Source organism: Aedes albopictus, chromosome 1 (genome assembly GCF_035046485.1).
Source record: "Aedes albopictus strain Foshan chromosome 1, AalbF5, whole genome shotgun sequence".
Classification (NCBI taxonomy): Eukaryota; Metazoa; Arthropoda; class Insecta; order Diptera; family Culicidae; genus Aedes; species Aedes albopictus.
Genome location: NC_085136.1, coordinates 121,310,425 through 121,382,513, shown reverse-complemented (window position 1 = coordinate 121,382,513; position 72,089 = coordinate 121,310,425). Strand labels below are relative to the sequence as shown.

At 41.2% G+C, this 72,089-nt stretch overlaps 1 protein-coding gene across 1 annotated transcript; it reads left to right on the top strand.

Annotated features, from left to right (window-relative positions):
- The first annotated feature begins 41,587 nt into the window (after positions 1-41,587).
- On the top strand, positions 41,588-58,963 carry LOC109402179 (muscarinic acetylcholine receptor M4-like). The gene is made up of 2 exons (XM_029876921.2): positions 41,588-41,850; positions 47,627-58,963. The coding sequence occupies exons 1-2, from the start codon at positions 41,758-41,760 to the stop codon at positions 48,656-48,658; spliced, it is 1,125 nt and encodes a 374-aa protein (XP_029732781.1). The 5' UTR covers positions 41,588-41,757; the 3' UTR covers positions 48,659-58,963.
- Positions 58,964-72,089: the final 13,126 nt, after the last annotated feature.

Genomic DNA, 72,089 nt, shown 5'->3' with positions numbered 1-72,089 from the left:
ATAATGGCATCAGGTATTGTAATACCTCAATAATAACCGACGATTTTCCCATACAAATGGTGCATTTTCCATAATTGCATAATACCTCAAGCAGTCCTCAATACCAAACCAATAACTCGTTGAGGTATTTTTTGTCGACAACTCAATACCTACATAATACCAAAAAAGGTTATTTCTGTGACCGGGATAACCGAACAATACCTTGTCTTGGTATGATACCTGACTTTGGTATGCTGCAGTTATGCGCCAGTTATTCGTTCCTGCTCGGGAAGTCGTTCCAGGTGACATTGGGTCAGAAGGGCCACATTGCTGGACCATCGATCCCGGAGCAAATTCTAGGAAACTCCTGAAGTTTCCGTTCCGTTAATAGATGTTTTGGAATATTTCCCGGCGGTACTTCTGGAGGTATTCTCGGAGAAATGCTCCGAGGGATTCCCGATGGATTTCCTTGGGAAACTCCCGGCGGAGGTCCATTCTCGGAAGATATAAATGAAGGAATCCCGGCAGAGTTCTCTAAAGAATTCCCGGGAAAGTCTTTGAAGTAATTCCTTAAACAATTCCGGATTTCCGGAAAGAATCAATTAAAAAATACCGGAAGGACTTGACCTTGATGAAGGAGTCCTTCCAGTATTTTTTGCAGGAATTTTGGGAGGAATGTCGGGAGAAGAAATTAAGCGTGAAATTTATTTTGGAGATATGCAATTCTTCATACAAAAAGGGCCGCAAGTACGAAAATATAAGATATACGAGATTGTGGTATTTGATAAAAATGTGTGATATTATAGGTACCGTCGCAGGGAGTGCGAATGGGTCAAAAATACATACTGCCACATTCATTGTTCAATTTCTTTTGCCTCTTTGCTCGAAAAAGTCCTTTGATCATTTGAATATGATCTTTGGTAATGCATGCCCAAATAGTGAAAAAATATTTGGAGTTTGTCAATTTTCCTTAAAACTACAAGTGTTTGGAAATTGGCCCATTTTCACCCCTTCGAGGGGGTAAGAATGGGTCAAGGGAACCGAATTTGTTCCTCATTGGCAACAAACCAACTTACACGTTCTGGTTAAGGTTTATACTATGTACTTACCAATAATCTACTATGAGATGGCTATAAGTTTGAGATTCTAAAAAGTATCAATCCACCTAAAAGTGTGATGTTTCATCTTGAAGGCATTTTAAAAAGACCTTATTTTCAAGCTTTTTTTGATGATTTATCAAACATTAACTAATTGCTCTAGAACCCTTATTTTTGACAAGAACTGCTGGCAACCACGAGGATGGCACCATAAAATTTTTGATTCGATATTCGCAATATTTGATGAGATATTCTGGATAATGTTTTGACTCAACCTCGCTTCTGACCCATTGTCACCCCCAACGACGCACAGTGGGAAAAAACCGACCCAAAAAGGCACCTAATTATTGCGGCTGATTACGATCTTTGAAGTCCATCTTTTCCGAATGGAAAAATATCAAGGAATCGATTGATGATAGTTTCATTCACCGGAATTGTGTGTAAGTGTCCATTTTGCCCCATTTTCCCCTAAAAACACTGCTTTTCTGAATTAAGTAATGGTTTCAGCTGATTGCGGCTAACCAACCATTTTTCTTGATGTAGGATTGACAGGTGCATTCTATGGGACACACCTTGATTTGTGTCATTGACTGGAAGTGTCTATTTTGCCCTATTTTCCCCTATGAATACTGTTTTTCTGGAATAAAAATAGTTTTAACTGATTGCAGCTGACCAACCAATTTTTACCTGATGTAGAATTAACCGGCGCATACTTTGGGGCACACCTTCATCTGTGTCATTGACTGGAAATACCCATTTTGCCTTATTTTCCCCTAAGAATACTATTTTTCTGAATTAAACAATTGTATCAGCTGATTGTGGCTAATCAATCAATTTTTACTTGATGTAGAATTAACCGGCGCATACATTAAGGTGCATCTCGTTCTGTGTCTTTGGGTGGTGATGCCCATTATGCTCCGTTTTCCCCTAAACTGCGGATTTTCTGGATTTAAAAATAGTTTCAATTGATTGCAGCTAACCAATATTTTTTTCCTGATGTAGAATCGATCTATACATACTATGGGATACACCTCGCGCTATGCTTTAGTCTGAAATTGCCCGTTTTGCCCCATTTTCCCCTAATTACTTCCAACTAATTGTGGTTAACCAAGCAGTTTTTTTCCTAATGTGTAATTAACCGATGCATTATATGAGACACAACTTGTTCTGAGTCATTGACTAGCAGTGCCCGTTTTCCCCCCAAAAATACTGTTTCTCTCGTTTGAGAAACAATTTCAACTAATTTAAGCCAACAAAACATTTATTTCTCATGTAGAATTGATCAGTGCATATTGTCAGACAAACTTTGTGTAATTGACTGGAAGTGGTCATTTTGTCCTATTTTCCCCTAAAACACTGTTTCAGTTAGTTGGAACAAACTGTTTAGCCTAGAAAAATAGTATTTTAGGGGAAAATGGGGCGAAACGGGCAATTTCAGACTAACGCATAGCGCGAGGTGTATCCCATAGTATGCACAGGTCGATTCTACATCAGGAAAAAATATTGATTAGTTGCAATCAATTGAAACTATTTTCAAATCCAGAAAAGCCGTAGTTGAGAGGAAATGGAGCAAAATAGGCACCACTACCCAAAGACACAGAACGAGGTGTGTCCAAAAATACGTGCTGGTTAATTCTACATCAAGTAAAAAATGGTTGGTTAGCCGCAATCAGTTGAAACATATCTTTAATTCAGAAAAATAGTATTCTTATGGGAAAATGGGGCAAAATGGGTACTTCCAGTCAATGACACAGATCGAGGTGCATTCCAAAGTATGCGCCGGTTAATTCTACATCAGATTGAAAATGGTTGGTTAGCCGCAATCAGTTAAAACTATTTTTTAATCCAGAAAAACAGTATTCATAGGGGAAAATGGGGCAAAATGAGCACTTCCAGTTCCAGTCAATGACACGGGTCAAGGTGTGCCTTATGAAATGTACCTGTCAAATCTACATCAAGAAAAAAAAAATGGTAGGTAAGCCGCAATCAGTTGATTCTAATTTTTAATTCAGAAAAACAGTATTTTTAGGGGAAAATGAGGCAAAATTGGCACTTCCAGTCAATGACATAGATCGAGGTGCATCCCAAAGAATGCGCCGGTTAATTCTACATCAGGTAAAAATTGGTTGATTGGCCGCAATCAGTTGAAACCATATTTTAGTTCAGAAAAACAGTATTTTAGGGGAAAATGAGGGAAAATGGGTGCTCTCAGTCAATGACACAAATCGAGGTGTGTCCCACAGAATGCAGCTGTCAATTCTACATCAATAAAAAAATTGGTTGGTTAGCCGCAATCAGCTGCAACCATTATTTAATTCAGAAAATCAGTGTTTTTTAGCGGAAAATGGGGCAAAATGAACACTTACACTCAATTCCGGTGAATGAAACTATCACCAATCGATTCCTTGATATTTTTCCATTCGGAAAAGATGGACTTCAAAGATCGCAATCAGCCGCAATAATTAGGTGCCTTTTTGGGTCGGTTTTTCCCCACTGTGACGGTATAAAAAGTGGTTAGAACAATGTATTTAAAAAAAAATCAACCAATCTAATCTTACATTATTAACCCCTACCGTCTCGCACTCATTTTTATGCAAAGTGTTACCTGTCGGTTACAATAGTATTATGCAGTTCGGAGCTAAATTAAGGAAAACGTCCGGAGAAAAAGGCACCTGAAAATCCCAGATGGGGCCATCTTAATTGGTTTAATTAGATTTGTTCATAAGCTTACGCTTTGTTGATACAAAGCAACGATCGATGAAATCAATTGAGCAATAAGAACCTACCTATGCACAAAGTAACCATCACCAACCAACGAAAAGGGAGCATCCTAAATCAATTTTCCATTTCTAAAGCGCTTCTGACCCTAAACCACGCCACACTAATCTGTTTTCTGATTGAACCGAATTGTAAGCTTCTTTACTGCATCCGTCGTCGTCATCATCGTCGACGTCGTCGCTGCAAACGTTCGGCATTGCAAAGACTACGACCAGAAAGAAAGAAAAATGTGAAAAGTCCTTTCCAGAAATCGATTGCAACCCCGTCAAAGGGGGTAATCCCGGCAAGCTGCAGTGCATTTTCCATCTCTGATGATGCCGGATTCTGGGAAGACGAGAAATGATTGCATGCGGAGCAAACCCAGGCAGGCTGGGCTGCAATTGCAGCGCAGGATTAAGCTCGAATGCGATTTCACTGTTCTTTTTAAAGAGTGCGTCTTGAAAGAAAAACGACTCCGAGGATATTGGATTTGTTTTCTGGGGGAAATTTCATAGATTCTGATTCTGAACGAAATGAATGTACAACGGTTGTCAGTAGCTTCCAGTGAGTTCGGAATGACCGAAAACTGTGCGGCAAAAGTTTCTGACTTGATATGAAATTATTATGATAATAGTGTTTGATTATGGTTGTCCGCTGGCGGGATGCGTATGCAAACACATACACGACGACCCAAATATGCTCGATTTGAGCTGAAAGGAGTTCCGTCCCGTCTCCAGGAAGGACGAGAAATGGCCTCGTCCAGCTTATGGTTGCTCGTCTTGTCTCTGGTACTTACATACTGGGAAGGATGAAGCTAGATGTGCCACCGCCAGCCCAGTAGCAGTAGACGAGTAGTGCGAAGCCAGAGTAAACTTTGTGGCTAATGGAGGATATGGGTGTTTTCGGGAAAGCAAACAAAGTGTATTCGCATTACACAAAAAGTTGTTGATCGAATCTGGGCCGGAGGTTGCATGCATATGTACGGCGGATGGGGACCAAAGTATGAGAGATAACTCGGAAAACTTTATAAACTACAGCTAGGAATCGGCGGTAAACCGACCGAGCAAAAACTCCAAACAATTGGATGCATTTGTGGAGCTGGGAAGTTGATCAAAAAGCACTAGAATTGTTTCGGATTTCAGTTTATACATGGAAGCAGCTTTGGAGCGAATTATGGTGCAATCCGATTTGTTCTGAATATAATTCTGTTTACTTGGGAGCCGCAATCATCAATACAATCAAACAAATACACTAAGTGGGGGTAGATTGGATGCTTCTATTATCATTTTTTGAAAGTTAGTGAAAACTTCACTTTCTATCAGAATAATCGTTATGAAAATGGACACACTATTGTAATAGTGATCTTAGAGGTTATTGGTATTCAGCACACAATTTAAACTTGAATCATAAATTGTCTGAAGCTTTTGACCGTGCAAAGTAACTTTACGATTGCGAATCAGCGTCATAAAAGTTCATTGCGTTTGAAGTTAATGCACTTTCTACATCCTTTCCAATTTTACATCAGCATTGTAACTTTTTGCTTCTCTCGTACAACAAAGTTTTACCAAAAGGCCATGCTTTCACCATAAATGTCAATTTGATTTTATTTTTTTATATGTGTGAATTTCGACGATTATTGATGAGTTGGTCGGGATAATAGCTTAAAATCTCTTTTCATGTGAGATATTTTTATGACCTTTTAGTTTACTGCACCTTAGAGTACCTTAAAGAAGAGATATTTAGAACCAATATTGTGTGTAAGAAAATTTAATAATGACAGTAGCTATGGCAGCGGTGGCCAGGGGGCGTTTATAGGAGATAACAACGGGAGGTTTCAGTTTCATGGGATCCCAAGGGGTTTCAGGGTTACCAGAAGAGGGGGGGTTAAAGGGGCTTAAGGGTCCTCTCAAGGGGCTTCAGGAAGTATCAGGGGGTACCAAGAGCTCTCAGGGACGTTTAAGGACCGTCGCTCAATTGCGTCTCCGGTAGTCTCATGAGCGTTCTAAACATCTCCTGGGGATCTCAGGCCTTTCAGATGATCTCAAAAGCATTCCTGGGGATCACGAAGGCATTTCAGGAAACTCAGAACTGTTTCAGGAGAGTTCCAGGAAGTCTCAGGATCATTTTAGGGGGATTGCAGTGGGGTCTTTGGGGCGCTTTAGGGGATCTCAAGGGCATTCCTAGAGGTCTCAAGGACGTTTTAGAAGGTCTTAGTGTTGCGGGATTACAGTCATGGGGCCTGACGAAACATCCTTCCCTCCCCCCACTTGCGAGTCAACCGCGTAGCCGCCGGCTAAGAATAGGACTACTATTCGCAGTTCAAGGTGTCAAGCGACCCGTGCCGAGGAATGAGTGATCGAGGGGGTGAAAAAGATGCTCGATCGTTAACGGAGTCTGTAGGGTACCTGGGCAGTGCAGTGCCAGTGGGCACCCCCTCACAGTATTTCGTCCCTTACCGCGTTAATACAGCGCTCTGGCGAGGTGGACCTCTTTTCCCGTGCGACTCGTGGAATTTAAGCATAAAGCAAAATATTCAGAAAATTCTAAAAGCAGGAGGTAGTCGTGATCCCGAGCAAAGTACAATAACTGAGCAGTAACAAACTGATAACTAGTGTTCGCTCCAGAACTCACTTTACAATTTTGTGTACGCAGCTCCAGCGTGGGAGCTCCGGTCCACACCCCGGCAAGCCACCCGCATTCGAGGTGGCTGAGCAGCAGCTTGGCAAGATCATCGACTTTGCGTTCACGAAATCGAACATTAGCAAGGACATGAAAACGGCCGTATGGCGATGGACGATGCCAAGCAGGAACACGCGATACTCGCGATAACGACTGCAGCAGCGGCGGAGCCTGTAAAGGAAAAGGATATGAAGTCTACCCAGACGGAGGCCTTCGCTTTCGCAGGTAGTCCAAGAGGTGTGGCGAATGCAACTGCTCGTGACAAGCACTCGCAGAAGCGGGCGAGGCAGCCGTCTGGTGAGGAGCTGTCTGGCGGTGTCCGTAAGGCCAGGCGTATGCTTACCCCGAAGACAAGTGCGAAGCAATGCAGGCAAGTCGGACCCTAGCCAGGTGTCCAGGAAAGCTGGTAAGGGTGGGCCTGAAAAGGCTGACCCGTCCCGGAACGATGGGAACAAGGGGTTGCGACCGCTAGTGGGCCCTCAACAGTCACAGAGTAGGGCGATCCAAGGGGAGGACCCCCTTGGACGAAGGTAGAGCGGAAGAGGAAGAAAAAGGCGAATCCGCAGGTAGTAGCGCAGGACGCCAAGCCAAGGCGTAGGAGGGCAGGTGCCAAGCGCGAGAAAGGCGACGCTATCGTCATCAAGACGGAACAGTCCAAGTACTCGGACGTCTTGAAGATGATGCGAAGCGACGCCAAGCTTGAGGGTCTTGGAGCCGACGTACGCAGTATTAGACGTACTCGTACGGGCGAGATGATCCTGGAGCTGAAGCGCCAGAAGGAGCACAAGGGCGCAGCCTATAAGAGGCTGGCAGAAGAGGTCCTTGGTGAGGGTGTGCAGGTGAGGGCTCTGACACATTAGGCGACTCTGAAGGTCAAGGACATCGATGAGATCACCGAAGTGGAAGAGCTCGTCACGGCACTGCGGCAACAGTGCGATGTGCAGGTGGCCGCCGCAGCCGTTAAGCTACGGAAAGGGCCAGCAGGGACACAGATAGCTTTGGTTCAGCTACCTGTGGCGGACGTCAAAAAGTCCGTTAAAGTAGGGAGCATAAAGGTGGGTTGGTGTGTATGTCACCTGACATTCCACGAGCCACCAGTGGTTTGCTTCAGGTGTCTGGAACCAGGACACAAGTCGTGGGACTGCAAAGGCCCCGACAGGCGCAAACTGTGCAGGCGATGCGGCTCTGAAGGTCATAAGGCCCAAAGCTGCACGAGTCCGCCCATCTGCATGATCTGTACTGGGAAATCCTCGAACAACAGACATCCGATGGGTGGTCCAAGGTGCCCGGCCTTCAAGAAAGCCGCAGTGAACAACAAATCACAGTGCAGGTGACGCAGCTGAACCTGAACCACTGTGATGCGGCTCAGCAACTGCTTTGTCAGGCGGTTTCTGAGTGGGAGACGGATATCGCCATCATATCGGACCCATACCGAGTACCCGCCGGCAACGGCAACTGGGTCGCGGATGGGACCAGAAAAATGGCGGCGATATGGACGACGGATAAATACCCCAGGTAAATACAGGTAAATACTACCTACGAGGGCTTCGTGGTCACCAAAGTAAACGGGATCTTCTTCTGTATAGCTGCTATGCGCCTCTGCGGTAGACGATAGAGCAATTCACGCAGATGCTGTACTGTATCACAACCGTGCTGACAGGGCGAAGTCCGGTGATAATAGCGGGTGTCTTCAATGCCTGGGCCGGGGAATGGGGATGCTGTTTTACTGAACAGCGGGGTTAGATTCTGCTACAGGCACTGGCTATGGTAGATGTCGATCTAATCTAATGTCGGTTTCAAAAGCACCTTTATTCAGAATGGAGCGGAGTTGATAATTGACGTTACTTTTTGTAGTCCTGGCCTAACTAATAGTTCGAACTGGAGCGTAGACGATAGCTAAACTCACAGCGATCACCTGGCGGTTCGCTACAGTATCGACTACAACAACAGCAGGCAACGAGTAGAAGAAGTGGCGGCTAGGCCAAGGCCAAGCCCTCGCAGGTGGAAGACATCATACTTCGACAAAGGGGTATTTAGGGAGCCGCTCCGCAGTGAGCGAAATTTACTTGGTTTAGACGGCGAAGAGCTGGTAGCGGTGCTCTCGCGTGCGTGTGATGCGACCATGCCTAGGCGAGTCTACCCTAGAAATGGAAGAGCACCGGCTTACTAGTGGACTCAAGTGGTGCCTGCCTTCGGGCTACGCGGTGGATGCAGCGAGCACGGAATGAGGAAGACATAAAAAAAAAACAGCCGGTAGTGTTCGACGCTGCCAAAGTCGCGCTGAAGACCGAGGTAAGGACAAGCAAAAAGGCCTGCTTCGAGGGTCTCTGTTAGAGTACCAATGCAAACCACGTGGGGTGATGCCTACAGGATCGTGATAGCCAAGACGACAGGTATAATGGCTCCTACAAAGTAATCTCCAGAGATGTTGGAGAGAAATCATCGAGGGGCTTTTTTCGCGCCATGATCCTAGTCCTTGGCCTTCCGTAGGACAGCCGGGGACTGGGGCTGGCGATGAGGAGAGGGTCACCGATGTGGAACTTGCGGGGATAGCTAAGTCCCTTAGCGTAGGTAAGGCCCCAGGTCCGGACGTAGCTCCGAACCTGGCCTTAAAAGTAGCTATTGCAGAGGCTCCCGAGATATTCAGGTCTGCTATGCAGAAATGCCTGGACGAAGGAGTTTTCCCAGAAGCTTGGAAGAGGCAGATCCTGGTACTATTGCCAAAGGCGGGGAAACCACCCGGAGACCCGTCGGCTAATAGACCAATATGCTTGATTGACACGGCGGGGAAGGTGCTCGAAAAGATCATCCTCAATAGAATGTTGAGGTTCACCGAGGGCGAAAATGGTCTTTCGAGCAACCAGTACGGCTTCCGGAAGGGGAAGTCCACCGTAGGCGCTATCTTGTCGGTTACAAAAACCGCCGAGAAAGCACTCGAGCCCAAGAGGAGGGGAATTCGTTTCTGCGCGGTAGTGACTCTGGATGCAAGGAATGCGTTTAATAGCGCCAGCTGGGCTGCTATTACCGATGCGCTCTTGCGTCCGGGGATACCGGAGTACCTGTACAAGATTCTCGAAAGTTACTTTCAGAATCGTGTACTAGTCTACGACACGGAGGTGGGTCGGAAGTGCTTTCACATAACCTCAGAAGTCCCGCAAGGTTCCATTCCGGGGCCGGTGTTATGGAATGTCATGTACGACGAGGTGTTGAGGTTAGAGTACCCAGTGGGAGTGGAGGTTGTCGGATTTGCCGACGACATTACGCTCGAAGTCTACGGTGAAACGATCGAGGAGGTGAAGTTGACTACCGATCAAGGTTCTGGAGGCGTGGATTCGATCCAGGAAACTGGAGCTGGCTCACCACAAGACAGAGGTGACGGTTGTTAACAACCGGAGGTCGGAGCAGCAGACGGAGATCAGTGTAGGAGAGTGCACTATCTTGTCAATGCGCTCCGTTAAACACTTGGGCGTGATGATCGACGATAAGCTTGCCACGTCGATTATGCCTGTAAAAGAGCCTCCACAGCTATTGCGGCACTGTCCCGGATGATGTCCAATAGCTCTGCGGTGTACGCCAGTAAGCGCAAGCTTCTGGCTAGTGTTGCTACGTCCATACTTAGATATGGCGGCCCGGCGTGGGGTACCGCGCTAAGTACTGAATGCTACCGACGGAAGCTGGAAAGTACTTACAGGCTTATGTGCCTGCGGGTTGCGAGCGCGTACCGTACCGTGTCACACGACGCTCTCTGCGTCATTACTGGTATGGTGGCTATCAGCATTCTTATCAGTGAGGACATGGAGTGCTTCGAAATGCGCGGCACAAGAGGCATACGCAGGACTGCCAGGATGGCCTCTATGGTCAAATGGCAGCGCGCGTGAGACAGTTCCCCAAAGGAAGGTGGACCCATAGGTTGATACCGAGGGTAGATAGTTGGACTAATAGGCGCCATGGTTCACATTCCACCTCACACAGGTCCTTTCAGGCCATGGTTGTTTCCGACAGTAGACCGTTTCGGGCATGCGGATTCTCCCGAATGCCCAGTGTGCAATGGTTTAGAGGAAACGGTGGAACACGTTTTGTTCGTGTGCCCGCGTTTTCGCACAATGCGTGACCGCATGCTTGCCACATGCGGAGAGGACACAAACCCGGACAACTTGGTCCAGAGGATGTGTAGGGATAAGTTTGGCTGGAACGCCGTTTCAACGGCTATCACCCATATCGTCTGGGAGCTACAGAGGAGGTGGCGCGTGGACTCGGAGAATGGCTAGTCCAGATGCACTACAATAGGTGGTCCAGGGGTTCGGAGTCGGCTTCGTAGGTCATACCGGTGCCCTGCGGTCGAGATCGACCCTTACAGCGATTAAGTGGCCGCGGAGAGGAAGTCCCGGTAGCGTTGTTGTCGTGGCGTCGGTCTACTGGGTTGGATCCGAGCCCGCGGTTGGAAAGGGGTCCCCGGCAACGGTCGGGGCAGGTGGAGACCCTGCTGTCAGCAACCTTCTGGTGCAGCTGATAGGGCCTGAAGGGTAGTGATACACTTGCCTTCAGCAAGTCAGATCGGGTTGCACGTGGGCATCACTTCTTGATGTCTGCAAAGCAGTTGGGCGCGGGCGGGGTTGACCCTGCTCGCCTTCCGAGGACAAAGGGAGTGGCGATGACCACTCAGGAAACTGGCTAAGCGCCAGCATGTTACCGTGATGGACTCTCCAGAGCGAGTCATCGATGTTCGTTGCTGCTAGGCTACGCAGCTAACCTTGAGGGTGCAATGTGCACTAGCCCCTTTCTGAAGCAATACCTTCTTGGTGGTTCCGGAGAGACGTAGGGTTTGGCGACCATAGGAATGTGTTTAGTGGGTACGAGGAGAGAGTAGTCCTGGCTTTTACTTTTTGTTGTAGAAGACGGCCTCAGCTTCACACTACCCTAACCTTCCTGTTAGGGTGTCTGTCGAGCAGATTATCCCCCTGTGGTTTAAAAGGAAAAAAAAAAAGAGTCGCGCAAGGTTTCATCCTGGGTCCGATGTTATGGAATATCATGTACGACGAGGTAGGTTAAAGTTCTGGGTGGGAGTTGCAAGAGTCTGGTGCTCTTTTCTGGTTCTGGTTTCTGGTTCGCTCTTTTCAAGCTCTTAAATTGTGCGCTTTGGAATACACCGGATTGCGTTCAATTGATTTTGCAACTAGAAGCCTTCTCGCGCGTACTGGCAACATAAATCATTCACGAGAAACTTTGCCATATTCCTGAGTATGTGCAGCACCACTTCAAGTTTCAATGGATTCCAGAATGGCATCCATATGACACAAACTGTCGAAGCTACGCTACATTTGACGTCAGTTCGCTGTCGAATGTTGAATGTCGGATAGTCATAAAGAACCGCAAATATCCTTTCAGTGCATTGCAGAATATTGCTTCATGCTGGATGTCGCTCTATAAAATAACGCTTCCCGCATCATACGCGCGTAAAGTGGAACGAGACCAAGAGTGATTCCGGGAGCCGAGCGCTACAGGCAGGCAGTTGTACGAATGGTAAAGAGGATGACGTGATTCGATGGTAATGAGTTTGCTCATTAGTATGAGTTTTGAATTGTGACAAATTTAAAGAAAAACATTGATGGCAGAAAAAAGTGGAATTCTGCGTAATTAGGCAGCATTACGATTGCATTAAAATAAATTAATAATTGGAAAACTGTGGAACTGCTCAAAGAACACTATGCTGACAAGCAAAATTTGTCTCAGTTAATAGATCATGCCAAGAAATAACCCTATATAAAAATTTGTCTAAAAATACATCGTTATCATGCCGAACAAACTGCCAAACAAGCAACTCACGTTTCCACAGTTAAATACACAGTGATACCGTTAATGAATTGACACTGTATTGGCTTTCGATCTTCATTAAAACAAATTACCCAACTTTCCCTATCGATACAACCATTCGACCCCATCCCGGTGCGGTACAAAATGCCATTTAGTGTAAACCTGTGTAACCCAAATTAGCTACCATCCCTCGGCAAGAGCAAGTTTATTAGCGCCATCATTACTACTGCTGCTAATATCAAATAACCAACACAGGCCGGGTGGCCTCCGGCGCTGGGAGGGATCCAAAATCGAATCACACGCCAAAGGTCTGCCCTGCCCTGCCTGCCTACAACGACCGACGACGGCGACGAGAGGTCAAATCGATTTTACAGCTGCCACAGCGCGCCACTACTGCTGACATCAACCGAATCAAAACCACCCTGCTCCTGCTGCCACGGGGTAATAGGAAATCGAACCATTCGTAAAACAGATTTGTTCCCCATTACCCTCCTTCTCTTCCCCAGAAAGGGCGGCAATTCGGCATCGAACGGTTCAAAGCGAGAAGTTATAACTGCATCTGTGCATATGGGAATATGTGGGATCAATTTTTGCAGACAATCAAACGGGTACCGTCAATTGGGGCGAAGTTTAGCGTTGTGGGACATGATTCCATTTTTTTTTAAGAAACTGAGCATAGGAGCTGATTTATTTCCGTTCTCTGCTCTGCCGAGTTCAGCAATCTGAGAAAAACGCGATTCAATATGGATATTTTTGATACGGGCTCCATGAGTAGATGTCAAAAATCAATTTCCAATGCCATTTTGAAATCCAAGATGGCGACTTCCGGTTTTTCAAAATTTATGGAATCCCCTGTAGTATGGATATTAGTATGGGACACGCTTGTATGGAAAAAATAAATCCTCGCTCCAGTCGAATTTTTTGATCCCATTTAGGTTCTATATGAACTGTACAAAATTTCAGCGCAATCGGTGAAACTATAATTTAGCGCAAGCGGTTCAAAGTTTGCATAGGATTTACTATGGGAAAAGTTGCACTTTCAAACAAAAAAAACCAGAGGTCGCCCTTTGTCTCCTTAATTCAAATCGATCAACGCTTCTTGTAGAAAAATCATTTATGAAACTTTCCTTCGAAGACCGTAAAACGATTGGATGTTTGTGAAAAAAGTTATTGATTTATTATCGATTAGTGATCCAACAAACGGCTTTTTGTTTTGTTTTATCAGCAGCACTGCTGCTGCCGTTGTTGCATGGGGTGGCCGGAGGCATCACCACCCCCCAGAAACAGCAGCAGCCAAAGCAGCAGCTACAGTGCTAATAAAACAAAACAAAAAGCCGTTCGTTGGATCACTAATCGATAATAAATCAATAACTTTTTTCACAAACATCCAATCGTTTTGCGGTCTTCGAAGGAAAGTTTCATAAATGATTTTTCTACAAGAAGCGTTGATCGATTTGAATTAAGGAGACAAGAGACGACCTCTGGAATTTTTTATCTGAAAGTGTAACTTTTCCCATAGTAAATCCTATGAAAACTTTGAACCGCTTGCGCTGAAATTCTGCACAGTTCATTTGGGACCTAAATGGAATCAAAAAAGTCGATTGGACCGAGAATTTGATGTTTGTCCCATACTAATGGGTATTTTTGAAGAGGATTCGTTTAGTAGAAACTGCAACCATTCAGTTCGTAGACGGTACTAAGAGGTTAATAGAGATTTTTTATTTTTTTTATGAAAACTTATTGAAGACATGTCAAATTAGGCGAAGACTTTTGAAGGCAATCAAACGTTTCAAAAATTGACTTATGTGGTATGCCAATGAATTAGTATAATTATTTTATTTTACAAAATGCGTAAAACAACAAATTTCATATTTTTTTTAAATATTTTTTTTTATTTTCTAGTTATGTATGGGACGATTCTAATATGACGCCCATATATTTTTTTTGGTATATGTAGAATGTTCTTTCAGAACTTGATAAAGAATTGTGTTGCGATACAAGCACGTATTCCAGTGAGCTTTCGATTAAGTGTCCAGCAAAAATAATCAAAAGATTTGATTTGATGAAACGATTTTTTTTTAATTTCCATGGCAATTTTGAAAGGATTCTACTGACAATTTATTAAATGTCCTTCTTACAAAAAACAAAAAAAAAAACAATATCATCAGTGATTTAGTTTTTTTTCAGAAATTCTTAAAACAAACTTTCGGGAACTAACCAAAAAGAAACTTTAGAAACAAACAAGAGTCCTTTTAGTAGGTTTTTTAATATATTTACCAATTCATCCAACGATTTTTCATTTCCATCAATTTGCTTTGTTGGGAAAGGTCAGCTTCAGGGTGATCGAAACAGATATTGAAAGCAGCCGTTCATGTGGTCAGCTTCAATGCTGGAAATTTATTATGTTTATCATTTAATCTATGTTATTTACATCTAAAATTTACTTACATTCTAGAATTATTTCACCATTCCGAATAACCAATATCCCAACACTTTCTACTTGACTGATTCCAGTTGATCAGTTAACTCTACTGCCAGTGGGTACAGAGCATATCAGTGTTGCCAGTTTTACCAGAAGAGAAATCCTCCACAACATGCTTCTTATATATATTTTCGAAAACTGATGGGGATTTCTTAAAAAAAAAAATAAAAAATTAAAAAATATGAGATTCATCAAAGCATTACTATAATTTTTTTTTCAAAAATTTCTTAGAGAAAAAAATTAGAAAATCCTCCCAAGGTTACCCGAGCACACATGTCCATGTTAACCCAAAGTGACATCTATCAGATTTGCTGATATGTCAAAACTGACTTGAAAACGCGTACTTGGAAGACACAGAATTTTGATTATTGAGATGAAACCGTAAGAAAGGGAGCATTCATGGTGTGGTCTCGGAGCCTTTCTATTTCGCAGAATCGATACCTGTGCTGTGGCTTAATTGGTTTGCGCGCCGGTCAAGCGAATACAAAAACGGGGATTCGAATCCCAACAAAACGCGGTTTTTTCACGAATTCATCTCTCAATTATTCATTTATTTCCAAAGCTTTTCCAAGCGTTACATGAGTAGTTCATCGAGGACACTCTTAAGAAATTTTCATTATTTTCTCCAATGATTCTTCCACAATGTCATACATACTTAGATTTGCTTAACCCGTAAAGTACCAGGACGAACCAAAAATTTTCAAACTACTCGTTCTTAGCAGTGCACTGACCGATTTTCAAAAACTTGGACTTTTATTGAAGGGGAATAGTTGTACTAACTTTTACTTTTGGTGCCGCCCCGCGAAACCCCTCCCTCCTTTCGGGGGAGGCAAATATGTCTGTGTTTTTTTTCCTATTCTTCTGCTAGTTTGAGCAAATGCTTCAGGTTTTTCAGTAATTTCGATAACCAGCATCCAAAATCCCACCGGAGAAGTATAATTTAGTTGCATGACAGTGTCCAACATTGTTGGGGATCATTTGGTTTCGATGTAAGAGTACCAGGCCCACCGGAACATCCGTAAAAATGGCCATTTGATGAAAATTCCTCTCGAGCTATGCGATTTTTTCCAATACAATCAAAATTCTTGGTCTAAGACCATAGTCAATGATTCGTTACTCTTATGGACCACAGTTGCCACTTATCGGTCCACCGGAAGATCCGGAACATCCGTAAAAGAAACTCAAGTTTTTTTTAAGATGTTTCCCTAATTTGGCACTATTCAATAACTGTGAAGACACATTTTTGAAAACATTGAACACCTCTTTCCCCCTCGTAGACTGTTGACCATGTAAAATTTTTGAAATGTATATGGAGCGTAGGCAAAGACCAGTGCGCAACCCCTTCCATTCCCCGAATAGTCAACGTTTTATATGGACAGACCCTCCAGGGTAACTACAGTCGGCTAAATTAATTTATTCGAAAAATTCCAATAGGATTTCATTCAGACGTTCCTTAGAGAATTTTTCCAGAAATTACTCCGAAAATTCTTCAGAGCTGCTTCACCGGTTTTTTTCAGAGGATTTTTCTAGAAACGCCCAAAGAATTCTTTCAGCGATTCCTCCAGAAATTTCTCTCCCAAAAAAAAAAAAATGAACACATTTCTTTGAGAAGTTCTTGAAAATTTCTTTCGAGATATTTAACATTGAGTTCTAGGATTTTTTAAAAGTTCAGATGAGGATCCAATTGAAAAAAGCGTCCATAAATGAGGTAGCTTTTTAGATGGGAGGGGGCTACGAAGGGGTGTGTATAAAATAGTCTAAAAATTCTACATCATTTATGCATGCTCCCAATGATCTTGCTAAAAGGACTCCACCCGCAATTACTTCGAGGATTCCTCTAAGGAGCCCACCTGAAGTTCCTCCACGAATACCTCCTCAAATTCTTCTAGGGATCTCTGGGGACTCCTTTATAGCTTTCTTCATGTACTCGTTCTGGAATTCCTCAAAATTCCAATAGCTTCGAGGATTCCTGAATAAATATTTCTGGGAAATCTTGCAAGGGTTTCTCTAGAAATATCCCTGATGATTTTTTTTTTCAAAAATTGTGTAGAAATTCCTTTGAGATTTTTTCCAAAAATATATCCAAAAGTCCAGCATAAGTACTTCCAAAACATCATACAGAATAATATTCTATGAGCGCTCGCCAATTTAAAAAAATTGCGTTTGTCTTTGGTAATTCCTCAGAGGATTTACCTTAGAACTCTTCAAACGATTATTCCAGGAATTACTCTGAAAATAGAAATTTCTCCATAACACTCTTGAAATTCCACCAGAAATTCAAAAGAGCCTCCATCCAAGAATTTCACCGAAAATTACTCTCTGGATATTAATTCTCTAAACTATTCTCCAATCATACCTCCAAAGCCACTAAGATTTCCTCTAAGGACTCTTCCTGGGTTTTCCTCCTCTCTCCTCTTCTTGGCGTAACGTCCTCACTGGGACAAAGCCTGCTTCTCAGCTTAGTGTTCTATGAGCACTTCCACAGTTATTAACTGAGAGCTTCCTCTGCCAATGACCATTTTGCATGTGTATATCGTGTGGCAGGCACGAAGATACTCTATGCCCAAGGATGTCAAGGAAATTTCCTTTACGAAAAGATCCTGGACCGACCGGGAATCGAACCCGTCATCCTCAGCATGGTCATGCTGAATACCCGTGCGTTTACCGCCTCGGCTATATGGGCCCATCTTCCGGGGTTTTCTCCAAAGATATTTCCAAAAAATTTCTCAGTTCAGTTTTCAGACCAATATCTTGAAATAATTAATTTTAAAGCACTCATAAACACACTAGAATAAGTAATCCTGAAGGTATGTTCTGGCAAATCTGGTAGGGTTTTTGTGATAAAATATATGAAAACTCTGTAGTAATCTGTAGTATAAGCTTCCTTTAGCTAGAAATTCTGGAATTCTCGAAAAATTGTGTAAAAAAACTGGATTTGTTTTATTTTTCAATGAGAGTTGTGAAGGATAGCTTGATATAGGGATTGAGTTGGATTGTCGTGCCGGAAGTGAACGTCCTCCCCAACATGATGCAAACAATCAAAAGAAAGTCACTGAAAAAATAAATCACGGTAAAAATCTTAAGAGATTTTTCTTCTATGTTCTATAAAAATTGGAAGAATTTCTGAAAAGTGCTTGAAGAAATTTCTGACCGATTTCTTGATGTTTTGGAAAAAAAAGACTCATGGACTCATGCGGTGATTAAACTTAACAAATAAAAAAAAATAAAAAAATAAAAATAAAATCAAATGCAAAAGTAAACATTATATGACTTTTGTTTGAAGAGTTCCATGGAATACTTTCTAAAGTACGGTTTGATAAATGTTTCGAGGTAAATCATGAAATTTTCTTTATCTTTGGAGACATTCGTCAATGAACTAGTTGAGAAATTTCAGATTTTTTGAGGGAATTGCAACCTGCTGGAGAATATCTGAAGGAATCTCTGAAAGATTTTTTCAAATTTAGAAGTAGTTTGTGAGAAAATTTACAAAATTCTTGGAGATTTAAGGACAAACGTCTTGACATCCCGCTTCAACGGTGCATCAAAACTTCAGACGCACAAATCTCAAGAAGCAAGCTTCAAACAATAGTGCATTTCATTATTCTGTTCTTGCTCACTAGTAATAAGCTTAAAATAAAAAGCTTGGGCGCGTTGCTTTTGGTTACGGAGAGATTTGTGCGCTCAAAATCGTGAGTAGGTGCAAAAGTCGGCCATTGTGGCGGCCATTTTGGGATTCTAACAAGTCTGTCCTTAAGTGGAAGTAAGAAAATAAAACAATATTAGAGTTACTTTTCACACATATGGAAGCGCAAAGAATCTGGAAATGGGGCACAATTCTTAAAAAAAGAAGTTGAAATAATTACAAAAACGGTGATTCGCATATTTTAAGGAGAGTGAAAGATAAATCTATATATATAAAAATGAGTTTGAAGTCCCTTTGAGGCAACAAAACTCACGAACGGCTGAACCGATCGAGATGACTCTTGCAGGGTTTGATTCGTATTCATGGTGGCTGTGTTTATATGTAAAAAAAGTTACGAAAAACAACTTCAAAGAATAGAAATTGTAAAATTACCGAAATTGTTATGAGCGGGGAAGAAATTCAAAACGATCACAATAAAACAAATCTAGAGTGCGGTGCCAAAATGACTCCCCAGCAGTTGTCAAACAATCACAATCAGAATGGCAGTACAACGTCTGCCGGGACAGCTAGTTTCCAATAAAAAAAACTTTCCTGCTCGTCTGAAGGCGTGAGCATGAACATGGCCTCGCTCAGGCCAATAACCGAGGAGTTCTCTGCGTAACTATGAGAAATTACTAGGAGTTTGGAAACGAGAAGGCAAGATGGTGAGTTTTGTTTTGATAAACAAATTGCTACAATTGCTCTTGCTCGTCTGTAGACGCCAAAAAACTCTTATTTTCTCATATGTGCTGGAATTTCCCATGTCGGTAGTTTTTTTTTTTTATCTCAAGAGGTTCTTACTCAGTGAATAACTTGGAGTAACATCAAAGACACCACTGATTCCGAGTTGCTCTAGCTAGAACTTATTTAAGGAGAGTTTTTTGTGGGTTTACAGGAAAGAAGTGGTGGGGGAAATAAAGATCGTAGATGTGAATCAGGGGAGTTCCATGGAGTGTTTGGGGATTTCAGCGGATTTTAAGGATATTCCATGATGTTTCAAGAGTTTCAATGGCGTTCTAGGAGATTTCAGGGGGTTGCAAGGCTGCTTCAAGGGATTTCAGGGGTTTTGTAGGTGCCATGGGGTTTCAGAGTGTGTAAAAACCGTTTCAGAGGAAATCAATGGGGTTGTAGTAAATTTCAGGGGTTTCCGGGGCTTTCCAGGTCTATTCAAGGCTTTTTAGGGGATTTCATGGGATAACAAAGGTTTAAAAACCCTCACAAACCACCTGAAACGCGTTGAAACCCATCTGGAACTCCATCAGAAACATTCTTAAAAGCCTCCTAAACCCCTCAGAAACGCATTGGTCCGCCTTGAAATCCCATCGAAACCCACAATCAACCACCAAATCTACCTCCCCCTCCTCAGAAACGCCATGAAACCCCTCTGAAACCTCGTCATATGCCTTTAAATCCTTCTGAAACATCCCTGAGTCCTCCTTGAGGGCATCCTGAAAACTAGGAAAATCATTTCCAAATGCCCCTGAAACTATCCGAAACGCTTGATAATGCCTGAAAACTTTTCTGAAAATCACTTGAAAGCCATAGACATGTCACTCCTTGTACGTTTTTTTTTTGTTTTTTATTTTATTATTACTCGAAATGGTAAAAGATCGTCAATTTCACGATTTTTGCTCAGGCTAACCAAGCCAAGTGGAAATAACAACGTTTGATTGCTCTGACATTCATGCACACAACGGTTGCACGTGTTCGATGAACTAATTGAGATTTGAATTTTGAAAAGAAATCCACGAGATCCGGTAGGAATCGATCCCACGGCTTCCAACTCGCTAGACGGGTGCGTCTTTTCTCCAAGCTATGGAGATACTTGACCATCTCCGTCTCCCGAAGACACAGACCTGAACTCGATTCCACTAATGTACATGGTTTGTTCTATTTCACAATCCAACTCTCCTTCCTAATTGTCATACCGATAAGTCATCAGAATGGTCCAAAAAATCGTTTTTGCTCCACACCGATTATTTGATTCATAACCAGATTCTAAGCCTTCTCCCAAAAAATGAACTGATATGTTTGAAAATTGAGAATGCACAAGCCCTTCAAGTTTTGTATGGAGTAATTCCATAAAAAAAGGATTGTTGAGTTGGGGATGCCACGGACGATCACCTTTTGAGAGCAACTTTTGTGGAGCAGCTTCAATGCTGTTAAATAAGTTTATAAATAATAAAAAATAATTCAATTTACATACAACAACTTACATTACAGTGAACACATCCGTGCGTTCGCAAAGGATCCGATTTTTCAACTAACTGGCCTATCTTCTAAATTCTCTCATCTATTCTGTCTATATTCAGTGTTGCCAGTTTCACAGTATTTATCAAAGCTTTCGCAACAAGGATGTTTTTCATTCAATTGACCGTAGCGTTTCCCCTAGTGCCCTAAAGCAGCGTTTCTCAAACTATGGGTCGCGACCCACTGGTGGGTCGCAGGCTGATTTTTGGTGGGTCGCGAAGGTTTTGGCGATATTGTAATAAATTTCTTGTTTACTTATGTCAGCTAATCATTTTCCAAATAAAAATATTCCCTTGGAGAATCGGCAGAGTTATTTCTAGAAATTTAGGTTATCCTTAATTCTATACAATATTTTATATTACAAGTCTTAGTCTGGAGTATAATGAATATTGAAACTACTGTCTGCGTTCTGAAATCGATTCTAGAACAATGACTTTTCAATCAGATGGTTTAAGATTTGGGTAAACTTTTAGCTTTTACTTTTGTTCTGAAAAACTGAGATTAGGTTGTTGCTTTGAGTTTGCATTTACAGCTAGTTTTAAACGCCTATTTCAACAGTTAAAATATTAAAAAATAGAAATATCAAAATACGGCAAAAAATACCAAACTTTGACAAAAAACCTTACCTTTAACGAACTTAAGTAGGGCTAAACTTTGGTAAATTTCTGCTGAAAGTCGATAATCTGCACTTTTACGTAAATCAAAACAATTGAAAAATGATTTGTATAAAAATAGTGTGTATGACTCGCTGTCAATATTTATAGCATTTTCATCCCGATCTTTCATTTTTATTTTGATTTTAAATTTCTGCAGAAGCACAAAGTTGCCACTATATCTTTAAAGAGTTTGTAGATTTTTTTTATTTATTCCTAGAAGAAATATTTAATATTCATATGAGAATTCATATAAGAATACCTAATGTGGAGCCTCGTAGCCGTGCGGTTAGGGTCACCAAGCTCATAATCGCACCATGCTATGGGGTGAGGGTTCGATTCCCGCTCCGGGCGTTGAAACTTTTCGTGAGAATAGTTTCTTCCCCGTTTCCACTGGTGCATGCTCCGTTCGTCCGTTGTCTAGTGTTAAGTTTAAACAGTCTGTACAGCCCAAAGCTGAAGACGTTGTCCGTGTCTTTTTTTTTTAACTTTTTCTGTGGTGCTGCTTGGAGCCAGACTGGTTAAATATAAAAGAAACATGGAAACTTATCTCAAATTCTTTAGACTAAGAGTTTACCGAAACAACACACTTGGATACTTCAACCTTACGTAGATTTTTCAAAATAAAAAAAAAATTAAAAAAATATTATTTCGATTTCGAAAACTGCGTAACGTTAGTGGATTAAAGCCTACGAAAGTGATAAAATATATGTATTCAAAAAGCCAGTCTGTGCGTGCTGGTGGGTCGCCAAATTCTATGAAAATGAAAAGTGGGTCGCAAGCTAAAAAGTTTGAGAACCCCTGCCCTAAAGTGTTAGTTGACCCTTGGTACTCCTAGGCTACTCCATCAGCTACAACCTTGCCGAAGACCACATTCAAATCGGACGCCTCCCTAATTAGTTACTGACACTAGGGCACTTGGGGAAATTCTACGGTCAATTGAATTAAAAACATCTTTTTCCTATAGTTATTCCCTTACAAAATTTGAAGGGCTTGTGCATTCTCAATTTTCAAACATATCAGTTCATTTTTTGGGAGAATGCTTAGAATCTGGTTATGAATCGAATAATCGGTGTGGATCAATCGCAGAGCTATGGAGAATTATGAACGAAAACGGCTTTCCTGGGAAGCTGACTAGACTGATTAAAGCAACGATGGACGGTGTGCAAAACTGCGTAAAGGTTTCGGGTGAACTATCCAATTCGTTCGAATCTCGCCGGGGACTGCGACAAGGTGATGGACTCTCATGTCTACTCTTCAACATTGCTCTGGAAGGTGTGATGCGACGAGCCGGGCTCAACAGCCGGGGAACGATTTTCACAAAATCCGGTCAATTTGTGTGCTTCGCGGACGACATGGACATTATTGCCAGAACATTTGGAACGGTGGCAGAGCTGTACACCCGCCTGAAACGCGAAACAGCAAAGGTCGGACTGGTGGTGAATGCCTCAAAAACAAAGTACATGCTGGTAGGCGGAACCGAAAACGACCGGATCCGTCTGGGTAGTAATGTTACGATAGACGGGGATACTTTCGAGGTGGTGGAGGAATTCGTCTACCTCGGATCCTTACTGACGGCTGACAACAACGTGAGCCGTGAAATTCGGAGGTGCATCATCAGCGGAAGTCGGGCCTACTACGGGCTCCAGAAGAAACTGCGATCGAAAAAGATTCACCCACGCACCAAATGCACCATGTACAAACCGCTAATAAGACCGGTGGTTCTGTACGGGCACGAGACATGGACCATGCTCGAGGAGGACCTACAAGCACTCGTAGTTTTTGAGCGACACGTGTTAAGAACGATCTTCGGCGGTGTGCAGGAGAACGGTGTGTGGCGGAGAAGAATGAACCACGAGCTCGCTGCACTTTACGGCGAACCCAGCATCCAGAAGGTGGCCAAAGCCGGAAGGATACGGTGGGTAGGGCATGTTGCAAGAATGCCGGACAACAACCCTGCGAAGCTGGTGTTTGCAACGGATCCGGTTGGCACAAGAAGGCGTGGAGCGCAAAGAGCACGATGGGCGGACCAGGTGGAGCGTGACTTGGCGAGCATTGGGCGCGACCGAGGATGGAGAGCGGCAGCCACAAACCGAGTTGTGGCTATTGTTGATTATGTCTTGTCTTAATGATGTTGAACAAATAAATGTATGTTTGTATGTATGTGGATCAAAAACGATTTTTTTAAACCACGCTAATAGACAGTGCCCGAAGCTCACGACAATTTTCGAAAATAATTTCTCTCCCGCTCTGACATTCATGAACATTGCACACTACAGCGACATGTAGATGTTCATCTGATTGCCGCCTAGCAAATTGGAATTCGAATCCCACTGGAGCACGTAGGTTTCTTTTCATAATTCAAATCTTAATTTGTTCATGAAGCACGTGTTTCTGTTATGTGCATGAATGACAGAGCAATCAAACGTTGTAAAAGATCCTTTCAATAAAAAACATACATTGCACAACTTAGTTCGACAAGCTTTAAAATAGATCAATTTCACCTAAAATCACGGTACAGTGTTAAAACTTTACCAAACCCGCTGACCTCGAGTCGCTGAAAATCGCCCCTGAAAATGCTACCGAATCGTATATAGGCGATAAAACTTTAATACCGAAGCCATAAAATCAAAGTGGACTCCGCACCTCGACGTGAACGACGACAAACGAGACGGCGACCGTAATGGCGTGGCGTGACGCGCAGCGACGGTGACGGTGATGGTGGCGGGCGCACCGGATATGGAAGGTTATTTCGGTGTAAAATGGGCAATCCATCCGGAGACACCGGCGCGTGGAGGCGGGACTGACTGGCTGCATCAGCTACCAGAATAACCGTTACTATTTATTGTTAGAATGCGCATCGAATTTCCGGTGGGTTGCTGCACACGTCGTCCGATCCATGGTCCAGCGGGGGAGGAAAATGGTATGAATTGCTGACGAAAGTTTCGGGAATCAGAGTGCAGGATACTGCACAGGAATGCAGTATCTGGATAGTGGTAGCAAATGGGAATGGCGCGATAATGACTCTAACGAAGCAGTCGTTCGCTAATGTAACGCTGAAAACTATGTCTGATGGTATTTGTTCCACGAATTGTTAAATATGACTGCTATCATAGCGATTCTATAGTTTTAGAAATGAGAGCAGTTTTTGGGAACGCGCAACGACCGGTTCAGTTGACTAGTTTTTTAATGATAAAGGTCCAATTACACGTGAATAAATATTCTATTCTATTCATTTGTCCAAACATTAGTCATTAGAATGTTTGGCCAAGTGTTGTTAGGTGTTGTGGACCAGTTGAGGCTCTTACGGATAAGAGCTGAGATGAGCTGGCTCCATCAATTTGGATTAATCCTAGGAAAATTATTGTCCAAAGTGAGTGAGTTGATCTTTCATGATCACTAGTAACGCTTGCAAACATCTGTAGATGAGAGCAGCAGTATTTCGAAATTTATGTTTTTGCTGTACAGTATGACAAATAATAATGTTGTTTATATCTGTGAAAAGAATCAGACCGTATTTAGTTTGCAAATCTGATTTCATTGATCATAATTAATAATTATCTTAAAGATATATCGTCTAGCTCAAACCTTTGTAGGGGTATGTGGCGGGACCATCATCATCATCATCAACTCAATTTCTGTTACACACCTGAGCATGATAACTCTAGTCGAAAAGCCATGTCTAGGTATTTCAGGCAAATGTTCAACTTTCTACAGCTGTTTATGCTCAGCGAGTTGTATTTCTGGAGGAATGTAGTATATGATCATCTAAACCAGATTCAAATTAAAACTCATTGGCCATACTCTGTGTACAGTCATAGCACAATCATGGGTCACCCACAATTATGGGTCAATTCCATTTGAATTGCATGGTGAACTGACTGACTAATAATTGTGACAGAGTGACCCATAATTGTGCAATGACTGTACCAACATCCCGCCACGACATCGGCACGACACGACATTATCAACAAATTTATAAATCACAAACTTTTATCCGTCGAAAATCACTAATGCCATCGTTGGCGCTTTTTCCAGCCAACGAAATGAAACGCCAGGGAACGGGGAATGAACGGGTTGGACTGGTCCAGCCATTAATCACATTACAGTTTCGCCAGTCGAGTCCTTGGCGCGAGTGAGCTTGCGCTGCTGGCTGCGCTTGGCACCCAAGTAAGACGGATGATTTTCTGGGACCAATTCACTTGTCTCGCGATTCTTCACACAGGCAACTCTTATGACAATATTTTTGTTTCGTGGTTTGATGTTCAAGTTGTCTAAAAATTAAAATGCAAACAATCAAATGTTTCTACTAAGGAATACATGTACAACCATTAAAGAAATTCCAGAATATCTTAATTTATTTTCTTTTTTCGTCAGCAATTCTATAAATCAAAACAATATTTTCAGGAGGTTACAAAAAAAACTTTAAGGAACACTTCTAGAGAATATTCGAAATAATTGAAGCTTTATAATTTCATCCAAGAACTTTTATATTTCCAATAAAGCAATTTGTCTAATTATTCCCTCACCAGTTTTTGAAGATTTTTTTTTTAAATCATGAAGGTTCCTTCCGAAAATTTGAACGAAATGTTGTTCCGAAACACTCACCAGATACTATACCTTTTTGTCAGAATTATTTTAAGAATTTCACTCAGAATTTTCTGCATAATTGTCGGATAATTTGTCCAAAAATTCCTGTTTAGATGTCGCCCAAGATTTCAGCGAAGTTTGTTTTATAATTTTTCCGATCATTTTCATGATATCCTTCAAAGGTAGAAAGAATTCGATTTTTCGAATTTTCACAATATCTCCAAAGAATTGATTGATTGATTTGTCTTTATTAGAGAGACTTTCAGCCCTTGGCTGGTTCGTCTCTTTCCCTCTCTCCAAAGAACTTCCTTATATACATTTTTGAAATATTCTTCAAAAAATGTTCTAAAATTCTATACAACTAGCTCCAACCAAGTCCCCGTTTATAAGGAATGTTTTAATCAATTTGCAGAAACTGTCTATTTCTCCATATTTTTTTCCTCATAAACCTTTTATATTTGAAAATCAACATAACAAAACAAAAACGACCATAATCAGAAATATTCATCCAGGAGCTCTGAAACTTTTAGAAATTTCTCAGAATTTGCTCAAGTGTAAACTCCGGAAATTCATCCAGAAATCTTTTATTCTAGAGCTCCTCTGAGGAATTTTCAAAAAAAATGTCAATATTTATTTCCAAGGATTCATCTAGCTAGAAGTTATTTTGAATATTGCAGCTAAAATTCCCTAGCGATGCCTGCAGACTTCTACAAGAATTTGCCCGAAAATTTGTAAAAAAAACCTGCTGATTTTTCTGTAGGGATTCCTCCAGGTATTCTTTCAAAGATTGTGAGTTCTGAAGAAAGCAAATAGTCCACAAATTCCATAGAGTGTGCTTCCAAAGATTCCTCCTGAAAATTCATCAAATATTCCACTTAAATTTTCTTTAGAAATACCTGCAAAAGTTCTTTAAAGGATTTCCTCCATAAATTCTTCCGAGAGTTCTTACAAACATTCCTCTAGACACTCGTCCTAGGATTCATCTGAAACTTTCTGCGAGGGTCCTACGTAATTTTGTAAGCATTTCTCTAAAAAATCCTTCAAAAATCTTTTATGAATGTATCCGAAAATTTTTCAAGAAATCCCTTTTTTAAATAACCCCAGAATTTTTCACGAGAATTCCCCCGATAACTTGCTGCTCCAGAAGTTCATCCAAAGACCATTTGTTACTAGTGAACAATCCCTAGATGGAGTGATGCGTCTGAGCCGTCTGAGGTGGGCTACACCCTTGGCTACACCCGCCTCTTTTTTGGGGTCGGCTATCAACAATAACGAGGAAATTAGGCGCTGATCAGGACGCAAATCATTTGAACACGGCTTTATTTTTACTTTTTAAACGTTTATTAATTACGCTAGTATGTGTGGATGTGTGCGGGTTGGACGAACGACGCCACGTATGCACGAATGACCCGGATGCTCGGGTTTCACAGATTCACCGACTGTGGTTCTCGCTGGGGCACGGGGTGATGGTACTGCTGAAGCAGAGCTACGGCCTGCTCCGGACTCGTCTGATATTCCGCCTTGCCACTGTGGTGTGTAACGGGGCACAGGCACAAACAGCTACCGTCGCGACATCGACATCCGGTAGATTGAGGTTGGGCCAAACGTGGCACAAATCAAGTGGTTCCTGAATCTTCTTCAAGTAAAAGCACGAATTTATCCTTCTTAACTGTAGCTTTATGTAGTGTTATACAAAAATTGTTCCCTGTCTTTTGAAGTAACCGTTTTAAAGCAGAATATTTTGAACCTCCCTCCTCTCTTTCCATTAATATTATTCTGCACTGAATGAATAACATCAATGGAAGGAGAATAGGGAGGTCTAAAATATTCTGCTTAAAACGGTTACTTTAAAGGACAGGGAACAATTTAGTTTTAATTGATGATATATACCTCACTTTACCCAGGGTATAACTTTGTTAATAGGCCTAGTACAGTGGTGGAAATTGATCGCGAACGTGTGCTTGCGCGCTACAAAAAAGTGCCATCGCATCGCAAACTTTTGCTTTGCGATGGTGCTCGTACGTCTGTGGCTCACGATCGTACGACACGAACGCCAACGAGTGCATCGCATCTTTTGCAAGCGCGATGTTTTTTTATTTTAGAGGTTCGCGGCCGATACTTCTGTAATGAAATCAAATTTTGGTCATATTTTTCGTCGATATCATTTATTGGAATGGTACCTGACCAGTATAATCAAAAAACACCCAACTAATTACCTTTAGGGGGATTAGGGGCATAATGGACACCCTAAGCAAATGAGTATGTTAGGCCTGTATAACAGACAAAAACTTGACATATTATCAGTTGGCTTACAACTTTAACTTGCTTCCTACGTATTTCAATCATTTACAGCTGGTAGAATGTCATTATTGTGAAGAAATAATCAATTGAAAACCGTGTGTTTATTGGGGCTGGCAGGAAAGGTACGGGGCGAAATGGACACCCTTGCATATTTTATGCTGTATCTTTGAGAATATCGACCAGTTAAGTAATTTGTCAACGGGGATCAATACCACAGATATAATACTCCATCTTAGACGAGTATACATAACTTCAAAGTTAATTAAATAAATTTAAGGCTAAAATAATCGGATTGATTTTTTTCAAACTCTCTAAAACGCCTTACAGTATGCAACGCGCGTACATCCATTCATAATTGCCAGTGTTCATTTCACCCCGAATAGACTACAACATTGAAATTGCTATTTTCAGTGTGTTCTGATCAAAAATATAATACTTAATCCATTGCTAAATCAACGTATACATGTAGATAAGCTAACAATTCACTTGTTTGTATGGTGGGCACACTCAATCACTCGTAATACCTTATTTGCTGCTGCTTCGAAATTATAAGAATTTCACCATATGAAAAACATATTTCAATTTCAATGATATTTTGGTTATTTTGAAGGAATATAAACGGTAGTTTTGAAAAATAGAACAATGACTTGTTCCTTTACACTTATGCATTGAAAGTTTAACATAAAAGTCAACGGTTTCGGCAAAAACAGGGGTGTCCATTTCGCCCCGGGTGTCCATTATGCCCCTAAGCCCCCTAAGTGTACAAAAAATGGCAACAAACTAAGTAATCTACATTGTGATCCTTCTGGCGAACCAACTGCGATTCTGCTCGTTCGACATTTGTTTTGTGTTGGTTCGTCGATCCGGGAAATCGTGAACCGTTCTCTCTTTTTGGGTTCGTGAGCGCGTGAGCAAAGATTGTGTTTGATGCGAACCAAAAAACACGTCAAGCGCATGATGCTTTCCACCACTGGCCTAGTATCACTTTGCGGTCTTCGACAAAGTTGTATGGCATAATACCAAAGGGTTTTATCATTAACGCCACCTACCGGAAAAAATAAAACTTAAGATTTTTGCATACGTTTTCCCATTCACACTTTGGCACTTTGAGTGCCCCCTTAGGCTTAACCGATTTTGCTCAAATTTTGAACGTAGCTTCTGGGAGTACAAAACAACCGATTCAGGAGGTAAGACTGCAGGCCAAACATTTCAATAGGTCCTATCTGCATTTGAGAGGCTCTCTTTGTTCACTTTATCTTTCAATTATTACAACGTATGTAACGTTTTGACGTTTTTATTCTGTTTAAGTAAAATAAAGTTTGAATTCAGTTAAAGTAAATTGTTGATTCATTTGAATATTTTGGATTTTCATCTTAAGGCGAAACTGGATCCATTTCCTCACTTTTTGGTTTTTGATTTTTCATAAAATAACGAAGCAATATTTTCAAAATCGGTTTTCGTGCACATGTAGAGTGTGGATCAGGGTATCTCCTGAATTTTTTTCAGATGGAAAATGTTTTTAGTTTTTGCAGAAACCATTTTTGAACAAAATTTCACAAAAAAATGGTTTCTGCAAAAACGAAAAACATTTTCCACCTGGAAATAATTCAGGAGATACCCTGATCCATACTCTACATGTGCACGAAAACCGATTTTGAAAATATTGCTTCGTTATTTTATGAAAATTCAAAAACCAAAATATGAGGAAATGGTTCCAGTTTCGCCTTAAAGGTTGTTTTTTTTTTAATTGTTATTAGTTTTCATGATAATTTTAGTTAATTTGTAGCTTTTGACGCTTTTATTTTTTTAAGTAAAATCTTAATTGAATTGGATTCGTTGAATTTGCCTTAGAGTTTGAACCGTTTCATTTAGTATAGATTATCCGTTTCATATATGGTTTGTGTCTAGGCTAAGCTAATGACGATTCATGTTCCGTATCTTATAGGACTTTTTCGATGGCGCAAAATAGTTTTACGGCCATGTGCGATTTGAATTTGGCGCACTTGTATATAATAGTTTGTAGATTGAATAGACGACTGCTTCAATAGCAGGAAATTTACTTGACTAGAGAAATCGACTTGACTCCATCACTTGATAGTTGAGTCGGCTGGAGAACAGAAGCGAGCTTCGGCGACCTTCTGCCAGTTTTAAGTTTTGTTAAGGTGTGTAGTGTTTTGTAGTAATGTAAATTTGTTAAGTAGTGCCGTTTGAAGTGAATTTAAGATTAATTGTCTTTGTTTTTTTCGTTCTGTAGTGACTTAAATTATGGCTTTTGTCGCCAGGGGCAGACGCTCTGTTCCCTGTGCGTTTAATTGTTGTTAAAAAAAAGGTAATTATTGAAAGTGAATTCGTTTTTAGTGTATATTGTTTTAATTTTGTGTCTCGTCTTTGGACCTTAGCGTCCAAGACGCTTTTTATTTCGGGCTTCAAGCCATTTCTACTGGTGCTCCTCCTCGCCCGCCAACCAATGGCAGTCAAACGGAATAAAGGGGAAACTTCCGGCCTACCTGCGTGCGGTTGACGCATGATCGGGCAGAGTACCGGACCGCCGACACCCCTCCGCACCTTTAGTTCGGCGAATGTCAAGGAGTGCCCACCGTCGTCGACGATTGGCCACGAAGATAGCACCGTCAACGACCAAAAACCTGCGCAGGTACGTTTCTCAGTTCATGGCCATGATCATACACACACACACACACACACACACACACACACACACACACACACACACACACACACACACACACACACACACACACACACACACACACACACACACACACACACACACACACACACACACACACACACACACACACACACACACACACACACACACACACACACACACACACACACACACACACACACACACACACACACACACACACACACACACACACACACACACACACACACACACACACACACACACACACACACACACACACACACACACACACACACACACACACACACACACACACACACACACACACACACACACACACACACACACACACACACACACACACACACACACACACACACACACACACACACACACACACACACACACACACACACACACACACACACACACACACACACACACACACACACACACACACACACACACACACACACACACACACACACACACACACACACACACACACACACACACACACACACACACACACACACACACACACACACACACACACACACACACACACACACACACACACACACACACACACACACACACACACACACACACACACACACACACACACACACACACACACACACACACACACACACACACACACACACACACACACACACACACACACACACACACACACACACACACACACACACACACACACACACACACACACACACACACACACACACACACACACACACACACACACACACACACACACACACACACACACACACACACACACACACACACACACACACACACACACACACACACACACACACACACACACACACACACACACACACACACACACACACACACACACACACACACACACACACACAAGAGAAGCAGACGCCAATCCCTGGGGACAGGCTTATCGCGTCGTGATGGCGAAGATCAAGGGCCCAGCTACACCAGCTGAAATGTGCCCTGAAAAGCTGGAGGTAATTGTGAACGGCCTCTTTCCGAATCACGGTTTAACCACATGGCCACCTACGCCGTACGTCGACGGGGTGGAAGTAGCTGCCGGCGCAAACCGGGTGTCTAACGAGGAACTCCTTACAATAGCCAAAGAACTAAAAGTGAAGAAAGCCCCTGGTCCAGATGGTATCCCCAACATGGCATTGAAAGCGGCGATCGAAGCGTTTCCGGACATGTTCAGGATAACGATACAGAAATGTCTGGCGGATAGCTACTTCCCAGACATTTGGAAGATCCAGAAGCTGGTGTTGCTGCCAAAGCCTGGCAAGCCGCCAGGAGACCCAGCATCGTATCAACCGATATGCCTGCTGGATACGCTTGGCAAACTCCTGGAGAAAATCATCCTGAACAGGCTGATAAAGTGTACGGAAAGCGAGAGCGGACTGTCTAATAGGCAGTTCGGGTTTCGGAAAGGGAAGTCGACTGTGGATGCAATCCGGACAGTCATTGCGAATGCGGAGAAAGCCTCAAAGCAGAAAAGAAGAGGTAATCGTTACTGCGCCGTGGTAGCTATAGACGTGAAGAACGCATTCAATAGCGCCAGCTGGGAAGCCATCGCCACTGCACTACACAACATGAGGGTCCCTGACTATCTGTGCAAGGTTCTGAAAAGCTACTTCCAGAATCGAGTCTTGGTCTACGAGACAAACCAGGGTCAGAGATCGGTTAGAGTCACGGCGGGTGTGCCACAGGGCTCCATACTCGGCCCAACGTTGTGGAATATTATGTATGACGGAGTGTTAAGACTTGAACTACCCGGAGGAGTCGAGATCGTCGGTTTCGCGGATGACGTCGTCCTTTCGATAACCGGTGAGACCCTGGAAGAAGTAGAGATGCTGACGGCGGAGACGATCGGTTCCATCGAGGCCTGGATGAGTGAAGTAAAGCTTCGGTTGGCTCACCATAAGACAGAGGTAGTGCTAGTCAGCAACTGTAAAGCAGTTCAACGGGCCGAAATTAACGTCGGCGGACAGGTTATCCCGTCAAAGCGTGCGTTAAAACACCTGGGCGTGATGGTGGACGACCGATTGAATTTCAACTGCCACGTCGACTATGCCTGTGAGAAGGCAGCGAAAGTTGTTAATGCTGTATCCAGGATTATGCCGAACATCGGTGGACCGAGCAGCAGCAGCAGACGTTTCTGGCGGGAGTATCCTCTTCGATACTTAGATACGGAGTTCCGGCCTGGGCTACAGCGCTGAAACTGAAGCGGAATCAAACAAAACTTTCGAGCACGTTCCGGCTCATGGCTATTCGTGTGGCGAGCGCGTACAGGACGATATTGTCGGAAGCAGTCTGCATTATCGCCGGGATGGTTCCCATACACATCACCCTGGCAGAGGATGTAGAGTGTTAAAGGAGAAGAGGCACTGCAAACGTGAGGAAGACAATCAGAGCGGACTCGTTGGCTAAGTGGCAGCAAGAGTGGAATGACGCGGAGAAGGGTAGATGGACCTACCGGCTTATCCCAGATGTGTCGGTATGGATGTCCAGAAAACACGGAGATGTGAACTTCCACCTAACACAGTTCTTGTCAGGTCATGGATGCTTCAGACAGTATTTGTATCGATTCGGCCATGCAGAGTCCCCATTCTGTCCGACATGCCCAAACAACGAGGAGACACCGGAGCACGTGATATTCGACTGTCCGCGATTTGAAGAAGTACGTGGTGACATGCTAACGAGCGCTGCTGGAAATCTGAGTCCCAACAACGTAGTAGAGAGAATGTGTCAGGACGAAACCGTATGGAATGCGGTGAACAGAGCGGTCACGCGGATCATGTCAGCTCTCCAGCGGAGATGGCGCGAAGATCAAAGAGTATTGGGTCGCGATCGGAGTAGGCTTGATCCACCGCCGGGGACTTGACCGAGTCGTTCGTTGCGTAGTACCGGTTATAGGTCGTCGGGGCGCCGGTGAACCGGAAGTCTACCACCAACCGGAATTGCCGGGCCGACTTCGGCACCTTACTGGTCGGGTTGAAAACATCGGTGTCGAGAGAACTTCCACCGTCGGGGTTTTTCTCTGTCGGAGTAGGCTAGGTCCGTCCACCGTCGGGGACTAGACCGAGTAGACCGCGAAAAAGCACCGGTGCTTGGTCGTCAGGGCGCCTGTGAACCGGAAGCCAGTCTCCAACCGGAATCTCAGAACCGACCTTGGCACCAGCCTGGGAAGTATCGGTAACGGAAGAAATTTCAGTGTCGGGGAACTCTTCGTCGGATAGGGTAGATCCACCGTCGGGGACTATCCGAGTCGTGCGCGAAAAGCCGGAGTGCTAAATGGCACACGGACGGCATTAGAATAACAAATTTGGTGTATGTTTGTACCAACTGTGTCGCTGAATGGCGATAGGTTAGGTACGAACACTAAAAAGATTAGAATAACAAATTTAGAAGCGACAAAATGTGCATTAGCACAGAAGAAGAAGAGCGCATGAGCGCATTGCCCCCCCCCCCCTGAAGCAGTCGCATCAGTGGTACCAGGGGGATCGAGGCGACAAGGTGTAGCAGAGTTTTTCCAATCGGTTTTCTCTGCTCGGGAGGTTGGGAGGAAAAAAAAACACACACACACACACACACACACACACACACACACACACACACACACACACACACACACACACACACACACACACTTGACGAGCTTTTGTGAAAATAATATACATTTCAAAAGAATTCTATTGTTTGTTGTTCCTTAAATTTTCCTTAGTCTATTTAATAAATTCACTTCAGCGACCTCTATCTGTTCTTGTTTTTCATTAAGTTTTATGATCTTTTTGAGTAGATTTCCGTCATTGATTTAGTTTGAATGTTTGTGTATAAGTTCTAGTACGTTTGGAGATTTCAGTCGAGCCACGGCCGTTCGAGAAAGCCCTTGAGAGTAGAGTCGTCTAAATAGTCGGGCAAATCAAAAGTGAACGGGAAAACATCCTTTTGCATATAAAACAAACCAAATGATCCATAAACAAATGCGCAACGATCCATAACAAAATCAATTCATGGGGTCTTGTAAGCAATTTTATTGCTCTTTTCGCATAAACTATGGATCGTATTGCACTTTTGTATGGATCATTACTGCTTTTTTAGGGATTTTCAGTTCAATTCTGTGGAACATGCAAATATATGTTATGGATCGTTTCGTATTTGTTTAAGGATCGTTTTTGTGGTTTTACTGGTACAAAAAAAGTGCTGCCCATTTGAATGAAAAATTATTTTGACCAAAAAAATGCTGTACGGGCAATTGTTTGATACACTGTACGTTACAAAAAGTGTTCAGTTATTTCCCAAAGTTTTCCCTCAGACAATCCTTCAAGGGTGAACACATTCATCCCCAAAGGATTCCTACACAAATGCACCCAATAAGTTTTAAAGAAATTTCTCCACGGAAATCTATAAGAATTCTTTAAAATTATTTTTTGATTTGCATCAACGAATTTGAGAGGAATTCTTGGGGGCTTATCGCGTTCATTTCTTTGAAAAATAATATGGGCATTTGATAATTGATTCTTTCAAAAATCCCTTTGCTTACATTTTTTTTTTGTGGAATCTTTTACGTAATTCCTCATAGTATTTCTAGTACTTCTACTGCTACTTCATACCCAATGATTTTTATCCGAAAACATCTTAGAGTTCTTATAGTTCTTAGAGTTCTAGAAGATTCTTCGAGGATTCCTTTAACCGTAGTGTGGCCAGCAAAAAAAAACACCCGTAGAAGGCCGGCAGGGTACCCGGGTACCCACGAAATGGAAATGATCATATCTCAGCGATTTTTCCACCGATTTTAAAAGTTTTTGCCTCATTCAACTCAGAAACTCATTATCTATCGAGATCGTATTTGGTTGGACCGGTCCGATCACCATAGGTACCGGAAAATCCGGACTTCCGGATCCATGTTTTTATACAATACAATATACGGGATTTTCGGTAGGTTAGTAGCAATTTCGGTACCAAGCATCGTAAAATTGCTTTGGCATATTGTATCTGACCGGCTTGGAATCATAAAACGTGTTGACTTTGAAACTGTGATTTCGGAACACGCTTCCCGTGAGGCCATGGTTGACCATAAACACTTTAAGGTATCATAGCCTTAACAATGTGGGTTTCAATATGGTATAAGGACATGCTCCCAAAAATATGGATTTTCCGAAAACCACGGTGATTAGATCGGTTTTAACCAAATATTTTCCCGAAAGATGATGAGTTTCTGAGTTGAATGAGCTAAAAATTTCCAAAATCGATGAAAAATTGACGGAGATATGATCATTTCAATTTTGTGGGTACCCGGGTACCCTGCCGGCCTTCCACGTAATAAAAAAATGCAGGAGCCCCTCCCCCTGCCCCTCCTCACTTTAAAATTTGGTCAACCCCAGTAATAGATGTATATTCACGAGTTCTAAGATCTAACAGAGTTACAACATCCTAGTCTCAATAACCATTAAAATATCGAGATTTGAAATTGAAAAAGGTACCCGGGTACCCTGCCGGCCACATAAGTGTTAAAAATTCCTCCTAAAATTCCTGCAATCATGTCTACAAGGATTCTTTCGAAAATTCCTCCGAAATTCCTTTAGAAAATCTCACTAGGATGCATTCAGGAGCCATACCTGATCAAGCATGATCTCAGAAATTCATCATAGATATTTTCCATGAGGAACTCCTGCAAGATTCCTTTTTGGAGAAGTCTCTAAAAGAATCCTTGGAGAAATTCCTTAAGGTTCATCTGAAGGTTTCGTTAAAGGACATCATAATCCTTGAAGGACTTTATGAAGGGATCCGAAGAGGTATTCCTGAAGGAATGCTTGACGGAATTCGCAAAAAAGTAATCCTTGAAGGAATATTTAAAGGAATCCTTGATAATCTTCTGAAGAAATTCCTGAAGAAATTCTTGGAGGTGTTCCTGAAGAAATCAATCCAACATTGAACATTGAATTAAATCTATTTTTCCATAACTGTATTTCGTAACGCAATGTGATACATTCATGCTTGGCGTGAATACAAGGTACAATATGAGGTTCGAAATCACTGTATTACTTCAATATGACATCCTAGAGTTGGATAAACGAAGCTTTTATGAAAATGCTCTTTTTTAATGAAATATACGATGTATTAAAAGTAAGCTATCAATTACTTAAGCCGTTGCCTACCTTTAAGCAATATTCGCGGATTGGAGGATTTTAATCCTAAAATAACTTAAAAAGTACATAACTTTTAAGAATTTGGACAACATAGGGGGATTAGGGGCATAATGGACACCCGGGGTGAAATGGACACCCCTGTTTTTGCCGAAACCGTTGACTCTTATGTAAAACTTTTAATGCATAACTGTAAAGGAACAAGTCATGGTCCTATTTTTCAAAAGTACCATATATATTGCTCCAAAATAACCAAAATAGCATTGAAATGGAAATATGTTTTTCATATGGTGAAATTCTTATAATATCGAAGCAGCAGCAAATAAGGTATTACGAGTGTTTGAGTGTGTCCACCATAAAACCAGGTGATTTGTTACCTTATCTACATGTATACGGAGATTTAGCAATGGATAAAGTATTTTATTTTTGATCAGAATTTACTAAAAATAGCAATTTTAATGTTGTAGTCGATTCGGGGCGAAATGAACACCAGCTATTACGAATGGATGTACGCGCATTGCATACTGTTAGGCGTTTTAGAGAGTATGGAAAAAATCAATCCGATTATTTTTGCCTAAAATTTATTTTATTAACATTGATGTTATGAAAACTCGTCTAAGATGGAGTATTATATCTGTGGCACTGATCTCAGTAGGCATATTACTTAACTAATCGATGTATTCAAAGAATTTGCATAAAATATGTAGGGGTGTTCATTATGCCCCAATGGGTGTCCATTTCGCCCCGTACCTTTCCTGCCAGCCCTAAAAAACACACGATTTTAAATTCGATAGTTCTTCACAATAAAGACATTTTACCTACTGTAAATGATTGAAATACGTAGTAAACTAGCTAAAGTTGTAAGCCAACTGATAATATGTTATGTTTTTCATCGTTATGCAGGTCTAACGTACTCATTTGCTTAGGGTGTCCATTATGCCCCTAATCCCCCTATTCTAAATCAGCAACCCTGAATTTAGTAAGTAAGGGTATTTTCAACACAAACGAACAATGATCACTGACATGATCAATGTTACCCCAAATCAACAAAATCAAAAATTAGATTAAAAAACCTATTTGAACATGTTTTAAAGTTTTACAATAGTTTTTTGAGGAGCTTCCCAGTCAACCAGTGATCGTATAAGATGTTGCATAAGATGTTGAAGTGGAGGCGATATACGTACACTTTACATGCGCCTAAATGGAGGCATGCACGCATATGGCCTCCACTTTATCATCTTATGCAACATCTTATACGACTACTGGTTGTCTGGGTTAACACATACTCAGAGGGCCAGTACTTGTTTTAAAAATATAAGACATCCCAGGTAACAATTTGATACTGTGCAAACGTTTCTCCAACTATTTTAACCCAGCCTTCATTTGAACAAAAGCTGAGTCCAAGAGGTACAATCGTTTATTCGGCTCCCAAACATCTAATTTTGATTATTTTATTCAACCTTGAGCTGATTTGAGGTTCATTGGAAGGCTGATTTAAGGCTTAATATGCGCTTAATCAGTAATCAATTCAAATTATCAATTTTGTAAAAATAAAATAAAAACACTTTCGTGAGCCTATTTTTACCATTGGCTACGTCTATTTCCAAAAGAGATGTTTAAGAATCTACAAATTAATCTGTGAAAAAAGCTGGGAATTGAACTCAGACCTCCTGATTTATAGTCACTCACCTTAGCACCTACACCTCACACAATTGTGTACATATTCTCGAAAACAAGAGCATTACTTTTTGTATCTGAATAGTCAGGAACATAAGTTGAACTAAGTCTGTATTGAGGTTGAAGAAGCTATGTGGACATCACGAAAACCACACAGCTATCAAAAAATATTTGACCAAAGATTGAACAACAGATCATTAATTCTGCATGTTGGTGTACGTTTTGAAACTGTTTAGATGAACTTGATATTCAGCCATCTATGTATTGCTGATTAAAGAGAACGAACAAGCCATACTTCAAACCAATATACCAGCTGTCATTGTGTTCAGCCATTGACACCATTAACCAGCTATTGTTTAGCTAATACTCTCACTATTCAGCATTCATTATTACTTGGGTTATGGCCTCCAGAGAAGTGGTCTCTGTGCTCCTCATTTTCACAGATGATGTACTTTGGTGTCTTCTTACACTCTTGTGCTTTATGGCCATCGTCTCCGCATCTCCTGCACAGTTTCAATCTATCTGATTCCCAGCAGTTTTGTGTTCGATGTTCAAATTGCTGGTATCTGCTGCATATCTTCGATTGCTGAGAAACACACAGTGAACATACTAACCACCCGACTTCAACTTTTCCAGTTCGGAATGCCTTGTCGGCAGCATCCACCAGAAACTTGATATCCGCAACATTTCCACGTCTCCTGTCTGCATTTGCTCCTTTATTGCCATTTTTAGTTCTTCCACCGGAGTGATCTCGTCTAAGTCGCCGCATTGAAGAACCACTTCTAGCGTAACAGCTCGGACCTACGCTACAGTGTCTCCCAAGACCTTCGTTGAAAGCTCTTCATTCGAAGAGCTCCTGTTCTTCGATTTTTTTCAGCTTGACGATCAAAAAGGCTCTATAAAATGCATGAGACTCAAAAAAAGTCTAGAGCTACTTAACACAGTGAGTAATGAAAACCCAGAAAATACAAGCTTCTCGACTTAGTGAGAAATTTCCGAAAATTCGCGTCGGTCGAGGAAAGTTCACGTGCCGTCGTAAGGGGACTCAATGTGCCAAAACGGTATTCCTATGGGATTGCGGGTTTTGGTCATTAGGTGCCATCCAGTGAAATAAGCTGAGAAGTTTCGACTCGATTTAACAGACAGAAGGATGGATACTTATTGGTGAGCTCGTTCCATAATAAAATACCATTTAGTATAAAACACCATATTTTTGCATTTGATCAACAATTATTGAGAGGTTCATCACGTTAAGTGACGGTAATAACTCGCGAAGAGACTTCTAATACTTCTCCTTCAGGCATGACGTTCTCACCAAGACAAAGCCTGCTTCTCAGCTTAATGTTATATGAACACTTCCACAGTTATTGACTGAGAGCTTCCTCTACCAATGATCATTTTGCATGTGTGGCAGGCACGAAGATACTCTATGCCAGGAAGACAAAGAAATTTCTTTTACGAAAAGTTACCATAAGGAAACTCTACGGTTTTGACTTTCGAAAGATCAATGTCTGAAACGTTTTTCGAAACGTTTTCATACCATTGTGAAAATGTTTTTTGAAATCAACAAATAAGTCAAATCATTCACATGTATAAATGAATTGTTTTTAAAAACTCATGCCTTGTTTGAGTGCATAAGCCCTCTAAACTCTTTCCATCCTCACCCCTCTTACCTCTCTATCAATAAACTAAGTTTCGCACTTGAACAGATTCCACCACTCCGGTAGCAACACTACAGTGCAATACAGCCAAGCTGCTGGTACTGTTCTAGCCCAGCCCAGCTACCTTGAACAACCAGGCTACATACAGCTAGCTTACGATCGCCCGGTTAATAAATTACATCGAGTAAAATGAAAATTAATTTCAGCAAATTAAGACAATTAGAGCAAAAGTGCTGGATGGACGGGAGTTTTCCCAAAGCATTCCATGACGGGAAACCCCTTCAGAGGCGAGCGGGCGCTTGGACTGCCACTCGATACAGCTGCTGGCTCCACTTTTCTCATCATAAGCAATCTCCTCGAAATACCCCAACGAATTATAAGCGCCCAAACAAATCAAGTTCAAGAGTGCTGTTTGAATTATTCCGCCCCGAGGAGCACGGGGATCGCCGTTAAAGTGAACGAACGAACGAAAAATGTCGAAAAGATTAATAAAATTAAGTGTCGCTCGAGCTGCTCTGGTTGGAAAATCTGAACCCAGACATCCTTACTTTCCGATTTTTCGAATTGCACCCACCCCCGTACACAAAACTAAACGCCATTCGTTCTCGTGTGTACTCGAACGATTGCTCTTGAATTGAAACTTCGATCGCCGTTTTAGAAGGCAGATTGGTTAAGGCACCCTTGAAAAACAAATGTTCAAAATTCACAAAAGACGCCTTTAATCAAAGATCAAAAAGATAAAAAAAAAATAGATGAAATGGATTTAAAATGAAAAATGTGAATTAACAATACAAAATAAAATGAACAAAACAAAAAAAATGAGAAATGAAACAAAAAATGAGTAAAATGAAATATAATAAAGAAAAGGAAATTAATAGGAAAATAGAAGGAAATACACAAAATGAAATAGATGGAAACACAAAATAACGTAAGTCGGACTCATTTATCCATAGTAGTGTTATATTTAAGGAATAAAATTATGTATAAAACTAAATTTTTGTCATTTACTCATAGCAACTTTGCTTAGTATTCAGTCAAAATACGCCATAGTGCAGCAATCCGTTTGCTATAAAAAAACGTTGAGGAAGTGTGTAAAGGCGCAATACAACTCCACAACTGTCCAACAAATATTTTCCCCCATTTCTCAATCTACTGCAAGTGATTTCCTAACGTTTCGCTTTCTAACTCTTTCCCAACATTTTTTCTCCATCTTTCCTTACAGTTGAGTCAAGACATTGGCTACGTGCTGTACTCGGCGCTCGGGTCGTTCTACATTCCCAGCTGCATCATGGTGTTCGTCTACATTAGGATCTACTACGCGGCGAAGGCCCGGGCACGACGGGGGATCCGGAAGAAGCCGCTCAAACCGCCCAGCGAGCAGGTAGGTTGCACGGTTGAACGACGTACGCGGGGTGGGAGTGATTTATTCATTGGGGAAATGTTTCAATTAGCAATTTTGATTCGGGTTTTACTGGGTTTACGCTTCGGGTGATTGATCACAGGGCTGTGAATAATTATTGCAGTGATTGGAAGGCAACTGGAACGCGTTGCATATTAGTAGAACCGACGGGAACGTTATGGAACTAATTAGAATTGATGGATTTATTTCGGAAATTTAATTGTTATGAAATGCAACACGACTGCTTATGGATCAAGAACCAGAATTTGAAATTTAAAGATTAATTCACAGAAGCTAGATGGTTTCTCAAAAAAAAGTGAATAGCTCCTTCCGCAGATGCTGAAAACTTCTCTCGAAAAGCTGAGAGCTTCTCTCGGCAGAAGCTTAAAGCTTCTCTCGCAGAAGCTGAAAGCTTCTCTCGCAGAAGCTGAAAGCTTCTCTCGCAGAAGCTGAAAGCTTCTCTCGGTAAAAGCTGAGAGCTTCTCTCGCAGAAGCTGAAAGCTTCTCTCGCAGAAGCTGAAAGCTTCTCTCGCAGAAGCTGAAAGCTTCTCTCGCAGAAGCTGAAAGCTTCTCTCGCAGAAGCTGAAAGCTTCTCTCGCAGAAGCTGAAAGCTTCTCTCGCAGAAGCTGAAAGCTTCTCTCGCAGAAGCTGAAAGCTTCTCTCGCAGAAGCTGAAAGCTTCTCTCGCAGAAGCCGAAAGCTTCTCTCGCAGAAGCTGAAAGCTTCTCTCGCAGAAGCTGAAAGCTTCTCTCGCAGAAGCTGAAAGCTTCTCTCGCAGAAGCTGAAAGCTTCTCTCGCAGAAGCTGAAAGCTTCTCTCGCAGAAGCTGAAAGCTTCTCTCGGTAAAAGCTGAGAGCTTCTCTCGCAGAAGCTGAAAGCTTCTCTCGCAGAAGCTGAAAGCTTCTCTCGCAGAAGCTGAAAGCTTCTCTCGCAGAAGCTGAAAGCTTCTCTCGCAGAAGCTGAAAGCTTCTCTCGCAGAAGCTGAAAGCTTCTCTCGCAGAAGCTGAAAGCTTCTCTCGCAGAAGCTGAAAGCTTCTCTCGCAGAAGCTGAAAGCTTCTCTCGCAGAAGCTGTAAGCTTCTCTCGCAGAAGCTGAAAGCTTCTCTCGCAGAAGCTGAAAGCTTCTCTCGCAGAAGCTGAAAGCTTCTCTCGCAGAAGCTGAAAGCTTCTCTCGCAGAAGCTGAAAGCTTCTCTCGCAGAAGCTGAAAGCTTCTCTCGCAGAAGCTGAAAGCTTCTCTCGCAGAAGCTAAAAGCTTCTTTCGCAGAAGCTGAAAGCTTCTCTCGCAGAAGCTGAAAGCTTCTCTCGCAGAAGCTGAAAGCTTCTCTCGCAGAAGCTGAAAGCTTCTCTCGGTAAAAGCTGAGAGCTTCTCTCGCAGAAGCTGAAAGCTTCTCTCGCAGAAGCAGAAAGCTTCTCTCGCAGAAGCTGAAAGCTTCTCTCGGTAAAAGCTGAGAGCTTCTCTCGCAGAAGCTGAAAGCTTCTCTCGCAGAAGCTGAAAGCTTCTCTCGCAGAAGCTGAAAGCTTCTCTCGCAGAAGCTGAAAGCTTCTCTCGCAGAAGCTGAAAGCTTCTCTCGCAGAAGCTGAAAGCTTCTCTCGCAGAAGCTGAAAGCTTCTCTCGCAGAAGCTGAAAGCTTCTCTCGCAGAAGCTGAAAGCTTCTCTCGCAGAAGCTGAAAGCTTCTCTCGCAGAAGCTGAAAGCTTCTCTCGCAGAAGCTGAAAGCTTCTCTCGCAGAAGCTGAAAGCTTCTCTCGCAGAAGCTGAAAGCTTCTCTCGCAGAAGCTGAAAGCTTCTCTCGCAGAAGCTGAAAGCTTCTCTCGCAGAAGCTGAAAGCTTCTCTCGCAGAAGCTGAAAGCTTCTCTCGCAGAAGCTGAAAGCTTCTCTCGCAGAAGCTGAAAGCTTCTCTCGCAGAAGCTGAAAGCTTCTCTCGCAGAAGCTGAAAGCTTCTCTCGCAGAAGCTGAAAGCTTCTCTCGCAGAAGCTGAAAGCTTCTCTCGCAGAAGCTGAAAGCTTCTCTCACAGAAGCTAAAAGCTTCTTTCGCAGAAGCTGAAAGCTTCTCTCGCAGAAGCTGAAAGCTTCTCTCGCAGAAGCTGAAAGCTTCTCTCGGTAAAAGCTGAGAGCTTCTCTCGCAGAAGCTGAAAGCTTCTCTCGCAGAAGCTGAAAGCTTCTCTCGCAGAAGCTGAAAGCTTCTCTCGCAGAAGCTGAAAGCTTCTCTCGCAGAAGCTGAAAGCTTCTCTCGCAGAAGCTGAAAGCTTCTCTCGCAGAAGCTGAAAGCTTCTCTCGCAGAAGCTGAAAGCTTCTCTCGCAGAAGCTGAAAGCTTCTCTCGCAGAAGCAGAAAGCTTCTCTCGCAGAAGCTGAAAGCTTCTCTCGCAGAAGCTGGAAGCTTCCCTCGGTAAAAGCTGAGAGCTTCTCTCGCAGAAGCTGAAAGCTTCTCTCGCAGAAGCTGAAAGCTTCTCTCGCAGAAGCTGAAAGCTTCTCTCGCAGAAGCTGAAAGCTTCTCTCGCAGAAGCTGAAAGCTTCTCTCGCAGAAGCTGAAAGCTTCTCTCGCAGAAGCTGAAAGCTTCTCTCGCAGAAGCTGAAAGCTTCTCTCGCAGAAGCTGAAAGCTTCTCTCGCAGAAGCTGAAAGCTTCTCTCGCAGAAGCTGAAAGCTCCTCTCGCAGAAGCTGAAAGCTTCTCTCGCAGAAGCTGAAAGCTTCTCTCGGCAGAAGCTGAAAGCTTCTCTCGGCAGAAGCTGAAAGCTTCTCTCGGCAGAAGCTGAAAGCTTCTCTCGGCAGAAGCTGAAAGCTTCTCTCGGCAGAAGCTGAAAGCTTCTCTCGGCAGAAGCTGAAAGCTTCTCTCGGCAGAAGCTGAAAGCTTCTCTCGGCAGAAGCTGAAAGCTTCTCTCGGCAGAAGCTAAAAGCTTCTCTCGGCAGAAGCTGAAAGCTTCTCTCGGCAGAAGCTGAAAGCTTCTCTCGGCAGAAGCTGAAAGCTTCTCTCGGCAGAAGCTGAAAGCTTCTCTCGGCAGAAGCTGAAAGCTTCTCTCGCAGAAGCTGAAAGCTTCTCTCGGCAGAAGCTGAAAGCTTCTCTCGGCAGAAGCTGAAAGCTTCTCTCGGCAGAAGCTGAAAGCTTCTCTCGGCAGAAGCTGAAAGCTTCTCTCGGCAGAAGCTGAAAGCTTCTCTCGGCAGAAGCTGAAAGCTTCTCTCGGCAGAAGCTGAAAGCTTCTCTCGGCAGAAGCTGAAAGCTTCTCTCGGCAGAAGCTGAAAGCTTCTCTCGGCAGAAGCTGAAAGCTTCTCTCGGCAGAAGCTGAAAGCTTCTCTCGGCAGAAGCTGAAAGCTTCTCTCGGCAGAAGCTGAAAGCTTCTCTCGGCAGAAGCTGAAAGCTTCTCTCGGCAGAAGCTGAAAGCTTCTCTCGGCAGAAGCTGAAAGCTTCTCTCGGCAGAAGCTGAAAGCTTCTCTCGGCAGAAGCTGCAAGCTTCTCTCGGCAGAAGCTGAAAGCTTCTCTCGGCAGAAGCTGAAAGCTTCTCTCGGCAGAAGCTGAAAGCTTCTCTCGGCAGAAGCTGAAAGCTTCTCTCGGCAGAAGCTGAAAGCTTCTCTCGGCAGAAGCTGAAAGCTTCTCTCGGCAGAAGCTGAAAGCTTCTCTCGGCAGAAGCTGAAAGCTTCTCTCGGCAGAAGCTGAAAGCTTCTCTCGGCAGAAGCTGAAAGCTTCTCTCGGCAGAAGCTGAAAGCTTCTCTCGGCAGAAGCTGAAAGCTTCTCTCGGCAGAAGCTGAAAGCTTCTCTCGGCAGAAGCTGAAAGCTTCTCTCGGCAGAAGCTGAAAGCTTCTCTCGGCAGAAGCTGAAAGCTTCTCTCGGCAGAAGCTGAAAGCTTCTCTCGGCAGAAGCTGAAAGCTTCTCTCGGCAGAAGCTGAAAGCTTCTCTCGGCAGAAGCTGGAAGCTTCTCTCGGCAGAAGCTGAAAGCTTCTCTCGGCAGAAGCTGAAAGCGTCTCTCGGCAGAAGCTGAAAACTTCTCTCTCAGAAGCTGAAAGCTTCTCTCTTAAAAGCTGAAAGCTTCTCTCTCAGAAGCTGAAAGCTTCTCTCTCAGAAGCTGAAAGCTTCTCTCTCAGAAGCTGAAAGCTTCTCTCTCAGAAGCTGAAGGCTTCTCTCTCAGAAGCTGAAAGCTTTTCCTCAGACACTAGTACAGTTTCTCTCGCAAAAGCTTGGAAAGCTTCATCCAAAGAAGCTTAGAGAGCATGTCTGGCAAAATCATGAAAAGCTTTCCTTGAAGATACTCAAGGGTTGACTCTCTGAATCTGATAGCTTCTTTCATAGAAGCTGAAAATTTGAATAGCTTCACCTGGTAGCTTGGAAAGGCTTCGCCTGGAAGCTTGGAAAGGCTTCGCCTGGAAGCTTGGAAAGGCTTCGTCCAGAAGTTTGCCAAGGCTTCGTCCAGAAGCTTGCCAAGGCTTCGTCCAGAAGCTTGCCAAGGCTTCGTCCAGAAGCTTGCCAAGGCTTCGTCCAGAAGCTTGCCAAGGCTTCGTCCAGAAGCTTGCCAAGGCTTCGTCCAGAAGCTTGCCAAGGCTTCGTCCAGAAGCTTGCCAAGGCTTCGTCCAGAAGCTTGCCAAGGCTTCGTCCAGAAGCTTGCCAAGGCTTCGTCCAGAAGCTTGCCAAGGCTTCGTCCAGAAGCTTGCCAAGGCTTCGTCCAGAAGCTTGCCAAGGCTTCGTCCAGAAGCTTGCCAAGGCTTCGCCCAGAAGCTTGCCAAGGCTTCGCCCAGAAGCTTGCCAAGGCTTCGCCCAGAAGCTTGCCAAGGCTTCGTCCAGAAGCTTGCCAAGGCTTCGTCCAGAAGCTTGCCAAGGCTTCGTCCAGAAGCTTGCCAAGGCTTCGTCCAGAAGCTTGCCAAGGCTTCGTCCAGAAGCTTGCCAAGGCTTCGTCCAGAAGCTTGCCAAGGCTTCGTCCAGAAGCTTGCCAAGGCTTCGTCCAGAAGCTTGCCAAGGCTTCGTCCAGAAGCTTGCCAAGGCTTCGTCCAGAAGCTTGCCAAGGCTTCGTCCAGAAGCTTGCCAAGGCTTCGTCCAGAAGCTTGCCAAGGCTTCGTCCAGAAGCTTGCCAAGGCTTCGTCCAGAAGCTTGCCAAGGCTTCGTCCAGAAGCTTGCCAAGGCTTCGTCCAGAAGCTTGCCAAGGCTTCGTCCAGAAGCTTGCCAAGGCTTCGTCCAGAAGCTTGCCAAGGCTTCGTCCAGAAGCTTGCCAAGGCTTCGTCCAGAAGCTTGCCAAGGCTTCGTCCAGAAGCTTGCCAAGGCTTCGTCCAGAAGCTTGCCAAGGCTTCGTCCAGAAGCTTGCCAAGGCTTCGTCCAGAAGCTTGCCAAGGCTTCGTCCAGAAGCTTGCCAAGGCTTCGTCCAGAAGCTTGCCAAGGCTTCGTCCAGAAGCTTGCCAAGGCTTCGTCCAGAAGCTTGCCAAGGCTTCGTCCAGAAGCTTGCCAAGGCTTCGTCCAGAAGCTTGCCAAGGCTTCGTCCAGAAGCTTGCCAAGGCTTCGTCCAGAAGCTTGCCAAGGCTTCGTCCAGAAGCTTGCCAAGGCTTCGCCCAGTAGCTTGCCAAGGCTTCGCCCAGTAGCTTGTCAAGGCTTCGCCCAGAAGCTTGGAAAGGCTTCGCCCAGAAGCTTGGAAAGGCTTCGCCCAGAAGCTTGGAAAGGCTTCGCCCAGAAGCTTGGAAAGGCTTCGCCCAGACGTGTGCAGTTTCGTTCACAAAGCTCTCAAGAATCTCAAGTACCCGAAAATTTAGAAATTTATATCAATCCTTTCTCTTCCCTTTCCTCTTCCAGGACACAAGCTTCACGCGTCCGGCGAACCCGATGCCATCGCTTCCCAGTGCCTCATCGATGTCGGCCGTTGCGGTGGCTCCGGCGTCTTCAGTGAACGGCAATGGCCAGTACGCCACCGCCAATAGTAACAACAATAACAACCTAAGTAGTGGCCCCAGCCAGCAGCACCAGCAGCAGATAGCGACGATAGAGCCTCCGCCGCGGGGGCTGGCAGGAGGGGCGGGTCCAGGTGGACCAGCGCAGATGTCGATCCCGACGGTGACGTGCGACTTTGCGTCGGATATGTCCACCAGCGAGGCGGCCGATCACGACCATGCGGCGGCCGTATTGGAGATGAAGGATACGCTCAAGGTGGGAAAACCGGGGATCGGGCTCACGTCACTGCCATTGCTGAGAGGGAACAACGGAGCGGCGGCCAGTGGAAGCAGTTCGGGGGCGGTGGTTAGTCCGGGTTTAGCTAGGAATAGAGCACTTTCGGTAGGGATCGAAACGGACATGGTTAGCGAATTTGATCCGTCGAGTTCCGATTCGGGGGTGATAAGTAGATGTGCGGTGGTGAAACCGCTGAAGTTTAGGCTGTGTCAACCAATTTTCGGCAAACGAGTAGGTAAGGGTCGCAATAAGAACAATAACGCGAGAGGGAATTGTGCAGGAGTGGGACCGGCAGCGATGGGAGGTCAGGCCATATCGATATCGGCCAAAGCGAACGATAGTGCGTGTAGCGAATTGGAACCTGCACTGCCAAAACCGAAACCACGGGACCCGGAGAAGGAGAAGCGACGGATAGCGCGGAAGAAAGAGAAGCGAGCGACGCTGATCCTAGGGTTGATCATGGGAAGTTTCATTGCCTGCTGGTTGCCATTTTTCTTCCTTTACATTTTGGTTCCGGTGTGTAAGGACTGCCACATACCGGATTTTGCTTTCTCGTTGGCCTTCTGGTTGGGTTACATGAATTCGGCTCTGAACCCAGCCATCTACACCATCTTCAACAAGGACTTCCGGAGGGCCTTCCGGAGGATCCTGTTCAAGTGATGTTTGGCGTACGTGTGCTGCTACCGTTGCGTTTCCCGAAGCATCGAGAAAGCGACGGAACGTGCGGTCAGCGGCGCACAGTTGGGTGGGGGCGGTTACCGCGGAGGCTACCTTCGATAACCCCCCTACTCTACCCACGGAAACCCACCAGCGAAGCGCGTCCAGGTGTGACGTTTCTTCCACTACAAGGCCTTTCCTTTTCGCACCGACAATGCACTGAAAGATGAGGCACCGAGACCATCTGACACAACACATTCAAACACCAATAGGTATCTAGGCACAACAACGGCGAGAGGAGAATCAAAAGACCACACCACCCTAGCTGAACTCCGGCAGATGTTTTTTTTTTATGCGGAGTCGCACCTTTTCTTCCCTCTTTCGGGATAAGAAGCCAACATCCCACCCACCCGTCACAATTCAGTGGGGGAAAAGAATGGGAATTTTTCTATCATTTTCTTTCTACCGGGCGGTTACAATGCAATGGTAGAAAAGGTACAAGAGAGCAACTAGTTAGGCACACGATGAAACATACTCGCAAATTTTATACGAAGCACCAGCAGTGTACTTTCGGGTGGCGTTGATGAGAGGCAGCTTGGAGTATCCAGGCTTCTCCCGCGCTATGCCGTCGCATCCGTCGCCGGCCGGATAGGATTAGACTGGTTCAGAGAGTGAGATATAAAAGCGATTTAGTTTTGTTCTCGAATCATTATCTTTCACACAATGTAGAATACTTATTTCTTCATAAACTATTGTGTAATGGATGGAAGATGTTTACCCGACTACAAGATTCTAACAAAAATGAAACATTATTATAACAAACCCTGATATTTGTAACTCATTGTGATATAACCAAGTTTTAATATCTTTGGGGTTTAAATATATTATATCTCAATTATATCATACTATGTTATAAATGTTGTTTAGTAACTCATTGTGAAATAATTTAGTTTCAATTACTTGACATTCAGAAAATCATTTTGTACAATTGTATCAAAATATGATAGGAACTAGTTTTCTTGAAGCTAAAGCTTATATCATATTTTGTTATAATATTGATCGGATCATAACAAAATAGGTTATTATTTTGATTAGACAGGTGCACTTTTTGCTACAATTTCAGTTATTTTAACATCATCCTGCACCTAGTTTATAACATAATAAGTTATAGAAAAATGTCTTTACATCATAACACACTGTGTTATAAACATGATAGATTTTTCTAGTCGGATACTTTGGTAGTTTCAGGTAGAATTTCCCGCAGATTCGTCCAAGTTCATGAATCATTTTTCAAAAGCTGCTGAAAGTACAAATCCATGTCACTGACGTGCGCAGGGTTCTTGCTTAGGGGGGGGGGGGCACAACAATGGTAGTGCAATATATGATCATGGTGCAAAATAGAATCAAGGTGTAGGGCGTGATATGAATTCCCAAGAAGGGGTTTCGACGTGCTGTGCTTGCATCACCAGGTACTTCATATTGGAATTTTGGAGAAGGCTTCGGCTGGTGATGATTTCAAGGCAATGCGAAACTATAATATGAATTCATTATCTCGACTCTTATAAAATTTTATAAACGTATCACATACTATTGAAAAAAATTGAGAAATTTATCAATCATACAAAACAAATGTCGTTGTGAAAGAATTTAAATCTTGGACAATAAGTGATGCTAGAATTAGTGAAGACTCTAGATTGAGTCAGAATTCCTAGATTTCCTAGAATTCCTAGATAGATCATCCAGGAATTCCCCAAAAACTCTTCCAGGAATTCCTCCATAAATTCCTCCAAGATGCCCCCAAGGATTTCCTCCGGGAATTCCTCCACGGAATCCTTCAGAATTTTTTCCAAAAGTCTTCCAGGAATTCCGTGAGGAATTCCTCCAGCGAATCCTCCACGGATTCCTCCAGGAATTTCTCCTGGATTATTTCTAGAAAGCCTCATATATTTCTCCAGATACCTCAAATAATTTACCAAGTAAATACACCAAGAATTCCTCCAGAGGTTCCTCCAGAAATTTCCTCTAGGAAATATCCTCTAGGAATGTCTGCCAGAATTCTCCCAATATTTCCTACAGGAATTGCTCAACGGATTCCTCTAGAAAATCCCAAAGGAATTTCTCATGGATGTCTTCCAGGAATTTCTCCTGGAATTCCATGAGAAATTCCACCAGGGATGCCTCCATGGATTCCTCCAGGAAAAAATCTAGGAAATTCTCAAGCAATTTCTGCAGGAATTCTTCCAGGGATTCATCCATGAATTTCTTCAGAAAGTTCTTCTGAAATTCCTCCAGAAATTCTTTCAGAAATTTCTCCAGGAATACCTTCAGAAATTGCTCCAGGAATTGCTCCAGGAATTCCTTCGGAAATTCCACCAGATATTCCTCCAGATATTCCTCCAGATATTCCTCCAGATATTCCTCCAGAAATTCCTCCAGGGATTCCTCCAGAAATGCCTCTAGAATTTTCTGCCCGAATTCCTCCAGAGAATCCTAAAGGAATGTCTCCCGTAACTCTTCCAAGAATTCCTCCAGGGAATCCTCTATGGATTCCTTTAGGATTTTCCAGAATTTCCCAGGAATTTCCTCAGGGGTTTCTCCCATCAATTTCTTAAGAAATTCTTCCAGGAAAACCTCTAGGTTTTCTGAAAATCCTCTAGGAATTTCTGCCACCCGAGCAGAGTGAAAAAGCTCAATAATAGCATATTTTGATACGGAGATCGAAAAGTAATATTTGTTTGTTTGAGATAAGAGGTAAAAGTACTGAAAATAATATCTCAATTTTACTCCTGGAACATAATCATCATAGCACATTTAGCTCTTGGTAACATCTAACCAATAGCAGTGAACTATTTGATTGATCTTTAAATATCAAGTTTTGCTATTGGTTGGATGGTTCAAGAACAAATTTTTGCTATTATTTTCAGTAGTTTTACTTCTTATCTCAAACAAACCAATATCACATTTTGATCATCAGTACTTGACCTCTTCCCGGGCAGCATTCCTCCAGAGAAACCTAAAGGAATGTCTTCCGGAACTCTTCGAAGAATTCCTCTAGGAATTCTGCGAGGAACTCCTCTAGGCAATCCTCCTTGGATTTCTCCAGAAATTTTTCCGAGTTTTTTTTTTTCAGGAATTTCATCAGGAATTCCTGCAGGGATTCAATAATGAATTTCTTCAGAAATTCCTCCAAAAAATCCGCAAGAAATACAACCAAGCATTCCTTTAGAAACTCCCCGATGAGTTCATTCAGACATTCCTCCAAGAAGCCTCCAGGGATTTCTTCCAGGAATTCCTCCACGAATTCCTCCAGAAATTCCTGAAGGAAGTTCTCCCGGAGCCCTTCCAAGAATTCCTCCAGGAATTCCGCGAGAAATTCCTCCAGAGAATCCTCCACGGAACCCTCAGGGAATTTCTCCAGGATATTTTCCAGGAATTGCTTCAGGAATTGCTTCAGGAATTCCTGCAAGAATTCCTTCAGAAATTTCTCGAAGAGTTCCTGCAGACATTCCTCCAGAAATTTCTCCAGGAAGCCTCATATATTTCTCCAAAAATTTCTCAACTAATTCCTCCAGGGATTCCTCCGGGAATTGCTCCATGAATTCCTCCAGAAAATCCTTATGGAATTTCTCACGGAACTCTTCCACGAATTCCTCCTGGAATTCCCCGAGAAATTCCTCCAAGGATTCCGTGAATTTCTTCAGAAATTCCTCATAAATTTTTCCAGAAATTCCTCCAGGAATTCGTCCAGAAATTCCTCCAGGGATTTCTCCATAATTTCTTCCGGCGAATCCTAAAGGAGTGTCTCCCGGAACTCTTCCAAGAATCCCACTTGGAATTTCTCGAGGAATTCCGCGAAGAATTTCTCCAGAGAATCCTAAACGGAAACCTGGAATTTCTCGAAAAATTCCTCCAGCGATTCCTCCATCGATCCTCCAGGAAATGCTCAAGGAATTTATTCAGAAAAGGATAGATCCCTTATCCATATTTTTTTCAGAAATTCCTCAAAAAATCCTCCAGAAATATCTCCAGGAATTCTTCCAGGGATTCCTCCAGAAATCCCCTAGGAGTTTCTGCAAGAATTCTTCCAGAGAATCCTCAAGGAATGACCTCCAGGAATTCCTCCACGGATTCCTCCAAATAATCCTTAATCAATTTCTCACGGAACTTTTCTAGGAATTCTTCCAGGCATTCCTCCAGGGGTACCTCCATGGATCCCTCCAGAAATAAATCCAGGAATTTATTCGGGAATTTCTCCTTAGATTCATCCATGAGTTTCTTCAGAAATTCCTCAAAAAAAATCTTTCAAAAACTCTTTGAAGAGTTCCTCCACGCATTCTTCCAGGAATGCCTCCAAGAAGCCCTAAATATTTGTCCAGAAATTCCTTAAAGAATTTTTCTAGGAATTCCTCCAGTTATTTCTCCAAAATAACTTTCAGAAATTTCCCCAGAAAAACCTCCCGGAATGCAAACATGGATTCTCCAAGGAATTATTTAGATATTCCTTCAGAAAATCCTCCAGGAACTTCTCCAGGGAACCTTAAATATTTCTCCAAAAATTCCTCAAACAATTACTTCGGAAATTCCTCCAGGAATTCTATCATTAACTTCTACAAAAAATCTTTCGGAAATTTCTTCTGAAATACTTCCAGGAATTTCTACGTGGATTCCTCCAGAAATTTTTGCAGGGATTCCTCCAAGAATTCCTTCTCGGATTTTTCCAGAAAATCTTAAAGAAAGTTCTCCCAAGACAAGACTTGAAGGAATCTTAGGGAGAATGCCTACAGAATACCCGGGAAACATGCCTTAGAAAATCAGGATGGCATATCCTGGCAAAATCCGGAAAAGCATTTCTGAGATAAAGAGCTTAACCCTGGAAGAAACCAAAGGTTTCGTGGAGTTTCTCCAGAACGTATCCAGAATACAAGCATGCGATAGTTGCTATGAAACTATTATTTACATTTTTCTGAAAGATGTTTGTATTAGTTTAAATCTGGTTAGACTAAACTAGACGAAAATTTTGAAAATTTTCAAAACTGTGGAAACAAATTTCAAGAAGTTGGAAACATGAAACAGCTAGAAATTCCGGAAGTACGATATACGTTCTTCAGGATGCTGAGGAATACTGTAGAAAATAATTGGCAAAAGTATTGAAAGTGTATTGGTCGGTTCTTGAACCCCAGCATTTTCCGTAGTGATCTTATGGGAATTTCTGGAGAAACTGTTCTTTGCGAGATTTTTATGGATAAAATTCTGGAGGAATTACTGGTGAAATCGTTCGAAACTTCAACTGTATACTAAGAGATTTTTAAAGAAATTGCTGAAAATTATTTGACAATACTTTGATATGATTGGCGGAAAAAAAACTGTACAGTCCCAGACTAAAACACAATTCAAATCCAACTTGTTTTTTAAGGAATTTAAAAAAAATCATCACAGATTCCCCAAGCAGTTCGTCTTAATAATCTCCAAGAAATTCCTTCTGTAATTTCTCCTACAGATCCTTCTGAAATTCCTTAAAAAGGGCCTCCCAGGAGGAATCCCAGAGGAAAATTCAGGGGAAACCCCAAAACGATCTTATTGAGAAATAAATTTCGTCAGAGGAACAGAAGGATCCCAGAAGCATCGCTTTGAAGATTCAGAGGGGGGAAGTTCTGCAGGGGTCTAAGGGGAAATATCTGGGAAAATCGCAATTTCTTAAAAAAATCCAAGAATCAATTTCAGGAAGAACGCCAGAAAGTCGATTTGAAATCGCAGATAGAACTCTTTGGAAAATTTCAGACAGGTCATCTGTCGAATTTATGAAACACAAAAAAACAGAAGGATTTCCAGGGAAAAAGTCCTTCTGGAAGATTCAGAGGAAATATATCTAGAGGAATCTTAGAAGGGATTTTTAGAAAAATCACTTAAGAAATTGCTGGATACATGCCGGAAAAAATTCAGAAGAAATGCTGGATTGAAAATTTAGAAGAATCTCCGAAGCATATTCTGGAGAATCCTTAAACAAAAGAATATCCAGAAGACATCATTGAGATATCCTTCAACAACTTTGTTTTGGTATTAATGTAACGATTACAAATTGATTAAATTTTAAAAAAAATTATAAACCCGAATTTGAAAAGTTAAAAATAAAGTCACTTTCCCTAGGGAATCAGGGGAAAAAGATTCAGGAGAGTGACCAATATGACCAAAAAAATGCTCAAAATAGCCTTCAATGAATTTTGTTCTGAATCGGATCAAAAACTGGCCACTTGCCCGAGGGAGCAAATAATTTCTCGCAGAACACTCGAGGAGTTATTTGCCAGATAAAACTTTGGAAATCATACCCCGGATTGATTTTGCAAAAAAAAAGGCCAACTCTAGAGAGGTATTCTAGGAGGCAATTCTGAAGTTCTTTCAATAGGAAATTATTCAGAAATCTTTGAAGAAACTGCTGCTGCAATCACTGAACGAGTCATGTAAGAGTCTGTGGGAGGAATTTCTGTAGAAATTACTGGAGGAAACACTGAAGATATTTCTGGCGACGTAAGTGAAGGAATTTTTTAAGAATTCTCGAAGGAATCCATGCAATAATTTCTGAAATGATAGTTTTAAGAATTTCTTAAAGCATCTTTGGTTGGATTTCTAAACTTCTGGAAGATTTTTAGGAAAACATTCTAAGAAAAAATCCCTGAAGGAATCGCTAAAGGAATCCTTGGGGCAAAATCCAAGAATCCAAGAGTCTTCCAGGAATCTTCAGAAATACATTTTAAGAGGAACCTTCACGATGAATCGCGGTAATGATATTCTTGGGCAATCCCTGGAAGAGTTTACGAAAGAATCTTTGAACGAATTTCTAAAGAAAGAAGATTTTGTAATCTAGCAGTATTTTTGGAAAAAAAATCTGAAGGAATTGTAAATTTCTAATTTTCTGATGAAATCACTGTGTGAATCTCCATAAGAATTGCATTGGACTAACTTTTGAAGAAAACTTTGGAGAAATTTCTCAAGTAATCCATGGAAGATATTCTTCAAGAGGACTTGGATAAATTTCTTGATGAATGTGTAGAGAATGAATCAATGAACTATTGGAAAAATTTTGAGAATGTCTTGATGAATCTTGCAAAGAAGTTCTGATGTAATCACACCAGGAGTTTCGTGTCCCTGAATAATTTTCCAAAGAAAACATTGAAGGTTTTCCAATGGTATCATTGAAAAACAATCTAGAAAAAACTCTACAGGAGTTTTTGAAGGAAATTCTGGAGATATTCCTGAAAAAAATATCATTTATAAATTTTGTTAAGCAATTAATACCTTGGAAAAGATCCCTGTTTTGTTCTTTTGAAAATGCATGGAAAATTCTCTAAAAGCCACTCTGGATAAATTTCTGAAGGAATCCTTGAAGGATTTTGTAGTGGTTTTTTGAGGAATCTCTAGAAGCAATCACTAGAGAAATTTTTGAAAAAAAAAATCCTGGAAAAATGTCTGAAGAAATCGTTAATGAATTTCCTACACGACCCAGAACATTTTCTGAAAGAATCCCCAAAAGGTTTTCTAAAGAAGTGTTTGTAGAAATTTTTGGAATCATGAATATCTGAATTTTTAAGGAATCGCTGGAGGAATTTGTGAAGAAACCTTTGGAGATTTTTCCGAAAGAATATCCTGTTGTTTTTTTTTTCGTTAATCAATAGAGAAATTTACGTGGATATCTTTTCTAGGGTAACTCTTGAAGAAATGTGTGAGGAATCTAAAGTAGGTTTACTTTACAAGCCGATTTTTTTTAAGGATTTTCGCCTTTTCAGTCCGAGTGTAAGATCAAAAACAACCTTATGTTCTCTTATATAAGGTTGTTTTTGATCCCACAATCGGACTGAAAAGCCAAAAATTCCTAAAAGTACACCAAGTACATGCCGAATTTGAGTAGCACTCAAATTGAAAGTAAATCTTGGACACATCTAGGAGCAGTTTGAGAATCAAAACATGGATGATTTTTCCAAAGGAATTCTTGGAGAAACTTCTTGAAGAATCTGTAGAGGAATTTCTGAAAGATGATTATTTTTTATGATCTCTGGGGTAACCCCTAAAAAAAAGCTCAACGTATCTTGTATGATTTTTTTTAAAGAATTTGTGGAAGAATTTCTGAAGGAATTCCCAAATTAAGTTAGAATTTCTAAAAAAAAATATGGATAACTAGCTGTACCCGGCAAACTTTGTCTTGCCTACTGCGTTTTTTGACGTTTCAAGTTTCTATCCAAGACCAAGTCCCCGGTCACAAAATGTATGGAAGATCGATTTTCAAAATCTCTCAATATTTCCATGTTTTTTGCCTCATAAACCTTCCTTGGGTGAAAACTTACAGAACAAAACTAAGACGATCAAAATCGGTCCACCCGTTCGCAAGTTATGCGCGGTCCCACGTATGCCACTACATTTTTATATATATAGATAGATTTTGTGGGAGAATCGGGATTCTGGAAGTTTTTTTTTTAAGAAAGCTTGCAGAAATTCCTGAAGGAATCCGTGAATGATTTTACAAAAGAGACTATGAAGAAATTGATGTATCCTAGGAAGAATTACTGAAGAAATCTATGGAACGTTTTCTAGACAATATCATGACACATTTTTTGGGAAATCTCTAGAAAAAAATTCTGAAGGAAGCTCTCAAGAAGTTCATGACGATGTTCGCAGAGGAATTTCTGAACCAATCTACGGAATATATCCTAAAACAATCGTTCGAGAAGTTCTGCACAACAATCCTTAGTGGCATTTCTGAAGGAAATCCTCAAGCAAATTTTTGAATGAAATTTTGTAACATTTCTTTATTTTGATTTTGAATTTCTGAAGGATTTCTTGGAGAAGTTTCAAAAACTGTGGATGGATTTCTGGAATTTCTAGAACTTTGGAAAAACCCTTTCAGAAACATTTATGAAAGGAATGGTTATCTCAGCTCTTGATAAATTTCTGATGAAATTATTCTTGATATTTCAATAAATGTTTCCTCTTAAATTTTGAAAGGAACTTAGTAAGGTTTAAAAAAATTAGAAAAGAGTTTTCAAACTTGTTCAGGAGTTTTCCACATTTTTCGAGAAATTTTTAAGGAAATCTGAACGTTATTGGGCATTTTTTATTACCGTACGGGTTTGGGCCGAAGGGTCTCAGTTTTTCCCGGAAAACTAAGGTGGAATTTTTATGTTTTTCCCTGACACTACTTACTTTGAAAAATCATAACTAAAGTACGAAGCATCATAGAAACAAAGATTTTTTTTAGAAAATGAAAGCAGATTTTCCCAGAAATCCAAAAAAATATGATCTGGAAAAAGTTTTCCACAAAATGTTCTACAGTTGAGAAAAAAAACCGGAAAAACTATGCCCGAACTTGCGGAAAATTTTCAAAAAAAAAATTGAGAATGTTATTTTATAAGCTTTGATCGTAGACAATTTTGGAATGCACTTTTCTTTTCGTTCCTGGGTTATGACCTATATTGTGAAAAATGAACATATAATAGATGCGAACATGGTCATTTTTCACAAAATTGACCATAACTCAGGAACAAAAATAAAGTGCATTCCAGAAATTTCAGCGATCAAAGCTCATAAAATTACCTTCTCAAAAACAGTTTTTTGAAAATTTTTCGCGAGTTCGAACATAGTTTTCCGGCTTTTCGTTATGAATTTTCTCAATGGTGGAAAATTTTGTGGAAAGCTTTTTCTACTTCATATTTTTTCAGGATTTCTGAGAAAATTTGCATTTATTTTCCAGAAAAAACTATGTTTATATGATGCTTCATTCTTAAGTTATGATTTTTCAAAGTAAGTAGTGTCAGGAGAAAACAAAAAAATCCACCTGAGTTTTCCGGAAAAATAGGCGACCCTGATTTTTTCTCAATTTTTTTTTTGTTCATACATTCATGAGCCCTGCCTGTGAAAAAAGCCAATGACCGTTTTGTATGGACAAATAAAAAAAATTGTATGGACTAATGACCACGCGGGGGTTGAAAAGTCCCAAAAAAATGACCACGTGGTTTATGGACAGCCCCTTATGCTTCAATATCTGGGCTGTTTCTCAAGTTAACTATAAGAACATTAGACACCAAGCTTCCAGCTATGCCAATTCAACAATGACAAATTTCTTTTAAGATTATCTATTTTTTCAATCAAAAGAAAATAGCGAGATGCATTTGATTATACATGATACCTTAGATTTTCCGATAAATCAAATACTGTTCTTTTGACCTACCCTCACTCTTGAAACCAGTCTAATCGAACTCCACGCAGGAGACAGCTCGGCAGCGTTATCTGCTAACGCCGCAAGGGAAGGCTGGGCTTCCAAGCTAGCCAAGAACAAAAAAACAAAAAGGTTTCCGCAGTGCTAATGGAATCCAATTTTCTTTGCCAGATGTAGGAACAAAAAGAAACAAAAAACAAAGAAGTAAAAGAACAAACGATAGCATAAGCAATACAGTTAATCCTTATCTTTGTGTTACACGTAGGTTCGTTTTGATACGAGATTGAATTGCGGAATGGGCGGGCGTATTTTGTCGAACCAAACAATGCAATGCAGAGGAAAATCGAGAGAAAAAGTGTAAAAATTTACAACTCTAGTGGGTGAATACCGGTATAACTATAAAATAGGCAATTTTCAAAAGAAACAAAAAGGAAGTCGATGGCATAGTCTGGTGGGAAATGTGCCCCTTTACTACTGTGACTAACTGTGCGTAAAACTCTGTTACTACTTAAATAGCTAACTGCCAGACGATTCCATCGCGCTGTGAATAGGTGTATAAAGTTTCGAAATCATCACTCACACACACGTACACAAAGAGACACAGAACCCCCACCCCCAACGTGAAAGGAATCATGTTTTAATCAAGCAATAAGTCCACAACTCGAATGGAAGCGACTAGCTCGAGTTGAGGACCGTCACCGAAGTTAGTCTCTCTCTGTAAATAGAAATTAGAGAAGGATCTGTTTAGAGGGAACCCCGTATGAAATTTTAATACGAATGAGTGTCTAACCACGATGATAGCTTGTTCTGGTCATATTTGATGTTATTTTTTTCTAAGTGAAAGTGAGAAAAGAGTGTGAAAGAGGTATAGTAATTCTTATACACAATCAGAAACACCTGTCTAGTGCTATAATTTTTCATATATTCTTCATAATTGTTACCGAGTATGTATTGAGAAAGTTTATTCTTTTACCAAAACAAAAAAAAAATCTGTAAATTTAAGCTCTATTTAGTCAAAAAATACAAAACAACCCAAAAGGATGCTAGTGATCCTCAGTCACAGAAAGCCCTGCGGAGCACCTCCCTATACTCCTATCGATGTGAAAAGAGGTGGGAAAGAACGGGGAAGGTGAACACGGGGGGCCGGTGCAAGACTGAACAATGAACAAAACATGAAAGAAATCAAGTGAAAACTAATCAGCGCTCTCCCAATCAAACGGCAAGAGAGCACACGAAAGGAAATGTAGTGGAAAGGGGGTCTGTCCTGCGAGGTGCGATTCTTTTCTGTAAGGTGTGTTGTATTCCGGATTTTTTTAGTTTGTTTTTGATAGTTGTTCTTTAAAAGAGTTGCGTGAAACATCATTATGGAAGTTCTGAATTTCTCGTCATAAAACGTGCCAACATAATCATCCTATTTTTCTCTACTCCTTTATGTTTCCATGTACAGTCATTGGTGGTAAGAATGGGTCAAAAATGCATACTTTCACATTCATTGTTCAATAACTTTTGCTTCTTTGCGTGAAAAAGTCTTTTGATCACTGGAATGTGATCTTTGGTAATGCATGCACAAATGATGAAAAAATATTTAGAGTACGTCAATTTTCTTAAAAATTGTATGAAAATTAACCCATTCTCATCTCCTCAAGAGGGTGAGAATGGGTCAACGGAACCGAATTTGTTTCGCATTGACAACAAAGCAAGTTAATAAAGTTCAGATCAAGGTTGATACCAATAGTATATTATTGATGGATACAAGTTTGAGATTCTAAAAAGTATCAATCCACCTAAAAGTGTGATGTTTCTTCGAATCTTAAATGTGACGATTTAAAAAGGATTTTGAAGTTGTTTTCGATAGTGTATCAAAAATTATCTGATTACTCTTGAAACCTATTTTTTATAGAAACTGCTGAACTACGAGAATGACACTTAAAAATTTTGGATTCGATATACGCAATATTTGATGAGATATTTCTGATAATGTTGTGACTCATTCTCGCCTCTCTGACCCACATTACGACGGTACATATCAATAAAATGATGCTTTATTTTTTTTGTGCTAAACAGGTTAGGCAATCGCTAACTTTGTTAGGCCGACTGCAACCCAAGCTTTTGTTCGATTTGTAGTCTAAAAATCACTTGTGGAAATGTATCCAAAATTATCAAAATTCATCAGAAGTATTCATGGATTTAAAAAAATATATCGACATTTCTCTAGGAGTTCTTCGCGGGATTTTCCCAACATTCCTCCAGAAAGAACTGTGGAAGTAACACAAATCCCAAATGGAATACGCTATGAAATTGCTGGACAATGTTTGGTAAGGATTCGGTAAAGAGCATTGGCAGTAATCTAAGGGACATTTCTTAAGCATCTCACATGAGGATCACAGCAAGCAAATTTCGGAAGGGGCTGTTCATTAACCACGTAGACCAAAATTTGGCAATCTCAGACCCCCCCTCCCCCCTCGTAGACTTTTGTCCATACAAAAAAAATGAAATTTGTATGGATCGTAGACTTTGGAAGTTTTTGATGGAGGAATTTCGGCACTAAGTTTTGGAATATTGGAAAAATGCCGGTAGGAATCCGGAAAATCCCCGCAATAAAAGAAAAAAAAATCGTGAAAACCGCGGAAAAAAGGTAAATAATCCTGGAAGGTATTCCAAGAGGTAGATTTGGCAACTTTAAGCATTTAAGGCAAAGTGCGTTCGATTGATAAATTGAGATATCAATTTGTGAAAAATTTGTTTGTCCGCTTCGAGAGTGCGGGAGATCGACAACCAAGAGCCGAAGGAGAGATAAAGTTGTGAAAGACGGAATCGGGGCTAGTGCGTCGAATCCAGTTTAACTGTCTACTCCACAAAATCTCAACTTGTTATGTGGTTTTGTTGGATGGAGCGCCGGACTAGCAAGACGGAGACGTGGGTTCGAATCCGTCCAATACAAGCGGTATTTTTCACAAATTTATCTCTCAATTTATAAATTGCTAATAATTTATCAATTAAACGCAGTGTGCCTTCAAATACTTTACATTTTTACGTCTATTTCAGACATACTGGCCAACTAACGTTCAGCTACGGGGGCAGTAAAATAATTGTCATTCCAAGAAATATTTTTAAGAAATTCCAGAACGAAAACCCTACGAGATTTATAGAGATTATTGGGGTGGTATTTACGGATGGACTAAATCCAGATTTATCCACGTCCACATGAAATTTACAGCATCTTATCGGAATCGTTCTATTGCTGGAGATATTTGCTTGATCTAGGAGCTCTCCTCTTGTTCCTCTAGTACGGTTATCTGAATTCCTTCTTGATTTAGCTTGCTTTTCGAGTAACCATTTTCTCCACACCCTGGGGGGTATAGTGTACCATTGCCACACAATGTAAAGACAAAGGCAAAAAAGCCCTTCAATTGATAACTGTGGAAGTGCTCTAAGAACACTTTGTTGAAGAGAGGTAGGCCAAGTTTCAATGCGAACGTCGAGCCATATAGAAGAAAAAGAAGAAGATCAGGGGGAATCTTCAACTTCTCCTTGAGACCATATGGAAGCATATAAGAACCTGCAGCAAAAAGCGTAAAATATTTGTGGGGCCCAGATGCAAAATGGAATTTGAGTTGAGTTGAGCATAGCAAGAGGTTTGGGACTGTTAGCTGGCAGAACTTTTATTAGGATGACTTAAAAAAAACACGTGGACATCGTCTTCAGCCAGAGGCTGTACAGACTGAATAAAACTTAACAATAGACAAAGGACACATGGAACATGCACCAGTGGATACGGAGAAGAAACTATACTCACGAAAAGTTTCAACGCCCGGAGCAGGAATCGAACCCTCACCCCATAGCATAGTGCGATCAGAAGCTTGGTGACCCTAACCGCACGGCTACGAGGCTTCACATTTTTAGGTAGATTAAAAGAACTAGACCGGTGAAAATTTGGTTAGTTTTGCAGCTCCATGAGGCGAAAAATGGTAAAAACACTTCTTTACTCGAAAGCGGGTCTTTGTGAGGTAGAGGCATCCGTTTTGACCAGTCACCTATTAGGGACATAGTGCGTTATATAAACTGTTGAAATCTGAACCCGCAAAATAAATGTTTGAGTAGCTGATCATAATGTTATATTACGATTACAACTCTGAAAATAACAGAAATTGCTTAAAAAATGTGATAAAAAAGTTGTCCTTGAAATATTGGCGTGTATCAGAAATACACGTGATTGGCTAAAATAGAAACCAAAGCTAGAAATAGTGCCAATACTGACACAGTGCTTCTATTTCCGCCAGTCTTTCTTTGAAAATGTAACAAAAATTCCTGTATTTTGCCCACAAAATATAGATTAACCCCAAGTAACATTTTGATCGCCAATTATTCTTGTAGGGGTTTTCAAAACCGTCATAAAACCTTTTGCCTTTTTCTGGTTTTATTATGGTTCTAAAACCTCTTCTAGTCTTCTAGTCTAGACAAAAAAGTATGCTTGAGAGAGTTTTCGTTTAGAATATTTGTAGCTCATATGGATTTGATGATAGGTTATTAAATAATAACTTCCATTGGGCTGGCCAAAACTCGTGCACGTACCCTAGTAGAAGCCCATATTTGGAAAAATAAACACTAATGCCATTTTTTTCCGGTGCAGTGAGGACCCGATTTTGTCAGCCCTTGGTAGCATTTTGGGATCACGTAATCGAGTGTGTGACAAGATTGGGACATTTTTAAATCAATTGTTCGCTCATAAAAAACGGTACTAAACTCTGATATCAGCGAGTGAGAGGTTCCGATAAAGCGGGGTGTGCTTTGTTTTCAAAAATCAGAGGTGAAGTTGAGGTCAGAAGTCATAGCGAATATTCAATTATTCAATATCAGAAATGTTTTGTTTTTGCATTTTATAGCATAACCTTAAAATATCTGACATCTCTTAAAATCTCTGAAGAAATCCTTGTTGAGAATCCAGATAAAATTCCTAGACAAATTAATGGAAAAAATCCCGAAAAAAGTACTACGGGAATATCTGGAGCAGCTCTTGAAGGTATCTCAGTAAAAAATGACATGATAAATATTAGTATGAATCCTCATTATATTATTGAAAAAAAAATCTTGATATAAACCCTAGGAAAATCTTTAAATAAATTCCCTCATAAATCCATGAAGTAATTCCTGGAAAACTTATTGGAAAAATCCCCACACAAACTTCTTGGCATACCCCTAGGGGAATTCCTGCAGAAATTCCTAGAAAAGGTCCTGCAAGAACATCAGCAGGAATGCGAGCCAAGCGGTTTGTAATAAGGTACACCGGGGCAAGTTGAAACGGGTGGGGCAAGATGAAACGCGAAGTTTTGAAACAGATTTCAATACAATTTAGAAATTTATTTATCGCTAAAAGATTGTTTGAATAAAAAACTATGTGTTATGGCAATCAAATTGTTTATCATCATTAGAAAACATAATGTTAACCCGCTGTTTCATCTTGCCCCACCCGTTTCAACTTGCCCCGGTGTACCTTACTCTGAAAAAATAAATAAAATTGTTATTTATCTTTTTCAAAAACACTATCAATTGGGTTAAATTAAAAAAAAAGTTTATTGAAAAGTTGTTGCAAAGATTTCAAAAATTCGTTAAGCATTGGGATCAGAAAATTTGAAAAGATATCCAACACAAAAGCACCTATAGTCACAATTGTAAAGGCATGGACATTCAATATGACCATGCTGAAGGTGACGAGTTCGGTTCTTGCTCGATCCAGGATTTTATCGTAATGACAATTGGGTTTTTAAATTAAGAAAAATATATTGATTTTTCGATTTTATACGAAAGAGCACCTTTTTCTGAGCCACTATGATTTTTTTCAGATTTTTAGAACCTTATTTTGGTACCTAAAATCAATTTCAAAGAAATTTTTTGAAATCACCTTTTGACAGCTGGGCAGCTGTTTGACAGCTCCGCCCAGTACAAACTGCGACGAGGGGTGATTCGACAAATCGCTCCCATACAAACTTCAAATTGTTTTAAAAATAGGTTCCCGGACTCCAAAATTCATGAAAATTTGGATTTCGGCTCAGTTTGACATGCAGATTCAGAATATCGAATTATCTCAACACCGTTAAAGAAGCCAATTTCCTTGACTTCGGCACAGAGTATGTTTGTGCCTGGTACGCAGCTTATATATTGAAAATGATCATTGGCAGTGAAAGCTCTCAGCTATTAACTGTGGAAGTGCGCATCGAACAGCTGAAAGAAGCTGAGAAGTAGGATTTGTCCTAGTGAGAACGTTATGCCAAGAAGAAAAAGAAAAATAAGAAAATTTTCTATAAATTGTGTTCAAAATCGGGAAACTCCCATCCAGTATTCTATTGCATTTGTGTCAACAGATTTGCGTAGACTGTGTACTAAGCTATGTATGTATGTATGTATGTATGTATGTATGTATGTATGTATGTATGTATGTGTACTAAGCTGTAGTCGTATTAGAAACGACTTGACCAAATTCTTGAAAATTCTGGATTGCACCAGGAGCTCTTATAGGGTACTGGTTCCCTTATTAAGCATGTGGCTCCCATTTTCATCCTACGAAAAACAAAGGATTGAAGCGCTGTTTGTTTTGTTTCTTATTTTTGTATTTTTTGTTAGGAGTGAGCACGCATGAAAACAAAAAGAACGGAATCAATCGGTGCCGTAATCGCTTGTTTTCGAATAGGATGAATATGGGAGCGTGAGATTACTGATGGAACACATACCCTACATATGTTACTAATAATCTTGAAAACATTATTACGTCAAAAGTTGCTCAAGTAAGAAATTCACGAAACATTAAAGGAATCGCCTTGCAAAACTCCGTCAGAAAATTCATTGAGTGATTTTCTTCACTCAAAATCTGATTAAAAATACATATGTGTCCACTCTTAAAGTATTGATTTAAAATCATGAGAAACTGTTGCCAGATTTTTTTACTATTTCCGAAAAAATTGCGTAGGGTATTGGTTCCTTTATTAAGCATGTGGCTCCCATTTTCATCCCACAAAAAACAAAGGATTGAAGCGCTGTTTGTTTTGTTTCTTATTTTTGTATTTTTTGTTAGAAGTGAGCACCCATGAAAACAAAAAGAACGGAGTCAATCGCTTGTTTTCGAATAGGATGAATATGGGAGCGTGAGATTACTGATGGCACAAATACCCTATTTTTGAGACAAGCAAGCATTTTGTCAAAGCCATGTCACGTGGCCTCTGGCATAACATATCAAAAAATCAAAAAGTATAATTTTTAGTTTTTGAGACATGATTTTTTGAATATAGAGTCATATAATTTGATAGTAGCTGCTCTAAAATTGCTTTAAATTGTAAATTTCCGTAACTATGCCTTGTATTGCTTTTTTGAGTGATTCCTGGATTTTTTGATATCGATATATAAGGATTGATATATAAGGATTCAAAGTATAATAAAATTGAAGAAAATGTTTTGTATGGGAAAATTTGGTCTTTTGTTTTAAAAAAATCATATCTCTAAAACTAAAACATACATCTCTGATTTTTTTACATGTTACGCCAAATTTCCTGAGTTTTCAGATAAAAATATAAAATCAGGGTACCCCCTTGTTCCCAAGACCATGAAAACGTGAAAAAACTAATATAATTGCATATTTCTTACACAAAAACGCAATTTGGTCCATTCAACGTATTTTTCCTGAAAACTAGAATTCAATAGCTTTCAAACAAAATAATAGTTCAAAACCGATCAACTGGTTCAAAATAGTTTTTAAAAACCTTGATTTTAAGGACCACTCCATCTGAAAATTGGTTACCCTAATGTCGAAATAAAAAAAATACGTGTCTAATTATTTTCGAATAGCTACGAACCCACCAAGTTTCACGACAATCGGAGTTGCACTATATCGTTTTTCTATGGAATGGCTGTATGACTATAACTTTTTAACAGTTAGATCAAATTAAATGGAATATTGACATAAAATTTCTACATACATATATACTTTACGTGCAGAACAATTTTCATTGAAATCCGTTCAGAATTTTTGCTCCACAGTTTTAGGTAAAAAGTGATATTTTTATCACTTTTTATTATTTTTGTTGATTTGGTTCTCAAAATCATTCCTGAATATGATTTGATCATTACTATATGCAAATGGTACCAAGAAATGTTTACATTAAATATCCTTCTAGAAATCAAGTAGGCAAATCTTTTGATTTCCGAATGAAAATTGGCTACTTGTGGATACTTTTGCTTGCAATTAGGGTTTTCTGATGAGTTTATTATCATCCATGTGTTGCCAATGGTTGTTGATGCCAACACTATTAGGGTGAAGCTTATTTTACAAATTTCTCCGGAAACAATATCCAACCGAAAAAAAAATACTAAAATGAGACATTTTTTTTTCAATATCTCGAAAACCAATTGAGATATCGTATTTTCGAAGTCAAATTAGGCCCTTTAGAGTTCTAGAATCTCCAATTTAGTTTGGAAAAGTTATGTTTGAAAATTTAATTTTGAAATATCTTTTGTATGTTTGCTCTTGCAAAAATTCTGATTAACCCTTTTGCGCCACCCCTTAATATCAACCAAAATCGCTCATTTTTGCACAGTTTTCTTATTTTGACCAGAACATCATATCTCGGAGAGAATTTTCAAAATAAGCCCCATCCTACTACGCTATCCTTGTTTCAAATATGATGACTATCGTTTAGGGGAGAGGGGGCATGTAAAAGTGTGACATATCGAGTATAGGAAAAAACAGAGGAGAGAGAAAGGGGGCCTAAAATACACAAAAAATGACGGACGTCATTTTCGAAAGTCGCCATTCAGTGACATCTTACCCCGTGGCAGAGTACCTTTTTTTCATAATTTACGTTTTACGAACAACCTTTAAAAAAGCAAAAAAAAATCGTTAAAAATGCGCAAGTTTCCTGAATATTTTTACTGAAGTATCAAGCAAATATTGTTTAGTTTCTGTTACCACTTTTAATGCCTAACAAAGCTTCATTTATCACTGAAAACGATGAAAATTTGAATACCATTACCACACTCTACCCTACTCTACAGGACAGACCCACCGATCGCACCTGTACAGTTTAGAAGTTTTCTTTCATCTCGGGCCAAGCGCGAGAGCGCGATATAAAAACTGTCGTCAAACGAAGTTAAATAGTGAAAAAAAAAACATCAAAATCAGCCAAAATCATCATAAAAAAAAAACATATTTAACCCACACGGAGTTAGAGTACATTCAATTTACATACGATCAATCATCTCCCAGCTGTAGGTGTACATTTTCCTCCGAATCATACGAAATTTACACGGTGTACAATGCCCCGATAAGTTCCCAAGAAAGAATCCGACGTCTGTTTCTATTTTTTTGTTATGTTCATATCGATGTGAAGGGGAAAACCGAAGTCAAACCTGTGAATGCAATGGACGTATAGGAGACGCTGTTGAAGAAAAGGGAACGGAGTGGAAGTGGATGCTTGGGGTCCCAAGCAGCAAACATCACGCCAAGTAAGTAGACTATACGAAGAAACCAATATTTTTATACAATTTAGCAGGAAGTGAGGAAACAAAAGCTTCAAGATAGATGTTGAAAAGAGGGAAAACAGAGGGGGAAATCGAGGGAAACATCAATCAAAATAAAGCGCTCGGCAGACGACATTGGATCCGTTATTGAATCGCACACGAAATCGAGTGTGTCATCGTTTTTAAGAAGTTCGTTGGACTATTTTTCTTCCGTTATTCATGTGATTACATTTCGATTGTTTCCGGAGAAATCGCCGAAGAGACAACAGGAAATCGATTCAGTGAGGAATTGCTCTCGGATTAGAATTAAAGTGAAAACATCGGTTAGGATATTATATGCCAAAGGTTTCTTATATGTGTAGTTAAAGGTGAAATTTTGGAGAAGAAAGTAGATGAAAAGAACCTTAGAAGAGGATTGTCTCACCGTAGAAAACGTCATTCTGTTGTGAATAAGTGTTTGAATATTCACCCGTTGTGTGGTTCTTCCCGCGAGTTTCCCAAATATCACAAATCATTATGACAAATCATACAAAACAGTGGAATGCATGAAAACTATCATTATTAATGCCAATCATTATTCATCAGTATATTAGTATGTTTTAGAGTTTGAGTTTTAACCTACTTACTCAATTCATTTTGTTCTAAATGACTCAAGTTCAGTCAGCCTTCAAACATACAACTCCTATTTTCTTCAAGTATGTACACGCGCTAAAAAGCCATCGAAAAAACTGGCCCAAATTGTTCAACGAGCGGATAAATGTTAGAGAACATTCCACGAGTTTACGAAGCACAAAACACGGTTTCTGATCTGCTTCTTTTCAACACCCTGCACCGGGACCATTTCACTCTCAATTCGCCATGAACTAAAGTGTACTACTATTTCATGACAAACCATCCCTGCTCGTCATCCGTACACCATCACCATCCTACAGACATTGGGAAATCGTTGCTGGCGAGCGAAAAAAGAAAAGAATAAACTCAATGTGGCAATCCGAAGCAGAACTCGAAATTGATGACACTAAATCTTGTGTCTATTTCTATGCTAATAGCTTCCCATTTCGAAGCCGGCGAAGCAGCTACAATGGAGCATAGTGGTTCAAAATGTCAGAATTGATACAGGAGCAAATTTGTAAAGAAATATATTTTTATTCATTATAGTTTGAGCTTGAGCTTGATTGACCGCCCATAGTTACTTACTTTCAGTCCTGAGCACCATCGGTGGTGCAGAGGGCCGAATTGAAAGATCTTCAAGGCCAATGCCATGACCTGTGTGGCCAGGTCAAATTTCTGTGGACTTCCTCTCAGTGCTGCAAAAATTCAATTCATTCATTTGAACACTAACCAACCAATCTGTTCAGTCATTTTTCCTTCTAGGTAGTTATGTTCAAAACGATTTCATTCAATCAGAACATCTATTAATTTTAAATGAGAAGCGAATCCTTGTCAATTGAATAAATTGTCCCTCGAATGCGTAGCTTGGCACGAAACACGAAAAACCCCGCGAAATTCCGCCAGACAGACAAAATGTCGAATGTCTGGTCAAAGTCGGGTCAATTTTTATCGAATGTTGAGCCACTGTTCGACCAACATCGATCATCTATTGGGTCTAAGTTGGGTTTGATGGCCAAAATAAAAATGGTTGAACGATAGGTTGATGTCGGGTTTGACGTCATCAACGATAGTTTATGCTTCCTAGCTGGGGCTCAATTGAATGATATGCGCCTTGACTGAGGCTTGAGCTGATGTCAATTGAATGATCAGAGGCTAGTCAATTGATATTCCGATGGTAAATGGAAAAATGAGTGGTTACCTATCTCAATTTCAGCTTTAAATATCGGTTGATGCTGACACTTCGCAGCACTGCTTCCTTTACTTCCTTGTTGAGGCTGCGCCGCCATGAGCCTCTGGGTCTGCCACTGCTGCGATGTCCAGCTGGGTTTTATTGTGTTTCTATTGTGAGGCCACCATGCTCGAAATATATACCGCAGGCATCTATTGATGAAGACCTGTAGTCGTTGAGTGTTCTCCACTGATACATACCAGGTTTCACTGGCGTATAGCAGCACAGATTTCACGTTCCAGTTAAAAATTTGGATGTCGATCTTGGTGCCGCCATATGCATACCGAGATTTTGGAAGGTTTCAACATTCTGTGCTGCTTGCCCAGCTACCGTAAAGCTTGAAGGGTTGACCGTGTTTACATCCAACGATTTGATCTTGTTGACGTTGATGGACCTGCAACAGAGGAGCGATCGGTAAGCTCATCGAGCTTATTCTGCATTTCACAGCGCCGTTGAGCTAAGAGAGCAACATCATCAGCCAGTTCGGAGTGATTTAGGTGCTCCAAGGTAATAATATGCTGCCACACCAATCCACGATTTGGTTCAAGATCAATCGCACCTTCCAGGATCTCGTCGATTACCATGAGGAACAGTAGCGGTGATAGTTATACTTCCTTGCCTTACTCCCGGATGGGATCGGACAAGACATCGTTGTGCAGCAATCTGCACGAAAATGCCTCGGTCTGTGCCTAAATGAGGCCGATGATTGAAACGGTCGAAACTTTTTTTCGTATTCATGAACACCAGGTAGAGAGCCTCTTAGAATTCATTGTTTTGCTCCAGAATGATACGGAACATGACAATATGGTCCACACATGATCGTCTGGCACGGAATCCTGCTTGCTGCCGTCGGAGAGTTGCGCCTATCTTCTCCTGTATCCGGTTAAGGATCACTTTGTAGAAGACTTTGAGAATGATGCTCAGCAACATGATACTCCGACAATTATCGCATACAGCCAAGTCACCCTTTTTGGACACCTTTACTAAGACGCCTTGCATCCAGTCGACTGGAAATGTGGAGGTTTCCCATATGTTGCAGAAAAATTACTGCAGCAGTTGTGCAGATAATACGGGGTCAGCCCTGAGCATCTCGGCTGATAAGCGATAGACCCCCGGGGCACAGTTTGATTTTGTAGTATTTTAAAACACTGTTTGTAGTTTGGAGTCTGATACAGAAGTCATGTTTATTGTTTGTTCAGCCAATGTCATCCTAAGCACAGCCTGCTACATCTTTCCTCAACTTTATTAAAATTTGAACAATGTTCTAGACCTAAGTCATTTAAATTTGAGTTTCAAATGACTCCTAAAAATCTTCTGTTTGTGATACAATACTTGTTTAAAGAAAGTTTCACAATTTCTTGATGGTACAATTCTAAACCGTTGAATTTCAGTTTTCTCGTTTCCGTGCGTTGCCGTTCAGTAAATCCTATATAAGATTGATAATTCTCCCAAGAGTAGAGAGTTGTCCTGGAAATCCAATTTTGGCGTCTACAGCAACAAAAGGAAATTTAGTTTGATAGACCATCCACAAACTACGGGATCCATCCTACTGAGGTAGTTGTCAATTTCAACCTAAATGTAGTTGGAAATGTGCATGAAATTATTTATATTTATATTAAAAACCATATCAATACTTAGCTTTTTACTTCCATACTTTCCTTCTCTTTCCTATCCCAACACATGGTGTACATACCAATTCCTTCTCTACTATGTTGACATGTTGTTCCATTTGTCGGAGTAACTATTTCAAGCAGCTGTGACCTACAATCTATAATTTACCTATTTTGTTCTGAAATGAGACTTAAAATACTGTTATTTATGTATTCGTATAAATTCTAAATATTTGTTTAACACCAAATGTGGTGGACGGAAGATAATAATCTTCCTAC

What these genes read in the sequence shown, in the direction of transcription:
- LOC109402179 (XM_029876921.2), top strand. Translation starts at nt 41,758, where the DNA reads ATGGTGTTCGTCTACATTAGGATCTACTACGCGGCGAAGGCCCGGGCA. An exon ending in TCAAACCGCCCAGCGAGCAG is followed by an intron (nt 41,851 to 47,626) that starts GTAGGTTGCACG and finishes TTCCTCTTCCAG; the next exon opens with GACACAAGCTTCACGCGTCC.